We start from the raw sequence: 65,932 nt of genomic DNA, 5'->3' as shown, positions 1-65,932 counted from the left end.
ATACATGAATGGCTACTTAGAGAGACTCAGATAAGGAGTATCACTTGCATTCTGAGGGAATATAAACTACAACATTTTAGGTATGTAGCACGTTTCTCAGAGTACGATCCAGCATGACATGTTGAGGACCCCAGAGACTGGAGAAGGGGAAGGGGAGGGCCACATTTCACCTGGATTTAATGGATAGATGTTACATTCGAGAGTTGGAGATGGACTGATTGTCTGGGTTGTGCGATTCAGGGCCCAAGACAGTTCTAAAGTCCAGCACTGTGTATTTCTTTATTTACAGAGTGAGACAGTGTACAGTGTGGTGGATGTGGTAATGTGTGGCACCAGCACATGTTCCCAGACCTGACCTGCAGTGTGACCAAATTCAGTTGCTCAACTCTAATAAGACTCATTCAGTGAGACCAAATGCCGTCCAATGAGACTCTTTTGCTATGTTCTACATAATTTTTGCAACTACAAAAGTAGTTAACTGTGTCTCATTCTGAAGTTGTTTTTTGTGAATGTTTTTTTTTTTTTTCTATTTTGAAAACCCTACCACCATATGCCGTCCCGATCTGAGGACAAATGCTGCTGGTTTACTTGCTGCTGGCATTGTGCCAAATGATTCACTGACTGACTGTTTTTGTTGTGACTGATGCCAACAGGAAGTGATTTTATGCCCCTTCATGAATTACCAGCTTCTTAAAGTGCGCTGTCCATGGTGCTGATAAGATATTGAATCAATTAATGTGGCTCATTTAATGGAAAGTGTCATGCTGCACATATAAGGTTTAACTGACTAAAATTTAATTCACAAATATACACTTTGTTTATCTGCCAGTCAAGATATTTCCATTCAAGCACAATTTAAGACTCAAACGAAGCATACATATAGAGTTTCCTGAATTTGCACGCAGTCAGTCTCTGTCTGGTCTGCTTGAGGTTTCTTCCTCAGAGGGAGTTTTTCCTTACCACTGCTGCTCTGGGGGTTAGTAAGGTTAGACCTTACTTGTGTGAAGCGCCTTGAGGCAACTCTGTTGTGATTTGGTGCTATATAAATGAAAAGAAATTGGAAAAAAAATTGAAAATCAAAGTGGCACCAATAAATATGTTCATGAGAAAATGATAATAAATGCAGAAATGATCTGTCTTGCTGTTTTCAAGGTCCGTGCTGTCCTACAACAGTGAGCGTGACTCAGGCCACTCAGGCTATGACCAATGTGAGCTGGTCACCTGGAAAAGGAGCTAGATCCTACATCACAACACTGACGTCTTCACGCGGACACACCAAATGCCACACTCTGGACACCCACTGCCTGATGGGATGCATCACGTGCAGCACCAACTACAGCATTGAGCTGGAAGCCATCAGCGGCACAGGACACATTTCACAGTGCAAATACCACGGATTCTCATCCAGTGAGGACAAACATGATAAATACACACAGTGATACAGAAACAGGGTGTGTGAATGAGGATGTGAGGTTTGGACTTTAAGATTTTTGTCTCAAATATTTAAGCTTTGGCAAATAACATGTAAAATGCATTGAGTGCATTCTGCAGTTTACATACAGTTGTATGTAAACGTTTGGGCACCCCTGATGATTTCCATGGTTTTCCTTTATGAATCATTGGTTGTTTGGATCAGCAATTTCAGCTAAATATATCATATCGTAGTGATATTTGAGAAGTGAAATGAAGTTTGTGGGATTTACAGTAAGTGTGCAATAATTCTTTAAACAAAATTAGGCAGGTGCATAAATTTGGGCAACTCAGCAGAAAAAATACACCAATATTTAGTAGATCCTCCTTTTGCAGAAATAACAGCCTCTAAACACTTCCTATAGCTTCCAATGAAAGTCTGAATTCTGGTTGTAGGTATTTTGGAATATTATTCTTTCCAAACCATCTCCAGTTCAGTCACATTTGGTGGTTTCTGAGTATGGACAGCCCGATTAAAATCACACCACAGATTTTCAATAATATTCAGGTCTGGTTCATATAAATATGCCTTCTGATCCCTTCTGCAAATAATTTATGGAAATTGTGGATGCATTAGTATTTCGGCAATGCATTCGGGACTCAATGCACATTAGTGGAAATACCCTGGATTTGGTCTTGCATGTGGTATTGCTGTCACGAATATTGACAACAGTGGTCTCTGATCACTCACTTATTAAGTTTACAGTTTCGCTGCCGTGTTTTGTGGAACAACAACCTTATTTATCACTACAGTGATGCATCAACTACTCAACTAAGACTGAACTCGAAGCTAGACTGCCTGATGTCTTAGCTTCACATTTGGCAAATACCCAATCAGTCTGTGGATAGTGTGCTCAAAAACTACACTCGACGTGATTGCGCCACCTTTGTTAAAATCGCGCACCCCCCCAAAACACAGTCACCTTGGTTCAATGATTACCTGCGTGACCTCAAGCATAAGGCTATAGGTCTAGAAGGAAAATGGTGTAGTTCAGAATTAGAAGTATTCCACCTTGCGTGGCGAGATGCTGTCTTAGACTATAAGCATGCATTACTGGCTACAAAGCGGACCTATTACTCTGATTTGATCAACAAAAACAAGCTTAACTCAAAGTTCTTGTTCCACACGGTGGCAACACTTATTCATGGACAACCATGAATAATATGAATATGCTCTCATTTTACAGCACAAGATTTCCTAGATTACTTTGAGAAGAAAATGGAAGACATTAGGTTAAACATATCCCAGCATGCCTTACCCCAGCCACTACACCCTACTATTGAGGTGGGCTCCATTAATGAGGTATTACCTAGATTTACAGAATTTGAGAGTATCTCTCTAGGCATGCTGATGAAACTCGTAACGTCAAAATAAAGCACAACCTGTTTATTTGATGCTATACCAACAAAACTGTTTAAGGACCTGTGGCCCACTCTTGGGCCAACTGTGCTGGAAATGCTTAATCTTTCTTTAACTTCTGGATCTGTTCCTAAATGTTTCAAATCTGCAGTGAATAAACCATTACTTAAGAAACCTAGTCTTGACCCTAGTGTACTGAAAAACTATCGGTTGATATCAAATCTATCATTTTGCTCTAAAATTCTGGAAAAATAGTAGTAGCATCTGCTGTTGACGCTACAAACTCAAAACTATTATGTTCAAACTGCTTTTTTAGCAATCCTGTGAATCACTAAACTAGTATTTAGTTGTATAACCACAGTTTTTCATGATTTCTTCACATCTGCGAGGCATTAATTTTGTTGGTTTGGAACCAAGATTTTGCTCATTTACTAGTGTGCTTGGGGTCATTGTCTTGTTGAAACACCCATTTCAAGGGCAGGTCCTCTTCAGCATAAGGCAACATGACCTCTTCAAGTATTTTGACATATCCAAACTGATCCATGGTACCTGGTATGCGATATATAAGCCCAGCACCCTAGTAGGAGAAACATGCCCATATCATGATGCTTGCACCACCATGCTTCACTGTCTTCACTGTGAACTGTGGCTTGAATTCAGAGTTTGGGGGTTGTCTCACAAACTGTCTGCGGCCCTTGGACCCAAAAAGAACAATTTTACTCTCATCAGTGCTCAAAATATTCCTCCATTTCTCTTTAGGCCAGTTGATGTGTTCTTTGGCAAATTGTAACCTCTTCTGCACATGTCTTTTATTTAACAGAGGGACTTTGCAGGGGATTCTTGCAAATAAATTAGCTTCACACAGGCGTCTTCTAACTGTCACAGCATTTACAGTTAACTGATCAATGGGTGAGCCTTTGCCATTCTGGCTATTCTTCTATCCATTTTGATGGTTGTTTTCCATTTTCTTCCACATGTCTGTTTTTTTTTTTTTTTTTTTGTCCATTTTTAAAGCATTGGAGATCATTGTAGATGAACAGCTTATACTTTTTTGCACCTGCGTATAAGTTTTTCCCTCTCTAATCAACTTTTTAATCAAGCTACGCAGTTCTTCTGAACGTCTTGAACGTCCCATTTTCCTCAGGCTTTCAAAGAGAAAAGCATGCTCAACAGGTGTTGGCTTCATCCTTACATAGGGGACACCTGATTCAAACCTGTTTGTTCCACAAAATTGACGAACTCACTGACTGAATGCCACACTACTATTATTGTGAACACCCCCTTTTCTACTTTTTTTTACTAATAGCCCAATTTCATAGCCTTAAGAGTGTGCATATCATGAATGCTTGGTCTTGTTGGATTTGTGAGAATCTACTTCATCTACTGGTACCTTGTTTCCCATGTAACAATAAGAAATATACTCAAAACCTGGATTAATCTTTTTAGTCACATAGCACTACTATTATTCTGAACACTATGGTACATCACATGGACAAAGTGAGGAACCTTGGGGTAATTTTTGATCCTACATTGTCCTTTGGCCTCCACATTAGAAATATTACGAGGACTGCTTTCTTCCACTTGCGAAATATAGCAAAGATTTATGCCATCCTGTCTATGGCTGATGCTGAGACCCTGATCTATGTGTTTAGCTCTTTTAGATTGGACTGCTGCAATATTTTATTTTCTGGTTTACCGCAGTCCAACATTAGGGGTATCCAATTGGTTCAAAATGCTACTGCCAGACGTTTGGCACGAAGCAGAAAGTTCAACCACATTACACCCATTTTGGCATCCCTTCACTGGCTTCCTGTCCCAGTGAGATCAGATTTTAAGGTTCTGCTACTAGTCTATAAATCTCTTCATGTACTGGCACCTCCCTACCTAGCTGACCTAATTAAACCTTGTGTACCCACCCGGGCTTTGCATTCTCAGGGTGCAGGACTACTTTGTGTCCCTTGGGTGAAGAAGTGTGCGGGTCACAGAACTTTCTCTTATCGTGCCCCTGTTCTGTGGAATGATCTCCCTGCATCAATAAAACAGTCAGATTCTGTGGAGGCTTTCAAGTCCAGACTTAAGACGCACTTGTTTTCCCTTTCGTATAGCTGGCATACTGGCATAGTATAGTTCTACGCTTTTCACTGTTTTAATTAATTTTATTAGGAAACGGAGCGGGCTGCAGCCTCAACTTTACCTAAATTCTGGGTCTTTTAGTGAAGCTTAGGGCTAGTGGGCAGCGATCACCTTAGTATTTCCTGTTTTTCTTGTTGTTTAATGCTGACAAATTATACTGTATTTCTTGTTTTTCTGATGCTTGATTGTTTTTTTTCTCTCTCTGTTTAAAGTGCAGCTCCATCCAGAAATGGGTGTGGTATTTGTGTTGGAGACCCTCCTGTCCTGTGCACCAACAGCTTTTCCTGTATATTCATTTTGTGAATTGTTCTGTAATTTATGTCTGTAGCATGGCCCAAGCAGAGGGTCACCCCTTTGAGTCTGGTCTGCTTGAGGTTTCTTGCTCAGAGGGAATTTTTCCTTACAGCTGTTGCTCTGGGGGTTAGTAAGGTTAGACCTTACTTGTGTGAAGCACCTTGATGCAACTCTGTTGTGATTTGGTGCTATATAAATGAAAATAAATTGAAAATTGAAAAATTGAAATTGGGGACTGAGATGGCCATTCCAGAACGTTGTACTTGTTCCTCTGCATGAATGCCTTAATAGATTTTGAGCAGTGTTTAGGGGAAGATCCAGCCCTGGTGCAACTTTGACTTTGTCACTGATTCATGAACATTGTTCTCAAGAATCTGCTGATATTGACTGTAATCCATGTGACCCTAAACTTTAACAAGATTCCCAGTACCTGCACTGGCCACACAGCCCCACAGCATGATGGAACCACCTCCAAATTTTACTGTGGGTACCATGTGTTTTCTTGGAATGCTGTGCTCTTTATCAGCCATGCATACTGCCCCAAATAACTCAATTTTAGTTTAATCAGTCCACAGCACCTTATTCCAAAATGAAGCTGGCTTGCCCAAATGTGCTTTAGCATACCTCAAGCTACTCTGTTTGTGGCGTGTATGCAGAAAAGGCTTCCTCTGCATTGTGGCATCATCCAGCATCTCCTTGTGCAAAGTGCACTGTATCGTTGAACGATGCACAGAGACACTATCTGCAGCAAGATCATGTTGTAGGTCTTTGGAGCAGGTCTGTGGGTTGACTATGACTGTTCTCACCATCCTTCATTTCAGCTTATCTGAGATTTTTCTTGGCCTGCCACTTCGGGCCTTAACTAGTACTGTGCCTGCGGTCTTCCATTTCTTCACTATGTTTCTCACAGTGGAAACTGACAGGTGAAATCTCTGAGATAGCTTTTTGTATCCTTCCCCTAAACCATGATGTTGAACAGTCTTTGTTTTCAGGTCATTTGAGAGTTGTTTAGAGGCTCCCATGTTGCCACTCATTAGAAGAGATGCAAAGAGGGGAAACATTTTCAAATGACCACCTTAAATACCCCTTCTCATGATTTGATTCACCTGTGTAAGGAGGTCAAGGGTCAATGAGTTTATCAAACCAAATTTGTGTTCCAATAATTAGTGCTAAATGTATTCAAATCAATAAAATGACAAGGGTGCCCAAATTTACGCACCTGCTAATTCTGTTTAAATAATTGTTGCACACTTTCTGTAAATACTAGAAACTTCATTTCACTTCTCAAATATCTGTGTGTACAACTGACAACCAATGATTTATAAAGCAAAATCATGAAAATTATCAGGGGTGCCCAAAGTTTTGCATACAACTGTAGGATGTACTCTTGCTGTTCTGATTATTTATTTGCTTCTTACATTTGAAAAAACAAAAAGCAAAACCCACAGCTGTAAAGGGGTGATAGCAAAAAGTGCTAACGCTGCCCGTCAACTCTAACCCACCAACATACTAACATTTTTGAATCATTGTTTTTGTTCATTTTAACACTTGCAACATGATTACAAAGCAACTAAATGCCAAACTCGAAGTTTGATGACAGTATTAAACACAACACAATCATATCAGCTTGATCCTGTAATCATGACCAAAGATCAACATTCAGGATCAGTGTGTGGATTCCCCACTCCCACCGATATAGAGTTGCACTAAAATGTAATGGCTCTTTTGACCCTTCACCAACCCCTCCACCAAGTTTAATTCAAATCCGTTCATGAGTTTTTGTGATAATGCTGTTGACATTTAAAGCAACAAATATGTGTCATCAAATAACCTCACTGGCAAGTAACAGGCAAGTTAAAAAATTATTTTATCTCTAACGTTTCAGTTTTATCTGTTTCAAACATCAAAAGGATCAATGAGGTTCTTTAAATTAGCAGCAAATTCAGTTTTGCAGCAGAAATGTGTCACAAACATCAACAAGCTGATTTGCTGCAGATTTGATAATGAAATGAAAAGCTGATGTCAGTGGAAAATCACTGTTAGAACTGGGTACAAAAGCTCAGCCAAAATGCAGTAAAACACCAAAAAACAAGACAACACCCCCACATATTCAAACCTCCAATCATTTTGTTTTAGGTGCATGCTGTCCGACCAATGTCAGGCTCTATCGCAGGAGCAACAACTCCTTACGGGTCTTCTGGCGCTCACTGGGCCTCCCTCATATCCAAAACCACACAGTAGAGGTGTACGGGACCAGTGCCAACTACTCTTGCACTGCAGTCGCTGGTGACGAATTCTGTGATTTCCAGGAGGAGATGTGCGGGGAAGTGTACACGGTGGTGGTGGCACCGTCGGGGCAGAACGGGGTCACAGTCGGCTTCTGCCAACCAAGGACATACGCGGGTGAGTTGTCAAGACTCACCTGTATGCAGACTCAGACAGCATATCTGATTTTATGTATAACCTATTTATGTTTTTGTGTCATTTTTACCAGTTCCTTGCCCAGGAAGTCATGTTGGAATGTGTAAGTAAAGTAAAGTTCGTCCCAATTCCTCCTTTCATCATTATTTTGCATCTTATTATCATGAAGCTTTTCTCATCCTTCTCGCAGTGATCCATCGAGGAAGAAGGAGTACGATTTAAACTGGGTGAGCTCACATTAAATAAGAACAAAGTGTTGCCACCGCACGTGGAAACAGTGTTGTGTAACAGGCAGCCAGGTTCAAACAACGTCTTCTGTTTGACATAATGGTTGTTGTTTGGGATTGTTTTGATGAAAGCTGCATTCACTTGAGCCCGTCCGTTGTGCTAAATTGTAGCTTCAAGGGTGTTGTGTGACCACGTTGCAGGCGGACGTGTATTTGAAGTTCTTTACTGTAAAGTGGCAACAAAGGGAGTGAAATGTTTTCAGGGAGAACAAAAGGCAGATGATACAAACACAGGCGAGGCTGATCCTTATCTGGTTTTCCTGTGGGACTTTTCTTGTGACTGTAAAATACAAACCTAAGAATGGCGGGAAAGAGATAAGACTGGACAGATGCTGCTGGAAAGTAACACGACGCATCTCATTTTTGAGCATCGAACTGGTAAAATCCCGGTATTAATCAAATTACCATTTAAAGGGGTAATTTTGTGTTAAATGCTTTTAAAGCTACCTTTTATTCTTTAACCTAGTTTTTCATTCTCAAAGTGCCACAACTCTATGGCTGTATGTGTGGAAACCTCCTGCCGTGAGGAAAAATTTAACCCTGAAACAGTTCATTTTAAATTTGTGTGACTTCAGCTCTTTTGTAAAAGTTTTAGGCACCTTATAATTTACATAATTAAAAAAAACAAAGTAAAAAAAAAAAACCCTTTATTTAACCAGATACAAACCCATTGAGATCGAGACGTTTTTTGCAAGGGTGACCTAGCAAAGACAGGCAGTAGCACACGTTGTAAAAGACAAGATAGACAATGACAAAGCAACCATTAAAATATATAAAATACAATCAATTAACAAATAAAACGCTAACGTTTCAGTAACAGTAACAATATAAGATTAAAAAAATTGACACTTTATGATTTAAAACACAGGCACTGTTCACAAGGTTTCCGTTGTCGGTTTCTTAAAACAGAGCGAAAAACTTTCAGCCCTGACAGTTTCACTTAAGATTGGAGGACATTCCAAACAGAGGGGGCAGAAAAACTAAAATCTATCATGAAAAAATATCATAAGTGATTTATCATGAAATTTGTGGTGACACAAGGGGGGGGGGGGAGTTATGGTTATGGTGAGGGGTTAGGGTTATAAATAGTGAACTAAACTTGACCATGTCATAAAAATGTGATGCATTTTGTGATGGTATCAAGAAAAAAGTGTGAACTTGGGCTGGTCATTTCTCTCTAATAACAGACAAAACTATCAACTTGACTTCCATTCCTCTATTTTTGGGTAATGGTTATGTTCATCATTAGGGTTAGCTTTTCCCAGCTGTACTAACCTAACTGATGTGAAGGATGACCAAACTCATCAAATATTGACATTCGTTCAAAACAAACTTTTTGTATCAAAATGTAACAGGTCCAGAGTGACAATGTGCTGGTGGGATATATTAGGCTACAAACGTTAACCTTAATATTTTAAGACACCTAGTGATCTATACTGCTTTAGGTACAATAAACTGCTTCAATTTCTCATGAAAACAAATCTATAATCAGTCAACCAGATGGGAAATCCTCAATATATTGAGTTCAAAGCAAGGATCAGAATGGGGGTGAAAAATCAAAGCATGGATCCATCCTGACTTTTATCAGCAGTTTGGGCTGGCGGTGGTGTAAGGATGCGCTAATTGTGTCATGTGATCATCATATCTATATGTTTTGCTTTGTTGAAGTTGATAACTAAATGCATGAAGCTTCAGTATGATGTCATGTATCTGTGAAATCTTACGTTATTCTTGTTCAACAGTGGAGACCCTGCACCACCAGCACCCCTCAGTGTGGATGGAGGGCTACAACTCCTCTAATGGAAACTGAAGATTCACTGTTACAAGATGACAGATCACTGTTTTTCTTCTTTGTAATACCTCTGTTTTGTTGTTACTGCTGCCTGTAAAGAAGCTCGGACAGAATACCAAAGACAAAAAAATAATAATAAAATTGCTACTTACTATGGTAACAAAAAATAGAAAGTGGGCCTTCATAGAAAAAAAAATTACAGGCCCACTCATATATTTTATATCCTTATTGCTATTTTTAATAGGACTAGTTATTTTATTTTCCACTCAACAATTGTGTGTATTTAATCCTTACATTTTGAGAATGAGTTCAGAACTTGTAACTGCAAAAATGTACTGATTTATCACTTGGAGTCCTGATGTCCTAAACGAAGCATTAAAGTGGAACAGCGAGTATCCATCACATCAGCCTGCAGCCAGACTCTGAATGCCGTGTGGATGATACATCTGGTCAAATTGCTTTCAGATGGATTCAATATTTCAGTTCACATTCACTGAATATGTTTCTCCCATTTCAACAATACAACATTCAAGACTTTTTTGTATTACAACACTGTGCTGTAAAACACCTTTTGTGTGTGTGTGTGTCTTCTTTATAAAGTCAGATTCATCATCAAGATAAAAAAAAAAATGACCCCAGAAGGAAAGCTATTGAGCAACAGAGAAAACTAAATGTATACACAATGTAAAATATATATATATATATATATATATATATATATATATATATATATATTTTAAACGGCAATAAATAAATAAATAAATAAACACAGCTGTGGTTGCCAAATCATTCTGTAAAAAATACAATAAAAAATGCCTTCACAGGTTTATACAGTCTACAATAACACAGAAGTCAAAGTAAATGTAAGAATCACTGTGGAGATTTTTTTTATCTGTATTTTCTATATGGTCCTGACTTTTTCTTTGGTCTTTGGGATGGTAAATCCAATAAACCAGATAAAAATAAATTTCATTCACGCCATTTCATGATGGGATCGCGAAAAGCAAATAAATCTATTACTTTGTGATAGACACCATGAAAAACATCACATTCTCGTGACAGGAGCATGAAATTTGACGGGGGGAGGAGGGGGTCTGTGGGTGTTATGGTTAGTGTTAGGGGAAGGGGTAGGGATAGAAATAGTAAAAAAAAAAAAAGTGTCACAAACATATGACTCATTTTGTGACGGGAGCATGAACACATGACAAATAAGCATTGCTGCAGTTATATGAAAATATAACATCAATAACAAAAATACAGCATAAAATTGGATTATAGAAGATGGTCTTATCCTTTAGTTTAGTACAGCTTAATATTTGAAAGTGCAAATGTCACTGGTATCGTCACAGGTATTATTAGGGGACATGATGGTCAAGTGCACAAAGTGATGGGTTTGTGACCAGAGGATCCTCTGTTCAAATCTCTGTCAGACCCGATAGTTACTCAGGGTAAGGTCCTTACTCCCCAAGCTGCTCCCAGTGTGTTGTAAGCATCTGGCATGACAGCACCCTGACATTAGTGTGTTAATGTGGCATCACTGTAAAGCACTTTGACCATACAACCCCTGGCAAAAATTATGGAATCACCGGCCTCGGAGGATGTTCATTCAGTTGTTTAATTTTGTAGAAAAAAAGCAGATCACAGACATGACACAAAACTAAAGTAATTTCAAATGGCTACTTTCTGGCTTTAAGAAACACTATAAGAAATCAAGAAAAAAGATTGTGGCAGTCAGTAACGGTTACTTTTTTAGACCAAGCAGAGGAAAAAAATATGGAATCACTCAATTCTGAGGAAAAAATTATGGAATCACCCTGTAAATTTTCATCCCCCAAAATTAACACCTGCATCAAATCAGATCTGCTCATTGACATTGACCCTATGTGTCTTTTTGCAAGGAATGTTTTTGCAGTTTTTGCTCTATGGCAAGATGCATTATCATCTTGAAAAATGATTTCATCATCCCCAAACATCCTTTCAATTGTCCAAAATATCAACATAAACTTGTGCATTTATTGATGATGTAATGACAGCCATCTCCCCAGTGCCTTTACCTGACATGCAGCCCCATATCATCAATGACTGGAAATTTACATGTTCTCTTCAGGCAGTCATCTTTATAAATCTCATTGGAAAGGCACCAAACAAAAGTTCCAGCATCATCACCTTGCCCAATGCAGATTCGAGATTCATCACTGAATATGACTTTCATCCAGTCATCCACAGTCCACAATTGCTTTTCCTTAGCCCATATTAACCTTGTTTTTTTCTGGTTAGGTGTTAATGATGCCTTTCGTTTAGCTTTTCTGTATGTAAATCCCATTTCCTTTAGGCGGTTTCTTACAGTTCTGTCACAGACGTTGACTCCAGTTTCCTCCCATTTGTTCCTCATTTGTTGTACATTTTTTGATTTTTGAGACATACTGCTTTGTTTTCTGTCTTGACGCTTTGATGTCTTCCTTGGTCTACCAGTATGTTTGCCTTTAACAACCTTCCCATGTTGTTTGTATTTGGTCCAGAGTTTAGACACAGCTGACTGTGAACAACCAACATCTTTTGCAACATTGCGTGATGATTTACTCTCTTTTAAGAGTTTGATAATCCTCTCCTTTGTTTCAATTGACATCTCTCGTGTTGGAGCCATGATTCATGTCAGTCCACTTGGTGCAACAGCTCTCCAAGGTGTGTTCACTCCTTTTTAGATGCAGACTAACGAGCAGATCTGATTTGATGCAGGTGTTAGTTTTGGGGATGAAAATTTACAGGGTGATTCCATAATTTTTTCCTCAGAATTGAGTGATTCCATATTTTTCCTCTGCTTGGTCTAAAAAAGTAACCGTTACTGACTGCCGCAATCTTTTTTTTCTTGATTTCTTATAGTGTTTCTTAAAGCCAGAAAGTTGCCATTTGAAATGACTTTAGTTTTGTGTCATGTCTGTGATCTGCTTTTTTTCTACAAAATTAAACAACTGAATGAACATCCTCCGAGGCCGGTGATTTCATAATTTTGCCAGGGGTTGTAGAAACACTATATAAATGCAGTCCATATTACTGAATGTGGGGCGGAAGAATAGCCAATAATATACAACAAGGCATCCAGATGATTGCAGTGCCTTGCTGCTGCCTCCTAATTTTTCACTTGAGTTCATCCTGTGACATTATTGATGTAGCAGGCGTGATATATTTAAGGACTGTCTATTGTGTTTATCCATGAAGTTTAACTGAAACTGCACTTGCATTTTGAAGATATCACCAGACAGTAGACAATGACCTCTGACTTGAGCTTTGACCTATGACCTTGACATAGCCTGTGTTGTTAGAGGATAAAACACTGAGTTTATCCACCAAGTTTACTTATAACTTGCCTTTGCAATTTGGAGATAATCACCACAGACAAACAAGCTGACAGATGTCGTCAGTACATTAGCCTATACCTCATCTAGCTGAGAACTCCAGCAGCAGTAACATCACCATGTTTTAGATGATTTAATGTTTTTATACCTCAGAATCTATGCTGCCTACCTTGTGGTCAACACAAATGTGAGCTTGGACAGTTATATGAAAAATGTACTAATGTATACTACTGTATATACACAATATACAGGGGCGTCGGGCTGGGTGGGTAAAGGGTACTATGTACCCAGGGCCCAGAGCACGGGGGAGCCCACAAAAAACTGGCATTAAATACATTTTTGTGTTGCATGTTATTAATGTCCATACAATTCATGTTGTAAAAGAATATAATTATAATGAAGGTATTTGTTGCAAAACATAATTCTGCTCTAACAATAATATTGAAAGATCTCTGAGGGCCCTTCCCACCCCTGCACAGTTGTACAATGGTTTAGTCCAGGCGCACAGGTGGCATGCTGCTACACACACACACACACACATCCCAAATGGGATCTGACAGAAAGAGGTGTTTAGTAGTGCTGAAACAATGAATCGATTTAATCGATTATTAAAATAGTTGGCAACTAATTTAGTCATCAATTAGTTAAATAACTTTGTTTTACCGCAAATGTTTCGTTTCTTCCATATAAATCAACTGTTTCTGCAGCGCGGCTTTGCTTTGAACCTTGAACCAATCGAAGCAGTGATTCGCAGATCGAAGCAGTGCTTCGATTCGAAAATTAAGATTAAGCGAAATAAAACACTGAATCAACAAAGCACCAGACGCGTTAGCATGTCTATGGCGTTTTCAATGTTGAAGTTAGCATTAAGCTGTTGCAGCTGTCAGCACATTTTTTTCTGTATAATAATTCATGGCTCAGCGTTTGTTGTTGTAAAAGAGTCAAATGTATTACAAATTGTAATATTTTATTCATATATCAATAATAATAATAATAGAAACAACAACAATAATAGTAATAATAACTAATAATGCCACAATACAGTTTTAGAGAAACAGACAAAAAGAATCTGATAAAACAAAACAGAAAAGATTAAACCAACTAACAATGAACATAAATAAATATGGAAATAACTGTTTCCTGTTAACACCTAGTGACTCTTAAACCTCCAATTCATCCCTGTTTTATTTAAGTTTAATGACAATTTGTTTTCTCCCCCCTCTAGCTGCCACCTTATTGTGGTGAGGGAGTTTGCGTACCCGGATGATCCTAGGAGCTATGTTGTTAGGCTCTTTGTGCCCCTTGTAGGGTCTCCCAAGGCAAACAGGTCCTAGGTGATGGGTCAGACTAAGGGCAGTTCAGAAGCTCCCATGACCAGTAAAAAATCAAGGATCGATACGTCGCCCGGTATGGCGGAGCCGGGGCCCCACCCTGGAGCCAGGCCTGGGGTTGGGGCTCGCGCACGAGCGCCTGGTGGTCACGCCTTAGTCCATGGGGCCCGGCTGGGCTCAGCCCGAAAGAGTGACGTGGGCCCGCCCTCCTGTGGGTTCACCACCTGCAGAGGGGGCCATGGGGGTCGGGTGCAGAGAGGACTAGGTGTTGGTCGAGAGAGGGTGGCCCGGTGGCCCGGTCCGCGCTCACAGCCCCTGGCTGTTGGGACGTGGAATGTCACCTCACTGGGGGGGAAGGAGCCTGAGCTTGTGCGGGAGGTTGAGAGATACCGACTAGAGCTACTCGGGCTCACCTCCACGCACAGCTTGGGCTCTGGTACCCAACTCCTGGAGAGGGGCTGATGCTCCACTTTTCTGGCATTGCCCACGGGGAGAGGTGGAGAGCTGGGGTCACATTGCTTATTGCTCCCCAGCTCAGCTGCCATGTGTTGGAGTTCACTCCGGTGAACGACAGGGTCGCGTCCCTACGCCTTCAGGTCTGGGTCAGGTCTCTCACTGTTGTCTCGGCCTACGGGCCAAGCGGCAGTGCAGAGTACCCGACCTTCTTGGAGTCCCTGGGAGCGGTACTAGATAGCGCTCCGACTGGGGACTCCATTGTTCTCCTGGGGATTTCAACGCCCACGTGGGCAGCGACAGTGACACCTGGAGGGGGGTGATTGGGAAGAACGGCCTCCCCGATCTGAACCCGAGTGGTGTTCAGTTGTTGGACTTCTGTGCTAGTCACAGTTTGTCCATCACAAACACCATGTTCGAGCACAAGGGTGTCCATAAGTGCACGTGGCACCAGGACACCCTGAGCCAGAGGTCGATGATTGACTTTGTAGTCGTATCATCTGACCTTCGGCCACGTGTCTCGGACACTCGAGCGAAAAGAGGGGCTGAGCTGTTGACCGATCACCACCTGGTGGTGAATTGGATCCGCTGGGAGGGGAGGAAGCCGGTCAGACCAGGCAGGCCCAAACGTATCATGAGGGTCTGCTGGGAATGACTGGCGGAACCCTCTGTCAGCGAGGTCTTCAACTCCCACCTCCCGGAGAGCTTCTCCCAGATCCCGGGGGAGGTTGGAGACATGGAGTCCGAGTGGACCATGTTCTCCACCTCCACTGTCGATGCGGCCACTCGTAGCTGTGGTCGCAAGGTCTCTGGTGCCTGTCGCGGCGGCAATCCCCGAACCCGGTGGTGGACGCCGGAGGTAAGGGATACTGTCAAGCTGAAGAAGGAGTCCTACTTGTGTTTGTTGGTAGGTGGGACCCCGGAGGCAGCTGACAGGTACTGGCAGGCCAAGCGTGCCACAGCCCGTGTGGTTGCAGAGGCAAAAACCCGGGTCTGGGAGGAGTTCGGGGAGGCCATGGAGGAGGACTATCGGTCTGCCTCGAAGAAATTCTGGCAAACCGCCGACGCCTCAGGAGGTGGAAGCAGCTCTCCACCAGCACTGTCTACTGTGAGGGTGGGGAGCTGTTAACCCTGACTGGGGATGTTGTCGGGCAGTGAAAGGAATACTTTGAGGATCTCCTCAATCCCATCGTCACGTCTTCCGAAGAGGAAGCAGAGACTGAGGACTCAGAGGTAGACTCATCCGTTACCCAGGCCAAAGTCACTGAGGTGGTTAGAAAGCTCCTCGGTGGCAAGGCTCCTGGGGTGGATGAAATCCGTCCAGAGTACCTTAAATCTCTGGATGTTGTGGGACTGTCTTGGCTGACACGCCTCTGCAACATCACGTGGCGGTTGGGGACAATGCCTCTGGCTTGGCAGACCGGGGTGGTGGTCCCTCTGTTTAAGAAGGGGGACTGGAGGGTGTGTTCCAACTACAGGGGGCTCACACTCCTCAGCCTCCCCGGTAAGGTCTATTCCAGAGTACTGGAGAGGAGAATTCGACCGATAGTTGAACCTCGGATTCAGGAGGAGCAGTGTGGTTTTCGTCCTGGTCGCGGCACACTGGACCAGCTCTACACACTCCATCAGGTGCTCGAGGGTTCATGGGAGTTCGCCCAACCAGTCCACATGTGTTTTGTGGATCTGGAGAAGGCGTTTGACCGTGTCCCTCGGGGCACCCTGTGGGGGGTGCTCCGGGAGTACAGGGTCAGGGGTCCTTTGCTAAGGGCTATCCAGTCCCTGTACGACCGGAGCAGGAACTTGGTTCGCATTGCCGGTAGTAAGTCAAACCTGTTTCCAGTGCACGTTGGCCTCCGCCAGGGCTGCCCTTTGTCACAGGTTCTGTTCATTATCTTTATGGACAGAATTTCTAGGCGCAGCCAGGGTGTAGAGGGGGTCTGGTTTGGGAACCACAGAATCTCGTCTCTGCTGTTTGCGAATGATGTGGTTCTGTTGGCTTCGTCAAATCAGGACCTTCAGCATGCACTGGGGCGGTTTGCAGCTGAGTGTGAAGCGTCCGAGATGAAAATCAGCACCTCCAAATCCGAGGCCATTGTTCTCGACCGGAAATAGGTGCTTTGCCCTCTTCAGGTCGGTGGAGTGTCCTTGCCTCAAGTGGAGGAGTTTAAGTATCTCGGGGTCTTGTTCACGAGTGAGGGACAGATGGAGCATGAGATCGACAGACAGATCGGTGCAGCATCTGCAGTGATGCGGTCGTTGTATCGGATCATCGTGGTGAAGAGAGAGCTGAGTAGGGGGGCAAAGCTCTCGATTTACCGATCGAGCTACGTTCCGATCCTCACCTATGGTCATGAGATTTGGTTCATGACCAAAACAACGAGATCGCGAGTACAAACGGCCGAGATGAGTTTCCTCCGCAGGGTGGCTGGGCGCCCCCTTAGAGATAGGGTGAGGAGCTCGGCCACTCAGGAGGAGCTCATAGTCAAGCCGCTGCTCCTCCACGTCGAAAGGAGCCAGTTGGGGTGGCTCGGGCATCTTTTCCGGATGCCCCCTGGACGCCTCGCTTCAATATGGCTAGTACCTAGGGCCCAGAATTTGGTGCTATGCCCCTGACAATGTACACATATATACAGTATATCTATTTTGTGAATGTAAATTTATGTAATTAAAAAACATATACCAAAACCGGTTTCTCAGCCTGAAGTACTATATGGTCCGTACATTTAAGAACACCTGGGTTGTGCATGTGGCAGACAAAAGCTGCTTAAGATGTGGGCGGATACATTTCATCCTCATGATGCAGTTTATTTGTCACAATGAGCTGTAGATCTGCAGACAGGAGGCAGAGGTGTGGATCTATTATGTGCCGCTGACTTTGTGTGCATGGCTACCTGCACACGCTCAACTATTAAATATTCATTTACATAACAGCAAAATATGTGCTGGCATTAAAACCCAGAAACAGGTCATACTATGGATGGGAAAGTCTCCTTTAATTTTAGCTGATAATAAAATTGGTTTCACCAGAAACCAACATAAACTATTAAGTTTTACAGTAATGCTACAGCTAGTGAGTGGTATGTGACAGGGTTGAATTCGCCCAAGAAGACCCAATGGGACACCCAATGGAGCACATTCATTCGTCAACAGGCCCTTCAACCATTTTAACACGAACTGGCCCTTTTCCAGCAAGCAACCAAGAAATTAGTTCCAACATATTCAGTCATTTGGTCCAAACGCACACTGAATGCTGACAAAGTGAGCTTCTCAGTTAGATGTAGATAAAAACACATCTTATTCAGGTAAGAGCAATTTTAACAGCAGTGCACTAGCTTAGCAGCCTTAGAAGAACCTATGCTAACTGTGTTTCATTGCAAAATAGTGGAGCAAATAACAGAATATTTCAGGTGACTCTTACAAACGTGACTGGAGGGCTTCTCTTTGTGGCCGGGACGGTGGTTGGATTCGAACACCGAACTGCTCGAACTGAAGACCAAAACTCTACCAGGTCAGCCAAAGGGGAGCCAAGCTAGCCAAGCTAGCAGGAACATCTTTTCAATCCGGACTTCACCTTGCTACACAAACAATGGTACAAGCACCAAACCTGGCAAAATACTTCTTAGACATTACGCTTGAAAATGCCCACAATCTACTCAGATTTTAAATACGGTAGCCATTTTCCAAGATGGCTACCATACCTTTTAGAGTTAAATATGCACAGTTTTGTCCAACATTGATGATCCTAGCATTGACACATATGTTTTTCACCATGTATTCTCCAAATTTGGGACTCCAGAAGCCATTCCTCAACTCAAGTAGCCTTATTTCAGTATGCCAAGTGTGCTACAGACCAAACAGGCTGAATATGGAGATGGCAGTATGGGAGATGAGTCTGTGAAGTAGGAGTTGGACTACCAATAGACAGATAGAAGATACATTATTTATCCCCAAGGTGAAATTCAGAAATCCAAAAGCTCATTAAAAAAAAAAAAAATCAAAAAAAAAAAAAAAAAAAAAAAAAAAACACAGCCATCTCAAAAAACATATAAAAACAGCACACCACTTACAAACAACAAAGTATATATAAATTAATTCATTAAAAAGTGTTAAATAATGTAAGCAATGAAAACTGTTGCATGTAAGCCCAAAAGGTAAAAAAAAAAAAAAAAAAAAAAAAAGATAAAAATTTGATAAAACTGATAAAATTAGAGGGAGGTTATAATGGTATTGAGAGAGTCTAATGGCTGTGAGAACAAAGGATCTCTTGAACCTCTCAGTCCTGCAGAGTAGTGAGATGAACTGCCCACTGTGGCTGGTCCTTTGTCCAACCTAAATGCTGTGGAGAGGGTGATTCACATTGCTCATTATAACTTGGAGCTTGCTCCATGTTCGCCCCTTCACCGCAGCTTTCAGTAAGTCAATTCTCCTGCCCAGCACTGCAATGGCCTTTTCATCCAGCCCCCTGTCATACTGTCTCCACAACATACTGCAGCATAAAACAGGGCACTTGCTACGACAGCCTGATAAAAGATGAACAGTAGCTCACTGTAGACATCAAAAGATGTAATTCTCCTGCGGAAGAACAGGCAGCTCTGCCCCTTCTTACACAGTGTCCATGTTCACAGACCAATCCAGCTTATTGTCCAGAACTACACCAAAATATCTGTAGTTCTGGACAACCTCAATAATCTCCCCTTGTAGGCAAACAGGCTGACATGTCTCGTAAAATCTCCTAAAATCAATCACCATCGCTTTAGTTTTGATGGTGTTCAGGAGACTAGTCAGGATTGAGGGAAAGATTAATGCAAGAGGAATGAGCAAAACCACCCAAAGAAAGGTGCACCAAGCTTGTGGCATCATATTCAAAAAGACTTGAGGCTGTAATTACTGCCAAAGGTGTATTGAGCAAAGGCTGTGAAAAGATGTACGTGTGATTTCTTAGTTTTTTTTCTTATAAATTGGCAATAATAATAATAATAATAATAATAAAAACTTTTCTCATGTTGTCATTATGGGGTGTTGTGTGTAGACGTTTGAGGGTAAAAAAAAAATGAATTTTTTACATTTTGAATTAAGGCTGTAACATAACAAAATGTGGAAAAAGTGAAGCACTGTGAATACCTTCCAGATGTACTGTATGAACAGTATGTATGTCTGTGAGAAGCAAAGATGTGCAGAGGCTCTCCAGTTTGTCAACAAATGCATGAGAAAAATGTTTAAAAACAATGCTCCCCAAAAAAAGATTGGAAGGAGTGTGCACATTTCTTCCTCTACAGTGCATAATATTAAATGAGTCAAGAAATCTGGAGGAATTTCAGTGTGTAAAAGGGCAAGGGTGCAACCCTAAGCTGAACACCCATGATCTCTGATCCCTGAGATAGCACTGCATCAAGAACCATATTTCATCAATAGCTGATACAACCCCAATTCCAATGAAATTGGAACGTTGTGAAAAATGTAAATAAAAACAGAATACAATGATTTCCAAATCCTCTTCAATCTATATTCAATTGAATACACCACAAAGACAAGATATTTAATGTTCAAACTGATAAACTTTATTGTTTTTGTGCAAATATTTACTCATTTTGAAATGGATGCCTGCAACACCTTTCAAAAAAGCTGGGACAGTGGTATGTTTACCACTGTGTTACGTCACCTTTCCTTCTAACAACACTCAATAAGCGTTTGGGAACTGAGGACACTATGTAATTGTTGAAGCTCTGTAGGTGGAATTCTTTCCCATTCTTGCTTGATGTACAACTTCAGTTGTTCAACAGTCCGGGGACTCCGTTGTCGTATTTTGCGGTTCATAATGCGCCACACATTTTCAATGGGCGACAGGTCTGGACTGCAGTCAGGCCAGTCTAGTACCTGCACTCTTTTACTACAAAGCCACACTGTTGTAACACGTGCAGAAAGTAGCTTGGTATTGTCTTGCTGAAATAAGCAGGGACGTCCCTGAAAAAGACGTTGCTTGGATGGCAACATGTGTTGTTCCAAAACCTGGATGTACCTTTCAGCATTGATGGTGCCATCACAGATGTGTAAGTTGCCTATGCCATGGGCACTCACACCCCCATACCATCACAGATGCTGGCTTTTGAACTTTGCACTGATAACAATCTGGATGGTATTTTTCCTCTTTTGTCCGGAGGATACGACATCCATGACTTCCAAAAACAATTTGAAACATGGACTCATCAGACCACAGCCCACTTTTCTACTTTGCGTCTGTCCATTTCAAATGAACTCGGGCCCAGAGAACACAAGCAGCAGCGTTTCTGGATGTTGTTGATGTATGGCTTTCGCTTTCGCTTTGCATGGTAGAGTTTTAACTTGCACTTGTAGATGTAGCGACGAACTGTGTTAACTGACAATGGTTTTCTGAAGTGTTCCTGAGCAGTTCCGCCTGAGGGATCGAAGGTCATGGGCATTCAGTGTTGGTTTTCAGCCTTGTCGCTTACATGTAGAAAGGTCTCCAGATTGTCTGAATCTTCTGATCCCTAAATTCCCTGCAATTGAATGTTGAGAAACATTATTCTTAAACTGTTGGACTATTTTTTCATGCAGTTGTTCACAAAGTGGTGATCCTCACCCCATCTTTGCTTGTGAATGGCTGAGACTTTTGGGGATGCTCCTTTTATAGCCAATCATGACACTCACCTGTTTCCAATTAGTGTTCTTTGAGCATTCGTCAACTTTCCCAGCCTTTTGTTGCCCCGTCCCAACTTTTTTGCTTTTTTGTTGCAGGCATCCATTTCAAAATGAGCAAATATTTGCACAAAAACAACAAAGTTTATCAGTTTGAACATTAAATATCTTGTCTTTGTGGTGTATTCAGTTGAATATAGGTTGAAGAGGATTTGCAAGTCATTGTATTCTGTTTTTATTTACATTTTACACAAGTTCCAACATCATTGGAATTGGGGTTGTATAACCACATTGGCAAGGGATTATTTTGGTACACCTTTGTCAAACACTACAATATGGATTTACATCCACAAATACCACCTAAACCTTCATGGTGCAAAAAAGAACCCTTATTGTAAACTTGCCCACAAGTGGCATTGACTTCTGCTTGCTCAGAGGCATCTGGGTTGGGTCATCACACAATAGAAATGTGTATTTTGGTCAGACAAATCAGTATTCCAGTCTGTCATGGTATGGGCTTGTGTCAGTGTCCTTGGCAAAGGTAACTTACATTTCTGTGATGGCAGCATTAAGGCAGAAAAGTACACTGAGATTTTAAATCAACATATGCTGCCTTCAAGATAACATATTTTCTAGGGATGTCCATGCATTTTAAAACAGGACAATACAAAACTACATTTTACAGGCATTGCAAATGCATAGCTACAGGAGAAGAGGGGACGCCTACTGGCCAATTGCCTGCAGTCCTGACCTGTCCCCAATGGACAATGTGTGAAGAATTTTGAAATGAAACACACAACAACGACTTCCTGTCTCTTGTACACCTCAATGATGTGTTTTCAGGAAGAATGAGCACAGGAAACGCTTCATTACTTGGTATTCCCAGTGCGTAGTGTTGTAGAATCAATGGCAACATTACAAAGTAATAAATGGTTTTATGTACCAGCTTTTTTTAGAATGTGTTGCAGACCTTAAATGCAGGAATATATATTATATATTAACTCATGAAATGAAGAATCACAATCAAGTCCATTCAGTTTGGGGTTGTACAGCCTTTTGGTTGGTTCTTTTAGCAACCGATAACTATATATATATATATAAAAAAATATATATATATATACTCAACAAAAATATAAACGCAACACTTTTGGTTTTGCTCCCATTTTGTATGAGATGAACTCAAAGATCTAAAACTTTTTCCACATACACAATATCACCATTTCCCTCAAATATTGTTCACAAACCAGTCGAAATCTGTGATAGTGAGCACTTCTCCTTTGCTGAGATAATCCATCCCACCTCACAGGTGTGCCATACCAAGATGCTGATTAGACACCATGATTAGTGCACAGGTGTGCCTTAGACTGCCCACAATAAAAGGCCACTCTGAAAGGTGCAGTTTTGTTTATTGGGGGGGGATACCAGTCAGTATCTGGTGTGACCACCATTTGCCTCATGCAGTGCAACACATCTCCTTCGCATCATCCGTGAAGAGAACACCTCTCCAATGTGCCAAATGCCAGCGAATGTGAGCATTTGCCCACTCAAGTTGTTTACGACGATGAACTGGAGTCAGGTCGAGACCCCGATGAGGACGACAAGCATGCAGATGAGCTTCCCTGATACGGTTTCTGACAGTTTGTGCAGAAATTCTTTGGTTATGCAAACCGATTGTTTCAGCAGCTGTCCGAGTGGCTGGTCTCAGACGATCTTGGAGGTGAACATGCTGGATGTGGAGGTCCTGTGCTGGTGTGGTTACACGTGGTCTGCGGTTGTGAGGCTGGTTGGATGTACTGCCAAATTCTCTGAAACGCCTTTGGAGACGGCTTATGGTAGAGACATGAACATTCAATACATGAGCAACAGCTCTGGTTGACATTCCTGCTGTCAGCATGCCAACTGCACGCTCCCTCAAATCTTGCAACATCTGTGGCATTGTGCTGTGTGATAAAACTGCACCTTTCAGAGTGGCCTTTTATTGTGGGCAGTCTAAGGCACACCTGTGCACTAATCATGGTGTCTAATCAGCATCTTGATATGGCACACCTGTGACGTGGGATGGATTATCTCAGCAAAGGAGAAGTGCTCACTATCACAGATTTCGACTGGTTTGTGAACAATATTTGAGGGAAATGGTGATATTGTGTATGTGGAAAAAGTTTTAGATCTTTGAGTTCATCTCATACAAAATGGGAGCAAAACCAAAAGTGTTGCATTTATATTTTTGTTGAGTGTAAATAACATCCACATCAGAAGAAGATAAAATATTAGTAATGACAAATAAGTCCCAAGCACAATGATATCAGTCCAGGAAGGATGGTCATCTTTTCAGTCACTACAATACAACAGAGCTCACATTACTCCACGACAGGGAAATCCTGTTTCTGCATCAGAAAGTACACCATTTCTTATGACAAGCATTACAGCCTATGATTTTACACGGTTAATGGATTAATTTGATCCAGTTCCGACGACTTCCTTGTTCTAGTCACATTGAAATATTCCTGGAACTTGTAGGAAGAGTGAGTTGACTATAAGGAAGGGGCGGAGGACTGGACTCATCCACACCTATGCCTTACAAGCAATGCACTTTGTTTCCTTGTCATGAAGACAGTGAGCCCACGGGCGTCTACCTGTCCTCATTTGGGACATTCTGATTGGCTGCCGCGATGACGACACGCAGCGTTCATCCTTTATAGAGTCCCGAGGAGCTCCCGCATGCAAGCACACACACCACACACTGAAAGCATGGATAGGCTGTGGACATTTTCTTTAGCAAGCATCCTCCTCTCTGTCATTCAGGTAACTGTGGTTTTTAACATTTAATTTTAAGCATTATTTCATTTTGAGGAAAGACAATAGTTTCTCATTCATTCTCCCTCTCTTTTTAGATCCAGACCGTTTATTCAGCAGGTGAGCGTGTGAGATTTTTGAGTCAGTTGTGCAACTTGTTTTTTAAAATCTTCTACCGTGGTACTTTGCAATGACAACAAATGATATTCTGTTCTATTCTATTCTATTCAAATTTTACAATGTAACAACGTTTTTCCTGTTCTTCCTCTAAAATGTTTGAAGCCCCATACAGAAAATACCTGCTGCCATTTTCTGCATCACACACAAATATACTAAATCATACCTTCTTGCTTTTATATATTTTTCAGTATGCAACCTGTCAGTGAGCTCTCCATCTGCTACGACAATGCACGTGAGGTGGAGCAGTGACAGTAGCGCCACACAGTATGAGCTGAACTTTAGAAATCTGAATGCCAGTGTGGCAGTGATTTCTGTAATGCAGGCTGCTTCGATCGGCACAGAGAGGCTGGTTCAAGGTTTAAGACCTGGACACTATTATGAAGTCACACTCAAGATTGTTGAGTATTTAACTGTGGTCTGCACAAATGTCAAAATATCCCAAACAGGTAAAGCCCCTTTTGTTTTTCAAAGTAGCCATTTAATTCAATTAAAAGTGGCATTTTGTCAAAAAATAACCCTTTTGTGATGCTGCAGTGCCCGGCAGGACCCAATTCACCTCTTCTCAAGAAATTTCAAGTACGTCTATAAAGATTGAGTGGGCCAGTGTGTTCGGCGCTGACACATACGTCTTGTTTGTGGAGACCTCTTCGACCGTGGTGTACAACCATAGCTTCACGGGCCTGAGCACACAACTGGATGGACTGACTCCTCGCACCAGCTACACGTGTTACATTTACGCCGCCGACAGTGCTGGATGGAGTGCCAGTAGTACACAAAAGACATTAACAACATGTAAGTCCACATAGGGTGCTGATTTTCATTTGGGACTCATCACACACACAGATATATATTTATAAGCTGTTCTTATATAACGTTCTTATAATCAATAGTAAAGCTAAATGTAGATGGCGGTACGTGTGAGCCAAGCTGTCATATCTAAGGGAATAAAAAACATGATGTTTCAACATTTGACATCAGTTGTTTTCTGTTTGAAGTGGTCCAGCCGCCAACTGGTGTCACTCTTGTATCGACGGGGAGGAACACCGCTACAGTATCATGGAATCCAGTAAATAACGTGCTGTCCTATCAAGTAACTGTGAGTGACAACGACAACCCCAACAATGCCCCAGTCATCAAAACGGTCCTGACTACCACCGCACTTATTGATGATTTGGAACCTTGCTCGACGTACACAGTGGGGGTATCATCACTGAATGTGTTCTCAGTACCTGGGGAGCCGTATAATGTTACGCACACCACATCCAGTGAGTACACAGGCCAAATGTTTAAATGCTTGAGGAAGAAAGAATACAAACACCATCTTATTGACTGATTCTTCTTGTGTTCCTCTCAGCTATAGACCCGGTGACGGCAGTGTCTCAGAAATACCACTGCTCCATTGCCACGGTGGCCGTGAGCTGGGATTCGGTGTTAGGCGCGACGTTGTACAAGGCTGTGGCTGTAGACAGTACCGGCATGTCCCATAACTGTACGACCACCTCTAACAGCTGCAACATCACCATGCTCAAATGTGGCAAGAAGTACCAGGTCCAAGTCATAGCGATCTCTGACGACTGCAATAGCATCTCCAATGACACCATGGTGTTCGATACAGGTGAGGAAGCACACGTGGAATTGAATGAATCTCCCTGGTTTCTTTGCCATACCTTCTCATTTCACCTCAGCCATTTCTTTTTAGAGCAGATGATGCACTTATGAAAGCATTCTATAAATTCTGAAGTTCTCTCAAATATTGCCTGAACTTAACTAAGATTGACCAACCCTGCTCTCAGAGATCACCTGTCCTCTTCTCCAACACTCTCTGCTCTGCCCACTGCAATTAACAAAGTCAGGTGTGCTCAGCCAATCAGGAAGTCAGGAAACACCAAGCTGCACTAATCAGCTGTGGTTACAGGAGGTAGTTGTGGAAAACATGCAAGGCAAATGATGTCCAGGATCAGGTTTGGTGACCCCCCTGTTGTGTGGGCCGCCAGAAGAGGAGGTACTGCTGGCCCACCACCAGAGGGCGCCCTGCCTGAAGTGCGGGCTTCAGGCACGAGAGGGCGCTGCCGCCACGGACACAGCCGGGAGTGACAGCTGTCACTCATTATTTCCTGACAGCTGTCACTCATTTTTCATCATCTCACTCCATAAAACCCAGACGTCATCTCCACCTCATCGCCGAGATATCGTACTTCTATGGAGGTAACTTTCTCTGCCTGTATTGATTGATTTCAAGAGCTATTGTGTTGCAGCTGTCTAACCAGAGGACCGGCGTGGGTCGCGACTGTTTAGTCCTACTTCCCGTCAGATAAGTGGTTACACAGACGCTGCACGAGTGTGTGTTAGAGGTGGAGGTGGCATTCCCACCGTTGTTGTTACGGGGTGTACACACACCCACACTTGACTGTCTTTGCTCTTCGCTAGCAGTACCAGATCCGACAGTCGGGGACGGTGATCACCTGGGAATTCGGGACTTGGCGGCTCCAGTATTCACCAGGTTCGGTGGCGGCGGAAATCGTGTGGGTCCGGCTCTTCTCAGGACAGACGTCTTCTATCCTCGAGCCTGCCCACACGTCACCTTTGTGGATTGACTGTTATCAGATTCTGAGATTGTCTGTATATTCGTTGTGCACCTTCACAACATTAAATTGTTACTTTTTTGGCTCATCTATTGACCGTTCATTTGCGCCCTCTGTTGTGGGTCCGTGTCACTACACTTTCACAACAGGATATCTCGGCCGTGTGTACTTAAACTTGCATGGCTTATGTTATTAACTTGCTTCGGGGTAAGGCACGCGCCTGGGCTACGGCGCTCTGGGAACAGAACTCACGGTTGTTATCAGCATACACTGGGTTTGTGGGGGAGTTCAGAACAGTGTTTGATCACCCTAACAGAGGAGAGACCACTTCAACAATGCTGCTGTCAATGCGACAGGGGCGCCGGTGCGCAGCCGAATATGCAGTCGACTTCCGCATCGTGGCTGCGAGGTCCGGCTGGAATAACGTTGCGCTCCGCGCCGCCTTCATAAACGGACTGTCATCGGTCCTGAAGGAGCATCTGGTAGCTAAGGAAGAACCGCGGGATTTAGATGGGCTTATCGATCTCGTTATACGGTTAGACAATCGGTTGGAGGAACGCCGTCGGGAGCGAGGCGAAGGACGTGGCCAGGTACGCGCCGTCCCTCTCCCTTCCGGGTTCGAAAAGGGGCCGCCCTCCCCACGCTCCACAGCCGCAGCGCTCCGTGGGGCAACAGCTCCCCTGCTGACGTTGCTAGGGAAACGCACAGGGCCAAACCGAGAACAGATGACAGAATGAGGAGGCTGGTCCGCGGGGAGTGTTTTCTCTGCAGCTCAAAGGAGCACATACAGAAAAACTGCCCCAAACGGCCACAATGACAACCGCCCTTAGAGACTGGGCTAAGGGGGGGTCATAACATTCACGTGGGACACACACATATTGCCACACGACTCCCAGTTACAATCCTGAGCGGGGATTTAACCCTTCAAGCCCCAGCACTGGTGGACACGGGGTCAGAAGGGAATCTGCTAGACAGCAGATGGGCAAAGGAGGTAGGGCTCCCTCTGGTGGCGCTTCCTTCGCCATTGCAGGTGCGGGCACTAGATGGCACCCTCCTCCCTTTAATCACACACAAGCCACAACCAGTAACTCTGGTGGTGTCTGGAAACCATCGGGAGGAGATTGAGTTTTTTGTAACTCCTTCTACCTCCCACGTGATTTTGGGCTTCCCATGGATGTTGAATCACAATCCCCGGATTGATTGGCCGTCTGGGGTAGTGGTTCAGTGGAGCAAAACCTGCCATTGGGTGTGTTTAGGATCCTCGGTTCCTCCCGGTTTACATGCTAAGGAGGAGGTCAAAGTCCCTCCCAATCTGACGGCAGTGCCGGTTGAGTACCACGATCTTGCTGACGTCTTCAGCAAGGATCTGGCACTCACCCTTCCCCCGCACCGTCCGTACGATTGTGCCATTGATTTGGTTCCAGGCGTTGAGTTCCCGTCCAGCAGGCTGTACAACCTCTCACGACCTGAGCGCGAATCAATGGAGACCTACATCCAGGACTCATTAGCTGCCGGGCTGATCCGGAACTCCACCTCTCCGATGGGTGCAGGTTTCTTTATTGTGGGCAAGAAAGATGGCGGACTCCGTCCATACATTAATTACAGGGGGCTGAATGAGATTACGGTTCGCAACCGATACCCGTTGCCATTGTTGGATTCCGTGTTCACCCACCTGGATGGAGCCAAAATCTTTACTAAGCTGGATCTTAGAAATGCGTATCACCTGGTTCGGATCCGGAAGGGAGACGAATGGAAGACGGAATTTAACACCCCGTTAGGTCACTTTGAGTACCTGGTCATGCCGTTCGGCCTCACCAACGCCCCCGCGACGTTCCATGCCTTGGTTAACGACGTCTTGCGGGACTTCCTGCACCGATTCGTCTTCGTATATCTGGACGATATTCTCATCTTTTCTCCGGATCCTGAGACCCATGTCCAGCATGTACGTCAGGTCCTGCAGCGGTTGTTAGAGAACCGACTGTTTGTGAAGGGCAAGAAGTGCGAGTTTCACCGCACGTCTTTGTCCTTCCTGGGGTTTATCATCTCCTCTAACTCCATCACCCCTAATCCGGCCAAGGTTGCGGCGGTGAGAGATTGGCCCCAACCAACAAGCCGTAGGAAGCTGCAACAGTTCCTCGGCTTCGCTAATTTCTATAGGAGGTTCATTAAGGGCTACAGTCAGGTAGTTAGCCCCCTGACAGCCCTGACCTCTCCAAAAGTCCCCTTCACCTGGTCGGATCGGTGCGAAGCCGCGTTCAAGGAGTTGAAACGACGGTTCTCTACTGCGCCAGTTTTGGTGCAGCCCGACCCTAGCCGCCAGTTCGTGGTTGAAGTGGACACCTCTGACTCAGGGATAGGACCCGTGCTATCCCAGAGCGGAGAGACCGATAAGGTTCTTCACCCGTGTGCCTACTTTTCTCGCAGGTTGACCCCGGCTGAACGGAACTATGACGTCGGCAATCAAGAACTCCTTGCGGTGAAAGAGGCTCTTGAGGAGTGGAGACACCTGTTGGAGGGAGCGTCTGTGCCGTTCACGGTTTTCACTGACCATCGGAACATGGAGTATATCAGGACCGCCAAGCGGCTGAACCCCAGGCAAGCCCGCTGGTCACTGTTCTTTGGGTGTTTTGACTTCCGGATCACCTATCGCCCCAGGACCAAGAACCAGAGGTTGGATGCCTTGTCCCGGGTACATGAAGAGGAGGTCAAAACTGCACTGTCGGATCCACCGGAGCCCATCCTGCCTGAGTCCACTATCGTGGCCACCCTCACCTGGGACGTGGAGAAGATCGTCCGGGAGGCCCTGGCACGAAGCCCGGACCCGGGAACTGGACCAAGAAACAAACTATATGTCCCACCAGAGGCCAGGGCTACGGTCCTAGACTTCTGTCACGGTTCCAAGCTCGCCTGTCATCCGGGGGTGTGAAGGACCGTGGCAGTTGTCCGGCAGCACTTCTGGTGGGCGTCTATGGAGGCCGACGTCCGGGAGTACATCCAGGCCTGCACCACCTGTGCCAGGGGCAAGGCTGACCACAGGAAGTCCCAAGGTCTGCTCCAACCGCTTCCTGTGCCTCATCGCCCCTGGTCCCACATCGGCCTGGATTTTGTCACGGGTCTCCCACCGTCCCAGGGCAACACCACCATCCTCACGATAGTGGACCAATTCTCCAAGGTGGCCCACTTCGTGGCCCTCCCAAAGCTCCCTACGGCCCAGGAGACAGCGGACCTCCTGGTCCACCACGTTGTCCGTCTGCATGGGATCCCCACTGACGTAGTCTCGGATCGAGGTCCCCAGTTTTCCTCTCACGTCTGGAGGAGTTTCTGCAGGGAACTGGGGGCCACCATGAGCCTCTCGTCCGGGTACCATCCACAGACGAACGGACAGGCAGAGCGGGCCAACCAGGAACTGGAACAGACCCTCCGCTGTGTGACATCTGCGCACCCGACGGCCTGGAGCAACCACCTGGCCTGGATCGAGTATGCGCATAACAGCCAGGTGTCTTCTGCTACCGGCCTCTCCCCATTTGAGGTGTGTTTGGGGTACCGGCCCCCATTATTTCCCGTGATGGAGGGAGAGGTCCGTGTGCCCTCGGTCCGGGCCCACCTTCGGAGGTGCCGTCGGGTGTGGCGCACCACCCGTTCTGCCTTGTTGAAGGCCCGGACGAGGGCCAAGACCCATGCAGACCGCCGGCGGTCCCCGGCCCCTGCATACCAGCCCGGGCAGGAGGTGTGGTTGTCGACAAAGGACATCCCACTTCAGGTACAGTCACCGAAACTGATGGACAGGTTCATCGGACCATTTCGCATCCTCAAGGTCCTTAGCCCTACCACACCTCACCCCTCTGTGCTCCCGGTCCGGCGCCGCCTCCTGCCCGGATCATTGACGGGGAGCCGGCTTGGACAGTGCGCCGGCTCCTTGACGTCCGTTGAATGGGCCGGGGGTTCCAATATCTGGTGGACTGGGAGGGGTATGGACCCGAAGAACGCTCCTGGGTGAAGAGGAGCTTCATCCTGGATCCGGCCCTCCTGGCCGATTTCTACCGTCGACACCCCGATAAGCCTGGTCGGGCGCCAGGAGGCGCCCGTTGAGGGGGGGTCCTGTTGTGTGGGCCGCCAGAAGAGGAGGTACTGCTGGCCCACCACCAGAGGGCACCCTGCCTGAAGTGCGGGCTTCAGGCACGAGAGGGCGCTGCCGCCACGGACACAGCCGGGAGTGACAGCTGTCACTCATTATTTCCTGACAGCTGTCACTCATTCTTCATCATCTCACTCCATAAAACCCAGACGTCATCTCCACCTCATCGCCGAGATATCGTACTTCTATGGAGGTAACTTTCTCTGCCTGTATTGATTGATTCCAAGAGCTATTGTGTTGCAGCTGTCTAACCAGAGGACCGGCGTGGGTCGCGACTGTTTCGTCCTACTTCCCGTCAGATAAGTGGTTACACAGACGCTGCACGAGTGTGTGTTAGAGGTGGAGGTGGCATTCCCACTGTTGTTGTTACGGGGTGTACACACACCCACACTTGACTGTCTTTGCTCTTCGCCAGCAGTACCAGATCCGACAGTCAGGGACGGTGATCACCTGGGAATTCGGGACTTGGCGGCTCCAGTATTCACCAGGTTCGGTGGCGGTGGAAATCGTGTGGTTCCGGCTCTTCTCAGGACAGACGTCTTCTATCCTCGAGCCTGCCCACACGTCACCTTTGTGGATTGACTGTTATCAGATTCTGAGATTGTCTGTATATTCGTTGTGCACCTTCACAACATTAAATTGTTACTTTTTTGGCTCATCTATTGACCGTTCATTTGCGCCCCCTGTTGTGGGTTCGTGTCACTACTCTTTCACAACACCCCCGGTTGATACTATCAGTCTAGAAAAACAATCACAATCTGAGTGTTGGTTTCTAAATGCATCTAACTTGTTATTCCGAATCCCTGTCACGTCATAAGGTGTTTTTATCTGCACTGTGGTGATTTTCTCTGTGTGATGTCTGTCGTCCTCAGTCCCGTGTCCTCCTGCTGATCCTCACGTTGACTATTCATGCTCCAGCAGCAGCATCTACTTTAACTGGCAGCACACAAACAACACCAGGTTCTATGTAGCCAGGCGGTTGGATGAAACCGGTCACGTGTCTGAGTGCAGAACGCTTGATAGCACCTGTCACTTCAACACGGACTGCGGTCACACCTACAACTTCACTGTGTTTGCCGTCAGCAATGAATGCAACAGTGACGTCACGCAGCCCGTGTCCGTCCAAACCAGTGAGTGTGGTTCAGCTTACTTCTGTTTCTGTGCAGGAATGAAGTATGAAGTGTGCAAAGTTCTTAAGATAAAGCATGAAAAGTGATGGTGTATGACTTGATGAAGCTTATTTTCTGTGAATTTGGTAACAGGAGTCAGACTTTTTACTTACTGATTCATATATACTTCTATGTAATTGTATGTCAGCATAAGAACAACTCAACAATGTGTAAAAGTATAAAAGGTATAAAATCAAAGGTTTAAATGCAAGTAAATATATTAATGCAGTTATGGATATGTACAAATGCAGCAGTATAGATATGTAGTTTTATATCATAGATCTAAAACACACTATTTGGCATTACTGTGCAAAAATCTTATGCATGGGAAAAATCATCCAGTAAAGCTGTACCAAAAATGAAAAGCTACATTTCAAACAAGAGCAATCAGAGATTTCTGATGTCTGCCAATCCAGATCCAGATCACCTCCAAAATTTGGTGGAGTCTTCCATGCCTGAATCTATCTGTGGTGAAAATTTGGTGAGAATCCATGAAGTAATTTTGACGTAATCGTTCAAAGCCTATGTAAAGGGAAATCTTGATCCAGAATCCGGGTCCTGATCACCTCCAAAATTTGGTGGAGTCTTCCATGGCTTAATATCTATCTGTGGTGAAAATTCCGTCAAAATCCGTGCAGCAGTTTTGACATAATCCTGCTTACAGGCAGACAAATAAATAAATAAATTCCAATGATTTTATTATGTCCTTGGTGGACGTAATAATTATACTGTAATTATTGAATAATAATTAATCATTTACAATGAAAACTAAACAAAAACAACAACATTAAAGTGAAATTCTTTTGGGCTAACTATCCCATGTTTTCACAACAAACTCAGTTTATTGATTATTGATTATTATCATTATTATCACGCAGTTCACATTTAGAATAAATTAATCACCTGTAGTCATTAGAATAATATCTACTGTCTTGCTGTGGGAAGACAAAATAAGACAAAGCAGCGTTTTTCACACTGTCCTAATTTTTTTCTCATTTTCTTCCAGTTCCTTGTGTGCCTGAAAATATTCAGACAGTGACGCACTGCCAGGATCAGAGGCTGTTCACCTCCTGGCAATCAGCTGCTGGAGCAACGTCCTACTACATAGAACTCCGTGGAAACACAGAAGAGAAAATCTACAACTGCACCACCTCTAACACCAGCTGTGAGGTGACAGGCATTCCCTGCGGTGAGCAACTCAGCGTGTGGGCCGTCGCTTCCAATGACCAGTGCTCCACTGAAGAAGTGTTTGTGAACGTGGCTGAGACGGGTAGGTGATACAGCATTCAAAGTCCACATGGTAGCAGATTGCGTTTTGTTTTTGTTATTGTTGATGTTTCATTGATCCTGGTGAGCTCACCCTCAGACTCCTCCCCCCTGTTCCCCTCTAGTTCCCTGCACGCCCACTAACGTGACAGCAGTGGTTGACTGCAGTCAAGATTCTGCAAGAATCAGCTGGATTCAGAGCAAAGGTGCCATATTTTACACCGTCAATTCTCAGCACGCAGATGGCACCATACGCAGCTGCAACTCAATGATGCCCACCTGTGTGATTGACAGCCTACAATGTGGGCAGAACTACAATGCCAGCGTTATTGGCACAAACATGATGTGTAACAGCACCGTGAGCCATCAAGTCACCTTTAAAACAGGTATCGCTCGTTGCTTTCCAGCCTTCCTCCTACTATTTGTCAAGCTGAGAGATGATCTGTAACTAATTCTGTTCTTCTCCAGCCTCCTGTCGTCCAGAAGACGTTGTGGCATTAAGGAACTGTCACAACAACAGTGTACTGATAATGTGGCAGAATCATCAGCCCGATGGCGTCTACACAGCAACCATAGAGGATCCAAGCGGAACTCAGTTCACTTGCACCAGCAATACAGTCAGTAACTGTACCATCAACGCTCCGCCTTGTGGAAAGACGTACAATGTCACCGTCACCAACACTGCCACACAGTGTAATTCCACTTCGGCAGTTATCACCATGGATTCAGGTATTACAGCTGTATAATATCCAGGGTGAGCCAGTTTTGTCCACGCTGTATAACGGTGAAGACTTAAGTTCTCTCCACCTCTTTTCCTTTAGTGCCATGTGGTCCTGGGGATGTACTGGCCAACGTCTCCTGCAGTACTGGGGAACTAACAGTCACCTGGAGCAACTATTTTTCTGCAGACAACTACACCACTGTTGTCTCTAGAGAGAGTGACCCGCCCCTTTACTGTTACTCCACTGAGACCACGTGCACACTGGGAGGTTTGGCGTGTGCAAGTACCTACGTGGTGACAGTCTTCAGTGTCAGCGGGACATGCCGCAGTCTACTGAGTGCACAAGTCATAGTGCAATCATGTAAGAGATGCTGATTCATCAACTTTAAAGTGGTTGTATTATGAAACTTTACAGCAAGCTAAATCTGGACACTGGGTGTTATTTACACAAGGGATGGCACAATATGAGTTTTTCATGCCCAATATGATACAGATCCTGGAACCCTCAGTATCTGCCAAGGGCGCAATTTAGAACTAGAAATTGGGGGGACAAAGTGCGAGGCCCGCAGGGCTAAAGCCCACAGGCCGGGGCACTGGGGGCCGCTTTAGGCCCCCAGAAGCCAACGGTTTCTAGATAAACTCAGATGCATTCTGAGCATCCAGAACAGTAATTTTAATGTTTTCAGAAGACCATAAAGTGGACACCATTTGACTTATGCAAATTGAAACTGTGGATATAAGTACTTTATTCTGAGAATAGCCAGCATTGATTTTATTAACATCCTGGTGTAAATAAGATATCACCACATGTGTAGAACTCAAAAAGAATGATAGGTTGAGTTTTCATTAAAAAAAAACAAAAAAACAACAACTGCAATGTGGTAAAATGAAAGAACAGGCTCTTAATAATTATTAACTATCGCATACTGTATTTGTTTTTCTCAAGATTTGGTTTTTGCATAAGTTTGAAAAAACAACAGATCATAAGTTTAGGATAAATTACTTATCATGAATTTAATTTTCAAAGTGGCACTAATGACAACACTCATACTGAACATAATTTCGCTTGCAAAGACTGATTTTGGAGATCAAGCAATAATTGCAGATGAGCTTTCTGAGGTCCCAGATAGCGTTTCTGATTTCCTTTTCTAACTTTCAGAATTTAGTAAATTAGCATATGGTCCATTGATACTTATGTGTATGTAGACACTAGTCCCTAGAGGCAACTATTTTTGGTTTCAAATCTGGGCAAATGCAGTCCCAGAAAATTCGAATGTGACAAACAAGAAACAGGTGTAAACAAGTCAATGCTGCTAAAAAGACAAACTTGCAGAAACAAAGATACTGTTCTGACATAGACTGACATGGTTTGCACATAAGACTGGGCATAGCATGTTTCAAGTACACACATATAGTCAGAAGGTGGGGGGGACTACCATATTCTGTCCCCCCCTGGTGAAAGGTTGGGGGACATGTCCCCCCTATCCTCCACCAAATTGTGCCATGGAATCCTTTTGATATCGATATAATCTGATATCTTTTCCCCTGTTTAATACAGCTAATCTTCAATAAATACATGACCTAGCCATTGAACAAAAGATCACCACAAACTGTGAAACAAATATATTACTCCCCTAAAGGAAAACTGTCATAGGCCAGAAGATATCTCATATCATTTTTTTTACTCTGATATCCAATCCAGTAAAAGTTGCTAATATCCAATCAAGTTTGATCCAAATATTATATCAGCTCTGCATCCCTGAATTTAACACCTGAAATTTTGAATCTAGGATCACATCAACCTTTGCTCTTGTTGGTTTTTGTCAACCCAGTCTCACGGCAGTTTGTGGGATTGGGTTAAGAAAAATACATTAATCTATGGGTTCATGACAGGGTACAAAAATAAGGCATTTTTCGTAACGGGGCACAAATTCATTTCATGATGGGGGCATAAATGTGGGGTGAAAGAGTGGGGTCTTGGGGGGTCATGGTTAACGTTTGGGGAGGTGCACAGTAATGCTATGGTTATGGTTAGAGTTAGGTGCACCTACTTTTGGTGACAGGGGAACGAAAAAAATGTTTGTTTGGTTGGTTTCACATTGCATGAATATGAGAACCCGAGGCTGTTCAGACAAAATGTGTATGCCAATTTCTACCTGCACAGAGAGAAATATGGCATTTTGAAGATATTAGGCTAAGGCAAGAAAGATCAAAAGAATGAGTTTGCACAATGTAACTATTTTCAGGATTGATATTGCTGGGGGACTACTCGGATACTAATTGTATTTTTTTTTTCTTCTTTCAGTACCATGGTCCCACCACTGACCATCACAGTCCCACTACATGTGCTCTGACAGTTCCTGTGTCATGGACGGCCAGTGATGGTGCCAAAACTATAAAGCTGTCGCTAAAGCTACAGGTGGGTCACATGTCAGAGTGCAAGTCCAGTCAACCTTTGCACCGTGCCGGATCTCCACTGTGGGGAGACGTACAGCATTAGTGTTGCAGGGCAAGATGACAACTGTTTAGGACAAATGAGCTCGACCGTCTATCTTCAAACAGGTAACAACACAACCACAGCACATTCTGACATATTTATCCTGATTCAACTCTCATTTTCATGTTTGTTAGTTAGGACGTTGTTTACAGTCTAGTGATGAATGCGTTTGTTTCTCCAGTGCCATGCAGTCCATCCATTCTGACCAGTGAGCTGGACTGCGACACTGGTGCAGGTCAACTGACCTGGTCTGCCAGATCCAACGCAGACAATTACACGGTGACAGCCACTAGTTCTGGAGGCACCCTTCTTTGGAGCAGTACTGATACCAGCGCCACGCTCAACGACCTTCTCTGCGGTCAGATCTATGATATCTGTGTTAGTGCGTCCAACGACACTTGTGTCAGCAACTGCAGTGTTTCCGTCGTACATCATTCAGGTACTAATTTGTAAACCAACTTAATTTTGCCTTGTAATTTAATGTTACATAACAGTGGATCAGTTTTAACCGCTGTCCTTTGGTGGTAATAAATGTAGGACAAGTAAATGTACTGCGTTCCTCCACGGATACTGTAGCAGGTAACTAAAATAATCTTTTGATGGTGATAAAAGCACCAAATATGGTTTAAAAAAGGAAGTCTTTAAACATTCTTTTTGAAAAAGTCTACGGGACACTCGAATTTTCAAGAAGAAGAAAAAATGGCCTCCATTCGGGCATACTGAATTGCCTGGTGTCCCATCACATGGACAAATTTGGATGATCTTGGTGTCATTGACTACAAATAAGTAAGTCCTACACAGGCTGGTGCTTATCCATGTATATCATGGCATGAAGTAGATGAGGGTCTACAACTCTCCATAAATGGGATGCTAGTCCATCACAGGTTCCTTCCCCATCCAATACTGGTACCAGTTTACAGCTGGATGGACTCGATGATGCAGAAAAAGTGTCTTATCCAAGGACCCAGACAGGTAGTATGACCAGGAATCAAACCCATGTCTACATATGTTTGTAAGCAGCCTGCTTGCCATGCTGAAGTAATGCTGCTTGAGTTGAGGAATGGCTTGTCAAGTCCCTGATTTGGATTCACCATGGTTACATTTAATGCTGAGATCATCAGTAGTGGGCAGGTCTCTGCATATTTATTGCAGACCACTTTGCTGTCCACTTTAGGGAGGTGATGGTCTAGTGGTTAAGGAGTGGGCTTGAGACCAGCAGATCCTCGGTTCAAACCCCCGTCTGGCTGGAAAATCATTGAGGGTCCTTGGGCAAGGTTCTTAATCTCCATGTTGCTTGTGGTGTGTAGTGAGCGCCTTGCATGGCAGCACCCTGACAGTGGTGTGTGTGTGTGTGTGTGTGTGTGTGTGTGTGTGTGTGTGTGTGTGTGTGTGTGTGTGTGTGTGTGTGTGTGTGTGTGTGTGTGTGTGTGTGAATGGGTAGATATAAGGTATTACTGTAAAGTGCGTTGAGCTTGTGATATAGATGGAAAAGCACTATTAAAATGCAGTCCAGAAATAAGTTCTATATGAAGCACTGAAAATTTAAGTGGCCTGTAGACATTTTCAAGAGTAATGTCAGATTTGATGCTTGTACCACCATTTGAAAGATTTCCCTGTAGCTGGAGGGCCATTTATAACCTTCTTTGCTTATTGTAGGTTCTAAAGATTAGAAGTTATTTGGTTTCGTGTTAGCTTTATATAATTGGGGTGCGTTGTTTTTAAAGAATACATTTCAGAATGTAAATGTTGAGTCCTGGTTTTCCTCACCCACAGCACCTTGTGAACCCAGCAGTATTGAAGCCATGATGGACTGTGAGGCTCTCTCAGCAACCATCTCCTGGCTGCCCAGCCTCGGGGCCACAAGCTATGTTGCGGCTCTTCAAGCTTCATCAGGCCACACTGCAAACTGCGCCACCATCAATACCAACTGTCAGCCGACCGCTCTGCAATGTGGGGAAGAATACAACGTCACTGTGACAGCGGTGGGAACAGTGTGCAACACCACTGCACAAATGGCAGGATACCTCACAACGGGTACGTTCACACATTTGCAAGCTGCAGAATGTTTATTTTCTAACGCAAGTCAAACAACAGGCTTCACAACCATGATACGATTAATAATAAAAGATGGCAAAATTCCACTGCTGTTCTACAGTATGTTCACTCTGCCGTGCTAAAATGTTACTTTTACCAACATTTCTCATTTGCATAATATAAATAAATTAAATGGTTAATTAAATATTTAAATATTATTTAGCATAGAATGTCAGCTGACTGTACAAAACACAATACAGGAAATAGGATTACCACTGAGCCCTTTATTTTGTCACTTTTATTTAACTGGCATATTAGCTGAGTATAGGCTGCACCCCCCCCCCCCCCCCCCGTGACCCTTAGGTGGAATAAGCTGGTATAGAAAATGGATGGATATTAGCTTAGTCACCAATGGACTTAACACTGAAATATAAGTTACACTTGAGTGAGTATGAAATGCTTCATTAAATATTTAGCTCCACATTTAAATATGTATTAACAGCTGATTACATATAAAATACCTAACATTTAATTTTAAAATAATAATAAATGTATTGTTAAATATTGCTAAAAATGCAGATATGTAGTTAAATGTTTAGCTAAATATTACATTATTTCACTGAAATATTTAGGCGAATATTTAAATATATACTACTACTTAAATAAATGCTTAATATGTAGCTAAAAATTCAAAAATATACTTCCACTATCCATACCAAATAACTACATATTTAGTTTAACAGTTATTTAAATATTTATGTAAATATTTAGATTCAGTAACCAAAATATTGAGTTTAACATTCAGGAAGAGTCCAACAAAATATTTGGTTAAGGGTTTAGCCAAATATTTAGGTAAATGCTTAGTGACTACCTAGTTAAATGTTTAGGAAAATATGCAAGTAATACTTTTGTGAAAAAACTGAGGCATATAAAAAAAATTAGACCAAAGCAAGAAACAATCTTTTCTTACATTAAAAAAAAAAATAATAATAAAAGATCACAATTCGGTTTTCATCATAAATGTCATGAAAAAGTAAGTTTTTTTCAGTCATTAAAAAAGTATAACTGAGCTGTTAATTTGAGCATCAGTTGGTTTACAAATGGTGGCTCGTGTTTATGCCTGGTATATTTTTCTGTTGGTGTGATAACACTATGTATTTACTTCTAACATTGTATTTAACTGTAATTATGGTCATGCTCTCTCTCTGCACAGAACCTTGTACTCCCATAATTTTATCTGTCCAGTACAATGTGAACAATGCGACGGTATTGTGGAGTGCAGCAAACGGTGCCACGTCCTACTCTGTTTGGGCTCTGACTGACCAAGGCCTGACAGTCAGCTGTAACACCACTGGCACCATGTGCTACCTGACTGGCATGCAGTGCAGTCAGCAGTACAATATCACGGTGACCGCACACAACCTGGCCTGCAACAACACCGTGACCTCGGAAGCCCATTCAGTCACCACAGGTAAGTCACTGGATCACCAACCGGCACTAGCAGTGGATGACTCTTCTTTGTGGTTATAAAAATGTATTCTCGCTTATATCTTTGTGTTGTCACTTCATCTAGAACCCTGCCCACCCAGGAACATTGAGGCCACCATGACGTGCACCGAGCCTCTAAGTGCATCTGTTTCATGGGAGCAGGTCGATCACGCTCTTGGTTACGTCGCCTATGTTGACAGCCTGGATGGCTACTCCGCTTCCTGTCCTGCTACAAGCCCAGTTACCTCCTGTACTATCCCAGACGTGATGTGTGGCGTGGTGTTCAGTGTCAGAGTCAAAGCTCTGGGACAGCCGTACAACAGTTCTTACAGCACACCCGTCTCACTTACATCAGGTAAAATAATTGAGGTACTCACTCCGCAGATATGCAATGAACCTAAGCAAACAGTGCTGACTTGGTTATGTGCCGTGTCCTCAGCTCCGTGTCGCGCCAGAAATGTAGAGGTAACAGTTGACTGTAACTCTGAGGGTGCGGCAATGGTGACCTGGAATACAACTTATGGGACTGCCAACTTTACACTGACGGCCGTGGTCAGCGGAGCGCTCCAGACACTGTGTACAACTCAATATCACTACTGTAACGTGACGGGACTGTCCTGTGGAGAAACCTACAACCTCAGTCTCAGCGCCAGCAATGAGCAGTGCACCCACACACCTCCAATGCACACCAAACTGACCACACGTGAGTTGTATGCTTACTGTAGATGTTACGGCTCTTAGCCCATATCCATGAAAAAATATAGCTCAGAGTGATGTTATTCTAAGAAAAATCTTAGAAATCCTTGAATTCTTACACATTTCTTAGAATTTTCCCTTGGCAAGATGAAAGTTGCCCACAAAGCACCTTAGGCCTTAAGAGAGCTCTTAAGGCACCAAACTGGTAAGAGGAGGGAGGAGGACTTTTAAAAAACCTAAGAGTGTCTTAAGCAGAGAAGACAGCAGAAAAGGCAGAGAGGAAGGAGAGATATTCTCTGTATGTAGGATGGCAGTGAGTCAGAAACACACTACCCACTTAATCTACACAATTATTTTATGTCTTAATGTATTTATAAATTATTTAGGTTCTTGTTATCATATACACACTATTATTATTATTATTAATATTATTATTATTATTATCAGTATTATTAATATTGTTATTTTCTTTTATTATTGCATGTATTTTGTCATATGATTTTTAAATGGACCACCATGTAAATAAGTGTTTTCACTTTCTTGTGTTATGCATGTATTTTTATGTTTTTATAATTATATTATGTACTCACAATGAACGTACTAAATAAACTCATGCACGCACACAGTAAATGTTGCTGAGTAAAATATACTCTGCCGGGATAACATTTAGTCCCAGTCTAAATAGAGTAAAGTCAGCTCTGCTGTCTTGTCAAATCAAGTGTTTCTACTCCAATAAGAGTTGATTTTACATAGTGATAGAGATGATTTAGCACTGTGATAGAGTATATTTAACTCTATTTGGACTGGGACCAAATGTTATCCCAGCAGAGGAAATTTTACTCTGCAAAACGTACTGTGCACACATGCTTTTAATATATAGATATTTGGCATGTGAGTGAACTATGTTCAAACATTTTCAAGCTGTACAACAATTCATTTAATTTTGCTGAGTTTCATCATCATAACAAAGTTATCCTCACGATTACACGTTTAATGCAGTTCGGGTTATATGATCGGTTGATTTCACTGTCCATTCATGACTAGGTGGATGGAGCACATTTGTTTTTATTTCTCCTCCCAATCACAGCTCTTAAAGGACTGCGTCATACCCGCCTCCTCACAAAGAGGAGTTTCTGTCCCTTCCTTGCCCAGACTTGCTCTCAGACACCTGCTGGCTCACTCTAAGGCTACAATTCCTTGCCAGGAAATTTTAGACTAAATTAGGGGCTCTTTGAGATGGCTTTGAGTTGATTCACAGATATGGGCCCTGGTGTTTTGTTTATTCAGGGTTTGTTCCTCATCTCTTTTATTTCCTCAGGTCCTTGCCGCCCAAAGAATCTGAACGTCAACCTGGCGTGTGGCTCCCTCACTGCAGTCCTGTCCTGGGAGAGCAGTCCTGATGCTGAGTGGTATACAACGCATGCTGTTAAGGCATCAGGAGGTGACGTGGAGACCGGTACCTGCACAGGATCTACATATGAGTTTGCTAATTTGACTTGCGGTGAGATGTACAACTTCAGCGTCACAGCACACAGCCGAGGCTGCTCCAGCCAGCCCTCCAACCCCGCATTTATCCACTCAGGTACTGACGATCTCAAACACCATCCTTGAAGCTTGAAGCTCCACGATATATATACCGTATATATATGGAATGATGATTGTTTTCTTCCTCTTTCTCCTCTCAGAACCTTGCACCCCTGAGAATGTATCTGCACAGGCAACCTGTCAGAATGACAGTGTCCAGATCTCCTGGTTCCAGGCGGGTGGTGTGGAGAATTATATCGTTACAGCCACGGGGAGCCTTGGATATGTGGAGATATATAATACTACTCACACCCATCTGTCAGTTCCTCTGCCATGCGGTCAGGGCTATACAGTCACTGTGCAGGGACGAGGAACCAACTGCAACAGCGTGCAGAGCAGCCCGGCTTACTTCAACACGAGTACGTCACACTACTAAGCAAACATGTAATTTATGTTTTTTCCCTTCCATTGCTCTATTTCCCTTCATATCTCTGTATACTCACACCATTCCTCCACTTGCAGCTCCGTGTATTCCCCAGGATGTGCTGCCGGACATACAGTGTGAAGATAGCGTGGGCCGTGTCATTTGGGCGAACAGTGAAGGCGCTGAAAAATACATTGCTGAACTAACTGGGCTGGATGGTCACACCTTCTACTGTGAGAACAACAAACCCTTCTGCACATGGGAGAACCTGCAGTGTGGAGAACAGTACAGTGTGGTCGTGAGAGCCAAGAGTCATAACTGCACCAGCCTACCCAGCAAAAACACCACCATCCATATGGGTAAATTTATATCAAATTAGTTTAAGAATGAAGCAGAATCAAAATATAACCAGAAGGGAACTCATAGTTCTCACATTGTGAGATCCTTGTTGCTGATCTTTGATCCTGATCTTTGATCTTGACTGATGCATTGTGATCTTGATTTGTTCCTGATCACTCATGTTTGAGCTCTGATCTTTGAACCTTACAAGAGACAGACAGTGTTTTTATTGCTGTTTGTCTTCTGTTTCACTGTTGGACTGTCACTTTGATCCTGTAATTAAGATGAAAGAAATCAGGATCAAGGGGTGGATGCTAACATTTAATATTTATCACTGTGCTTAGATCCTAATTGCTTTCATAATGCAACCAGGATCAGTGTAATCGTGATGGAAAGATGAACGACAAAACACCAAAGGTAGCATCAGGATTTTAAAAATCAGGATCAAAAACACAATCTGTCACATAATAATTAGGATCATACGATTAAGGATCAAATTTCAAAGACAGAGTCTTGATCAAAGGAAGACGCATCGGCACTCAAAATGTGTTGAGCCAAGGCAAGATCTACCCCATGATCTTGATTTGCACCAAAAGTTAGTCAGCTCTTCCTTGACCCAAGGCCAACCCATACACAATATTTCAAATCTGGTCATCTTCTTTTGAGATGTCCTGCTGTACAGACAGACAGACAGACAGACAGACAGACAGAGACGCAGCAATGAAAACAACTTCCTTGGCAGAAGTAACAAGATTGTTGTAATATTTCTACCATCTTTGCTCTTTCAGCTCCTTGTATGCCTGGAAACTTGACAGGATTCGTGGACTGTAACTTAAAAGTGGTCAATCTGACCTGGAATGCCAGTAAGGGCTCAGAGTCGTACATGGTAGAAGCTACAGGCGGACCCACACGACTGGTCCTCATTGTTCCTGACACAGTCACCTCCTTCCCTCAATTTGCCTGTGGACACGTCTACAGCGTGATGGTCACGCCACACAGGCTAAACTGCACTGGCCGGCCGAGCGTCCCAATAGCCATACAGACATGTATGTCTCACACCTGTGACATGTTTTTACTTTAAAGTATGTTTAGTTTGATAGAAGCAAAGAGATAATGCAATCAAAAACTAGAATTGTGAATATAATCAGCATGCATTTTCTTTTTCAGGGCCTTGCCTGCCCACAGGAGTCTCTGCCATGCAGAATTGTCAATCTGGCATCCTGGCGGTAACTTGGGAAGCCGCTGCTGGGGCCGACTACTACATGGCCAACCTGCAAACTGCCAATGATCTACATTACATGTGCCAGTCTATCGTTAATCAGTGCAACGTGTCCAGTGTGGACTGTGGGTACAACTTCTCTGTGTCAGTCACCGCTTCCAATCCCCAGTGTAACGTCACCTCCAATACAGAGGGCAGCGTGCAGTCAGGTGAGAGTTTAAATGGCTGTTGGACAGGCAATTATGAAAGTAAAATAGGAACTTCTGTTAAAACGACTTATTTTTTTAATGACTCAGTAATTTTCTGTTATTTGTGAGAGTTTATACTGGGTGGGGGATAATTCTAAAGTTCATTTTCTTGCACAGAATTATGATATCTATACATATTTAGGCAATGAGTCACTATCGGTTTGTTTATAGCTTCCGAAACCATTATGGACGGAGCGTTTGAAAATTTAAAGTAACGTGCGTGTCGTATATGTGCTGTTGACATAGAAAACCACTCTGTTGCTTATAATTAGTTCATTGTGGCCATGATGTTCTTTACATGTGATGATTATACTCAACTGATGTTCCTGAAATAAAAACTACATCGATTTTGTTTGTTGCAATTGATTGTAACATATATGCTGAAATTAGAAACGTATTGTTACTATAGGAGTTGAATATAAACTTTGGGTCAAGGAATATTTGGAGCCAACTTTCAAGTCTCTAGGTGTAGCGATTCTCAAGATATGACATTTTTGTCAGTATTTTCTGTGATTTTCTAACCCTACCTTCATCAGCTCCGTCTATATTGGTTTTTGGAACCAAATGACCCAAAAATTATCCTGTTTTGGTTTGTTCTGTGTATATTTCCATATTCCATGCAAACATTTATAGATCTCCAAAATTTTTGAAATAACACCCCTCCCTACTTATACAGGATTTTTTTGTTGTTGTTTTTGTTTTTTGTAGAAATTATGCATTATAAAGTATGTAATTATGTATATACTTGATTAACAAGATTGTACAGTCAACGTTTATTGCTAAGCCTGTGTGTTATATTTTGAAATAGCCACCACTATAATTTACTGAAATTAAGATTACGAAGACAGATGATGCGGAATGATGGTGGCAAACCTGCTTCTTTGGTGGTTCCAAGAACATAACAGTAAATCTAATCTGGGCAGTTTCTTTCTTTTCCATTTAAGGGCATTTTCCATTGTTTCTTCACCTTTTACCCTTAAATTAGACTGTGGATTCATGGTAACCACCATTAAAGTCCCATTGTTCTGCTACTGGCAATATATGAACTACACTGCTTTAAGGAAAATTTAGGTTTGAAATGGCTTGTTTTATGCATCTGTTACATATGTCACATATGTGCAAACATAGGCGTCTGCTTGCAATATGACACGCCAATGTGCAATATGTTCACATGGAGTGAGACTGTTCAGTTATTACATGCTGCTCCTCTCTGCCACTTCACAGAGGGGGTGTTGCAATCAGCAGCTCATTTATTTTGATGGTAATATGCACAGAAATAGGTGATTCTTTCAAGAACCTGAAAATATGATTTTTTTTTTATTTATAATGTAAGCTTAAAAATTTGTTTTAAAGTCAGGTTACTAGTGCAGTAGATAACAGAATATTTAAAGAGGAATAGCAACTATAACTTTTGACCCCTGTACAAACTGAAATTGACCTTTGTCACCATTCTTGATGTTTTTACCCATAACTCCATAACATTCAGTCACAGATAGTCCAAACTATACCTTTTTGGAATCTTTATACTCAGACAAATAATGTAGTGTAGTTTTTGAAATGATTAGAGCATCTTTTAATTTTGACCCCTGTGTAATTCTTCAATTGACCCCTACCTGGCTGCCTGAAAATTCAAATGGCCAACTGGCTTTTTCAAAAGAGTAATATCTAAGGAGTATTTGTCCTGAATTTGTTGCTTCTATCACCATTTGCAGGATTGTTTCAGTTATCTGCTGCACTATACCTATATCGACTTACTGAAAAGCCGGATAGCACTAATGCAACAATGAATTAAACTGTTACAAGCATTAAACTGTCCTACTTTACGTTCTGTATGTTGTGCGCAATGATTAACATTTGTTGCCGTCTGTTTTTTTATCTGCAGTGCCATGTGTTCCCACCAATGTCTCTGTCAAGTTGACCTGTGCAAATAATAGTGCTGCTGTGTCCTGGTCTGCATGTCGCGGTGCCCTAAACTACTTGGTCAGCGCCTGGGGCAGCAGTGGCATCGTCACCTGCCAGACCTCTGACCTCACCTGTAGTCTTCACAATCTCATGTGCAGCACCACATACACAGTTCATGTAGTAGCTATGGACGACAACTGCTCGAGCAACAGCAGCCAGCCTGTAATATTTAACTCAGGTAACAATGCAGCTCCTACAAATCTACACCATGATTCTCTAAGGCTTAAATCTGTGTGTCTGTTTGTCAGTTTGTTAGTCTGACCATCTGTCTGGTGAAAAACTCAAAAAAGATTGCCATTGTTTCAGGCAGGATATTACTTTAAGATGTGCCGTAAGCATTTTTGAAGCAAAATTGTAACTCTATGTTTTTAAAAACATTATAAATCCCATTGCTCACAATGGCGGCACTCAGTCAGCATGTGCTCGGGAACTCCACTAGTCCTAGGGTCAGTGATTAATTTATATTTTGCATTAGTTATCATGAGTATATGTATTTTTTTGTACACATATGTATACATTTTTACTTTTTTGGCTAAAGGGGTGGTTCTACCTACACCCTTTCGAGGACATGGGTGCATTGTTGCATTGTTTTCTTTGTGAGTTTACTTTCTTATTTTGGCCAAATTAATTAATTAATTCATTCATATACTCATGTGTTGTACCGTCTCATTCACAGCTCCTTGCCCACCACAGAACCTGACAGCTCAGACAAACTGTTCATCTGATGTCACAATGATCTCCTGGGATCCTGTTCCAGAAGCTGATTACTTTTTGGTTTCAGTAGAGGAGAGCGGATCAACCACCACAGAATGTAACACAACAAGCACATGTTCTTTGAGCAATCTGGTCTGTGGAAGAATATTCAACGTTCACGCCACTTCAGTTAGAGGGAACTGTTACAGCCAAAGCAGTCAGATCCTTAATGTTCCATCAGGTACGACACCTTAAATGTCTAAATACATTATTCTGACAAAAACAATGAATTTTCTGATTGTCAAAGCAGAACTGTGTGATATTATCTAGGGTTTCCTATCAGTAAATTTCCCTTATTCGTTGCTTTATTTTATTTTTAGCTCCCTGCCAGCCTCAAGGAATTGAAGGCAGCATAGACTGTGTGACCAATTCCGCCTGGATATCATGGAATGCTGCGGCTGGTGCCGACAACTACACCGTGACAGCTGTAGGTGGACAAAACTCCACAGCCTCCTGCACCACATCCACCAACACCACCTGCGAGGTGCCAGATCTGGACTGCGGCACACTTTACAACTTTAGTGTTGTTGCAACCAACACCCGATGTAATAGTCAACTCAGCACCACCATTGATTTGGAAACAGGTAACGATGATTGTTGTTGTTGTTGGTTTCTTTTTTTACTGATTTTCATGTTGAAGCTGTCAAAACAAACAAAAACAAAACATCAATTGACATTTCTGCCTTCCTGCAGCTCCGTGCACCCTGGCTACTATCACAGCATCCGCTCTGTGCCACAATTCCGCGATCGCCGTGAACTGGACACTCATGGAAGGTAGCCCTGGAAACACCGTGTACAATGTGACAGCGGAAGACAGCGACCGTAACTTTTTGTACTGCAATAGTATAAGCACCTTCTGCAGCCTCCATGAAGCAAAATGTGACAACCGTTACGCCATCATTGTAGCCGCGTCATCAGACCAATGCAGCAGCTTGAGAAGTCCACCTTACAAAATTAGCATGGGTACTTTTAATTTTGCTTGTTTTCTATCACATTTGGGACATTATCTCTCAGTAATTCTTCATGTTTAATCCCACACCAGATACTGCAGACATGATAAGACGTGTGTGTGTGTTTTTTGTTTTTTTACAGAGCCCTGTCCTCCTAAGAATGTGATGGTTAACACCATGTGTGAGGACGACAGTGCACTGGTGCACTGGAGCCCCTCCCCAGTTGCTGATGCCTACCACATTGTTGCTACAGATGAAAATGGATACATGCAATTCCATAATTCCACCTCCAATTACTGCACCTTAACAGATCTCCATTGTGACCACCAGTATACAGTATATGTGACGGCTACTCACGAGAACTGCTCCAGCAAAGCCAGCCAAAACGTGACATTCAAGACAGGTATTTATCTGGAATTACTATGATCTATAATGACAAGTTCACTTTTTTCTTTAGAACATTGTTGGCAATCAAGCCCCTGCAGCCGTGCTGCTCCCTACGCACCTGATCCCATCAGATTTTAAAAGATGTGCAGAACAGATCTTGACTAGCACTCAATGCTTAGGAATACGTGAAACCGAACACCTGGTTCTCCACGTAGAAGTAAAGTTGTGTCAGAACGGACATCTGGTGTAAGACTTGTGCCAAATCCCAACAATCTACCACCTGAGTGCTGTACTCAACTTTGATAACAGACATGGGTATCTATAGGGCAGCAGTAGTTACATAATGAGTTAACTTAAAACTGTGTTTTTTCATGGCGTAGTTATGTTAGTGTATTTTATAACAGTGCAGTATATATATTGCTGGTGAGACTGATTTTTCGTAGGGTCTTTTTACCATGAGCTACTGGCTTCATTGCTAACATTTTCTTAAAAAAGAGAACTTTTCCTTCATATTTGAGTGATCCATGATGTTTGAATCTAAGAAAACAAAGTTGGAGCATCTTGGGTTTCCTTCTGTCCAGGTCCCTGCCGGCCAGCCAACCTATCTGTTACGTACCATTGCCAAAATGAGACTGCAGTGATGTTGTGGACACCCATAGGCAACCCTCTAGAGTACTTTGGCAGTGCCCAGTCTCATAATGGCAGTATACTATACTGTCACAGCACAGAGCCTACCTGCACAGTTAGCGGCCTGCAGTGTGGAACAATATACAATTTCACTGTCAAGGCCTCAGACGGGATATGCAACAGTTCCTTTAGTGACCCCATGTCAACTGGAGCAGGTATAACTTGCTGAATTGCATGAAAGATGACCCTAGAGCAATGTTTGCACTTACTCTAAAGCACAAGGTTCTACCAGGTGGTTTTAACTGCAACAATCTTTGTGTGCCACTTTTAGTTCCGTGTCCTCCAGATGATCTTCAGCTTAAACTGCTTCCACCAGACTCAGGAATCCAGTACCTGCACTTCAGCTGGACAAAGTCAACATGTACCAATGTTCAGTACCTGCTGAAACTAACTGGAAACCTCTTGGGAGACATGCAGATGCAGTTTGATCTCTCTTCCGATTGGACAGACATGGCATACTTTGAGATGCCGCTCCCTTGTGGTTCGTCCTACAATGCTAGTGTACAGAGCAGGAGTGGGGGTAGCACCAGTGATCCATCCGCAATTATCAGTGGAAAAACAGGTACTTAAGCCGCCACTTACTTATATATTAGACGATAATTACAAAACCTTTCATTTAGAGCCTGACTTTCTATGCAGTAGATTTGATGTTGTTGTTGCAAACATACAAAATACCAACCTGGTCTCACGGCAAGTTGTGATTCAGCAGCACAAAATATACATTAATCTATTGGTTTGTGATATTGTGACAAAAAGCACCTCATTTTGATCACATTTTGAAACGTGAGACTGGGCTGCAAAATACTGCATGGTAGTGCACCTTCTTATCTTGTAGAGCTTGTGGAGCCTTATGTGGCTTTGCATTCACAGTCAGCAGGCTTGTCTTGCAAAACAGTGTCCCAAAGGTTAAGAAGAAGTCATGTTTTCTCACACCTTGCTGAGAGGAGTTAACATCTGTTGAGTCTTTAAATCAAGACATACAATTTATTTTTTACTAGACTTTCTATAATTAATAATCTAGAGTCTGCTAGCACTGTGATATTTTAATTCTTAGCCATTGTGGCTTATAAACAATGTATTTTTTAGCCACAATTAGCCACACGGTTTGTTAAATGAGGTTATCCTGATAATTCCACTTAGTAATGCATACAGAGTATGTATTAACATGAAAAATGTTCTTAACCACTTTGGCTAAAAGCAGCAAAGTAATTTTAGCCACAAAGCAATTCTCTTAGCATTTGGCTAATAGCTAGTGTTGCTAGCCCAGAGTTGTTATTTTAGCCTCGATTGCTCTGCATGTATGTAGCTACAATCCAAATGATTGAAGTTTTATTATTTATGTTGTTTTTAACTTGTTGTTCACAACGCTGATGACTTTCCCACTGTACTTTAGATTATTTTTAATCTCATGTACAGTACTTTATAACAATGAATAGGGAAACTGCTATACCAGCATTCCACTTGCCAGAAAAGGAACACGAGTTGATGTGGCATTGCTTTTTTTTTTTAATGCTGATTGGATTTTAAAGGGGCCACATCCTTACCATAAAAGAGCAGTTTTAAGCCTAAATTTTGCTTGTAATTGGAGAATTTCTCCATGCATAGAATTGTGGGATATTTAACATTAAATCAGCTATGTAAAAGATACACAAAAACAGACTGCACAATATGAACCCTTTAAATCTTAATCCAATGGGGCACAAGCAAAAGATATGTAGATAAATTAATTAAAAAGCAGTGGTGAAGGCAGTAATGTCAAAATAAGTCACAAATTCTGCAAAGTACTGCCTTGCCCATCCATTCCACTTTGAATTTCAACTTGTATCTGATTAACACATTTCTTGACTAACTGAATGGCTGGCCTACAAAGCTACATAGCGGCAGAATACGCTCAACACTGAATGAATAAACTGTATTTTAATAAGAGCACACTCTATTGCTTCAGTATCAAACTAACCACAAAACTCTCTTTTGTCTTCACAGCTCCCTGCAGTCCATCATGGGCGAACACCACTCTTAACGGCTCTAATTACACTGTCTCATGGGATTCTTCAGTTTTTGCCAACATATACACCGTGTATGACAAAAATGTTACACCGAGGGCTGAACTTTGCAGGACACAAAGTCTGTCCTGCACTGTGTCCCCACCTGTAAACAACCTGGTTGTCACGGCCAGCAATGCTGCAGGAGAAAGTGCAGAAACTGGTAAGAAGCGTGCAAGCATGCAGGGAGAAAGTCATTACATGTAGTGCATCAGATAAGAGAATATTTAGAGCGGAATCCTGCAAATGGTGATGAAAGCATCAAATTTGGCACAAGTACTCCTCAGACATTCCTCTTTTGAAAAAACGATTGGCCACTTGAATTTTCAGTCAGCGGTCATATAGAGGTCAATTGAAGAATTACACAGGGGACAAAATTAAAAGATGCTCCAATCATATTCAAAAACATACAACATTATTTGCCTGATCATAAAGATTCCAAACAGGTTGGACAATCTGTAACTGAATTCTATGGAGTTATGGGATTAAAAACAGCAAGAATGGTGACAATTTCAATTTGTACATGGCTCAAACGTTGCTCCAATTTTGTTAAAAAAAGTAATGCAAACTATTAGTTGAGTTAACAGGGTTTTAAAAAAAAATAGTGTGGACCATGTATCATGCCAGGGTCGGACTGGGAACAAATTTCGGCCCTGGCATTTTTCCTCTGGACCAGCCCACTATTGGCCCGATGAATCCACCCCCAAACACGCACACCCACCCGTCCATACCGAACCCCCAATGAACAAATACTATACATCTAAACACCATGAACACACACCTAAACACACACTTTCACTGTCATTTCACCTTGATCATAGTACAAAACGCGGACCCGGCGCCTCGAGGGGGCGTCCTGATAACATTAAAGGCAATTACATATTACATTACAAGTTTAAATTACTATATATATATATATATATATATATATATATATATATATATATATATATATATATATATATATATATATAAACATCATGAGGTTTATGTCACAGAAATCCTACTTTACAATCACACTGCAGTCATTGTTAAATTATTTCCTTTTGCATTTATAATAAACACTTGTATTTATTTAGTGTTTGTTTTTCTGGTTGAAATAAGATATAAATAATCTACCAGACTTCAAAAAATACACAAGTTTCCATGTTATTTTATTTGTCTAAAAATAAATGTCTGAGGTTCCTTATGTTAAACAAGAAATGATCTAATCTGAAATAACAGGTGGTTTTAATACAGATGAAAGGTTTCTAAAGAACCATTTACTGATTTATTTACCTATTTTTATTACAAGTGTTCTAAACTTTTTTTTTTAACAGTAATCAGAAATTTTGAGGTAACAACAACAAAAAAACATTTCCAATGATTTTTCTTCAGAAAACTGCTCTATAAATGAGCAGTCCTGTCACACGTTAATGTTTTGTACAGATCAGTGGTTTCTGCACCAATCGGATTGGTCCAATCCATTTTGTAGAGATCAGTGGTTTCTGCCATGAGTCTTCCGTGTTTTGGCCCGACGCGTCATTCCTATTGGACAATGCCAAGGTACATCACAGCTCAGAGTGTCAAAAGTTGGCGCACCTGATCTCGACAGAACACCGGCTCTGTGGTATGCAGGAGATCACTTGACCGAGTGTCTATACGTTCAAATAATAATTTAAAAAATACTGTCATCACTCTTCACTCTTAGTCAGTCTCTTACAACGGTGCAGCGTAAATACACGAGCTTTCCAGGAGCGCACGTCTCCTCCGGTGCGCACTATTTTTTTTGGGGGGGGGACCCCACCCCCTGTGATAAACTCATCGCCCCCTTAATTTTTTTTTTTTTCTGGCGCCGGGTCTGACAAAATGGAACCAAATGCACACAAGCGGAAAAAAGTTTTTGTGTCTCCAAAGTGTGTGTGTGAGTGAGAGAGAGAGGGGGGGTAATGTGTAACCACTGCTAGGATTCACACAGCAGCAAGTTAAGGAGCTGAAGTCCGTAGCTGTTGCATTTAAAGATTAACAAAAGTAAAGCACAGTTAATTAAGATAAAAGAAACGATTCCAACCTTGTATCAGTAGAAGAGCGGAGAGAAGTCCAGGCGCCGAGGACTCAATCCATTCACAGGGGCGGGAGCGGCCGCCTGCTCTTCCTGCAATCTGATTGGCCACCCTGTATGCTTCTCCATTGTCATTGGCTGTTGGCCATGTCAATCATTGTGCTCGATGTAAGTCTCCGTTGTGTGATCAAATGGAAACAAAACTGAAACCTAGAATAAGACTGCGCCATGTATGAAACACTACAGAACTTTTATTTTGACACAAATTCAGGAAGTGGATTAAATGCTGTAGCTTCACCGATCACGGACTTTTCTCGTGTTGACAGCAGTGTGCGGTTCGACAACACTATATTTCCATAATCTCTATAAATATGGGGGGCCGGCCCACGCACGTCTAAACGTGCAGCAGCCCACCGGGCAAATGCCCAAAATCACAGATTATCAGTCCGAGCCTGTATCATGCTTAGTTATCATGTTACGGGGTTACTCTGTTCTCTCACGACGTCCTGGGTCAACAGAGGCTTAAATTTGGAGGTTTTCAGCTTGAAACAGGATGACGACGTCGCCTCGGAGCGCTGCGCAACGTCCCGCTCTGTGGGAAGTCCTTACAGTGATAGAAACAATCCAAAATCTCTCATCAGCCGTTAAAATTTTCACCGAAAACCAGCTGAATTTCTCAAATGGTGTCCACTCGGATGTGCCTCAGTTTTTGAAAAAATTTTGATGAAGCACAGCGCCAGTCTCTCAGCAACTTCTCAGACAATGAAAATCTGACGAGGGGGCTGGACCACTCCTCCCACAAGGCGTGCTCACAGGTGAATGACGTCACCGACAGGTGTGGAAAAACTCACGCATGCGCACGAAGGTTCACGCTTGGCTGACGTAAAAACATATGAATCAAATCCATATAGTTTTTTAAAAAAATAAAACGGTTGGTTTCTTTTCTAATAGACCTCGTATGTCACATGCCATAGAATCCAATGGATGTTGACCTTGTTTAATCTTTACTTTGGAGACCAAGCATTCAACACTGTCAAAACTATTCCATTTATTCATCCTATTAGCACAACCAATAATTTGCATCACTTTTTTTTTAATTACCAAAATTGGAACAACTTTAACTTTTGACCCCTGTACAAACTTAAATTGACCTTTGTCACCACTCTTGGTGTTTGTACCCCATAACTCCATAACATTCAATCACAGACAGTCCAAATTATACCTTTTTGGAATATTGATGATCAGGCAAATAATGTGTTAATTTGTTCAAAAGAGTAATATCTAAGGTGTGTTTGTGCCAAATATGGTGTTTGTATCACCGTTTGAAGGATTGTTTCAGTTATCTGCTGCACTAATGCAATAGCCTATTTTATGCCAATTAACTTTCAAACCCAAGTATGTGTTGTTAAAAAAGCTCTGCAGTGTCACAGTGATGCAGGAGACAAGATCTCAGAATGACTGTTAATGTCAACTTTAAGAGATTGTGACAAAAATTTCTCAGCTACACATTACACAATTATGAAGCCAAAAGAACAAAGTACTACACATTGTTTGGCATGGGAATTATCAGTGAATTTTAGTAATTTTTCCCTCCATTTCGTCTTTTATTTTTTTTTGTTGTTGTTGGCAGTTTCCTCGCTTGCGAAGATAGTGGGAAGGCCTTTTTTTTTTTTTTTTAGTTTATTTTCTACAAGCCCTCTGGTGGCTGAAAAGTCTGATGCGGGATGCACAAGACCTGTTACACTTGGGGCAAATGAACACTTGAGTAGGCTGGGCTTGTGCTGCTGCCCGCTCCTTCTGTCTTTGACACTTCTGGCATGAGGCCTCACTTCTTTTTGCCTCAAACTTCAGGCTTGCGGATTTGATGCTGGAACGCCAGCTGAGTCTGTCTGTAGCTAGATGCTGCCATGACTGATGCTGAATGCCTGCAAGGGAGAGCTGTTTCTTCAGCTGGTCCTTATAGCGCTTTTTGGGGGCCCCTTGGTTTCGTCTCCCTTCCTTGAGCTCGCCAAAGAGAATTAATTTCGGCATGCGTGTATCATCCATCCTGGCTACATGACCTGCCCAACGAAGCTGTTGTTTGAGTATAATAGACTCCATGCTGGGCAATTTGGATGCCTGCACTTTTGTGGAAAGGCGCAGTGCATGATTCTGCCAGACTTTCTTTGAGAGTCGACCAAAAGAACTGCTGGCCTTGGCAAGGCGACTGTCTAGGTCCTTGGCAACAGATGTGTTGTTTGAGATAACACTACCGAGATACGTGAAGTGCTCTACTGCATTCAGGCTGGTACCCTCGATGTTGATTTGGGGTGGGGTATATGCTGTATGGGGGACCGGTTGATATAGCACTTCTGTCTTTCTCAGGCTGATGGTGAGGCCGAAGGTTCTTGCTGCTTCAGCAAAACAGTTGACAATGTGCTGCAAGGCTTGCTCCGTATGGGCGACGAGGGCGCAGTCATCTGCGAAGAGCAGCTCCATGATTAGCTGTTCTGTGATCTTAGTGTGGGGACAGAAGGCGCCGCAAGTTAAACAGACCTCCGTCGGTTCTGAAGCGGATATAGATGCCATCTGTCAAGTCTTCTTTGGCCTCACGAAGCGTCATGCTGAAGAAGATGGAGAACAGAGTGGGCGCGAGGATGCAACCTTGTTTGACGCCATATGAGATGGAGAACCTGCCGGAGAGAGTCCCGTTGTACTTCACTTGTCCCATCTGGCCTTCATGTAGCTGGCGGATGATGGTGAGGAGCTTTGGAGGGCAGCCAAGGCGTGCAAGAATCTTCCACAAACCCTCACGACTGACCATGTCAAAAGCCTTGGTTAGGTCTATGAAGGCTGCATAAAGGGCCATGTTCTGTTCTCTGCACTTCTCCTGGATCTGTCTCAGGATGAAGATCATGTCGGTGGTTCCCCTGTTGGCCTGAAATCCACACTGACTCTCTGGAGTATTTTCATGCGCTATGGTAGGGGTAAGCCTGTTGAGCAGCACTCGAGCCAAAATCTTACCTGCTATTGAGAGGAGAGTGATGCCCCGGTAATTAGAACAGTCAGACTTGCCGCCCTTGTTCTTGTACAGGGAGACAATGACCGCATCCCGAAGGTCATGTGGAACCATTTCCTTTTCCCAGCAACTGGAGAAGAGAATCTGAAGCTTGTCGAGGACTGCCTCACCTCCATTTTGGTACACCTCTGCTGGGATGCCATCTATGCAAGGAGACTTCCCTGGATTCAGCTGCGTGGTGGCGTTTCGGATCTCTTCAAGTTTTGGGGGGTCATCAAGTTCCCATTTCACCTCCACCTGGGGAATCTTCTCGATTGATGACTCTTGCACAGTGCACTTGTCACTGAAGAGGTTTTCAAAGTGTTCTGACCAACGTTGCATAATGGTTTCCTTGTCCATCAGAAGGGTGGAGCCATCTGAGGAGCGCAGGGGTGCTTGCACTTGATGTGCTGGCCCATGGATGGTCTTACGGGCTTCATAAAAGGAGCGCATGTCTCCGGCATCGGCATGTTGTTGTGTCTTCTCCGCAAAAGCTAGCCACCAGTCGTTCTGCAGTATGCGGAGCTTGCTTTGCAGTGTGGAGCAGGCATTTCTGTAAGCTGTCTTGGCAGAGTGGTCATCAGGTTTAGTTAAAAGAGTCTTGTGGCATGCACGTTTCTTTTCTAGTAGTTCCTCAATCTGTGCATCAGACTCATCAAACCAGTCTTTATTTTTCCTGGCTGAGAAGCCCACTATTTCTGCTGCCGTCTCCTGAAGGATGGTCTTTAATCTCATCCACTGTTGTTCAGGGTCGTCAGGCAGGCCTTCTTCTCCACCCAGTCTCTCCTCTAGTTTGGCCTGGAACTCCATTTTTGTGTCTATGTCTTGCAGCTTGTGGATTTGTAGCTTCTTAAACTGTGGGCCTTTCTTCTTAGGAGGGGGCTTGAAAGTGAAAGCAATCTTGGAACGGACCAAGCGATGATCCGTATAGCAATCCACGCTAGGCATCACCCTGGTATGTAGTACGTCTCTTCTATCACGCTGTCGCGTCAGAACGTAGTCCAGAAGGTGCCAGTGTTTGGAGCATGGGTGTCTCCAGGTTGCTTTGAATCTCTCTTTCTGTTGGAACAGTCTGTTGGTGATCGTCAAGTCATGTGCAGAGCAGAACTCCAGCAGCAGGCGGCCATTGTCGTTACAGATGCCTATGCCATGTTTCCCTAGCACGTCCTTCCATACATCAGAGTCGCGGCCCACTCTGGCGTTGAAATCTCCCATGATGAGGAGCTTGTCCTGGGTGTCGACACGCTGTAGAAGGTTGTGCAGATCGCAATAGAAAGCCTCCTTAACTCCGATGTTGGCCTGCATGGTTGGGGCATACACACTAACAATAGTGGCAAAATCCTTATTGTTGATGGGGAGCCGGAGTGACATGAGTCGGTCAGAATGTCCAACTGGCAAACTGTGTAACCTATGTGCTATGGCGCTCTTAATCATGAACCCGACCCCTGAGAGTCGACGATCTTCTTTAGCCTTCCCTGACCAGAACAGTGTGTAGCCTGTGCCTTCCTCGGTGAGTGACCCTTGGTCTGCAAAGCGCACCTCGCTGAGTGCAGCAATGTCTATGTCAAGCCTTGCTAGCTCTTTGGCGACTAAGGCTGAGTGTCTTCGAGGACGATCGCTATTGTCTGAGTCCATCATTGTGCGTACATTCCAACACGCAATTTTCAGGTTCTTTGTTTTTCTTTTCACACCGCTTGTAGTGATGCCCGTTGGCAGCGGTGAGCCAACCGGGTCTAGTGAGACAAGCCATGTTTAGACCACCTTTTCTAGGTCTGTCTCCATGTGGTGCAAGCAGGGCTATCCCTAAATAGGGCTGCTTGGTCACCCAGGGCCCTGCCGGATGATGCTGTTGTCTTGGGTCAGCAATCAAACGACCATAGCTCCTGTGCCGCCTGCATGCAGGATCGAGACTGCAGCTCCCAGTGCCATCATGCACCTGCTGTTTTCGCCTCTTCCCATCGCTGCAGGGCTTTCCTTCCCGCCTTGCGCTCGTTGCTTAAAGTGGGGATCAGCTCACGCACACCAATTCCACTCTTTAGGCAAGGTGGCACTCCACAGTGGCACAGACAAGCTGAGATGGCTGTGGCGACCACCAGGCTGTAGGTTTTACATCAGAGTGACCTTCTCCTAGCCTCTGGCTAAAGAACCTTCCTCGGAGGCACGGGGGCAGTAACCCAGGCTGGGGGTTTAACATCAGGGTTTTCCTTTCCCTAGGTGGACCGCCTTAACAGGGCTAATGAGTCCCATCTACCCACTGCTATAACCCAGTCAGCTGGGAGGCTCGTGATGGCGGGAGCGCCTAGATCCCGTATAGGTCATGGACCTACCACTGCCATACTTGAATAAACAATATCTGTGTTGTAAAACAACAACAAAAACACAAAGCCAACCTAATCAAAACCAAAGTTAGTGCAGCTCCAGGAAAACCTACCTGAAACAATCTAAAACTGACTGAAAACAAATCTGACTCAATCTAAACCAAAAACAATTCATCTAGCGCAACGTAACTATAGCTTGTAAGCTAACAAATGGAATATCAAATCAAGTCAAATCAAATCAAATTTATTTATTTATTTATATAGCGCCAAGTCACAACAAACAGTCACCCCAAGGCGCTTTATATTGTAAGGCAAGAGCCATACAACAATTACAGAAAAATTACAGAAAAATCTCATTTGTATGACACGTTTTAATTCAGTTGATTCATTTTAAAAATTTTTGTTTGTTTTGCTTCAACAGCTGTCAAGGTTTGCTGACTGTGAAGAACCAATAACTGTGATAATTCCACCTGATCTCAGCTGAAACTCCACCGACTGTGCATCTGTATCTGCCAGGATCTCCTCCACTAATGGATCCCACTCAGAACCTCTCTTCAAAAAAACACAGGGGGCCCTCAATAGAATATTGCTATAAAATGAAGGTCAAAGTTTATCTCCCAAACACAATGTGATGTCTTACTGTCAAACTTGAAACTTTTTTTTTACATTTATGCTGAAACATCATGTCTGCTGTTGGGTGAGGTGTAATATCTGGGGAATTATTCTGATGGTTTTTATTCACTTTTGTAAATTATATAATCACTGCCTTTAAAGTAATATATGTATTGTTTACAGTTCTGGTGTATTTACTTTTTTACCTTTTTCTAAATGCATATTTAAAATGGAAAAGTATTTTCAGACTGCATTCTAATAAAACTTCAAAATTATGTTTTTGGCCTGGTTGTTTCACATAAAGCGTAGGACCCTGTAAAATGCACGCACACACGCACGCACATCTTCAACTGCTTAGTTAAATTAAGGGTTGTGGGTGGGGGGTGGCTGGAGCCTATCCCAGCAGTCATAGAGCACGAGACAGGCGGGGTACACCCTGGACAGGATGCCAGACTGCCACAGGGCCACATATACACAAATAAACACATCCACACCTGCACAATTTAAAGTTTCCAATCAATCTAACCTGCATGTCTTCGGTTGTGGGAGGAAGCTGGAGCACCTGGAGAAAACCCACGCTAACACGGGGACAACACGTAAACTCCACACAGAAAGGCTGCAGGCATCAAACCCATGACCTTCTTGCTGTGAGGCAACAGTGCTAACCACTAAGTCACCCTGCAAAATGCAATGAGCAACTAAGTGACTCCATATCCTTGTTTAACAAGACAAACCACCAACAGCAGGGCAGATATATTGTTTCACTTATCTGCTCCTCCAAAACAATAAATTCTATGTTGTAACTTACCAAATTAAAAAGGCATGCCATGAGAAACTCAAATCTTTATAATCAATCTTTGTTTTACCTAAATCATGTCAGACATTGCCCGATATTTTCACATCTAGCAGAAAGTATGTAAATTTGCACACACAATCTCTGAAGTATGCTGATTTCAGATTTTGCCAGATCCAAGCAACTTTTCCCAAAGGATCCAGAAGTAAAATGAGAATTAAAGATGGCCGTCGATATTAATGGTTCATTAGATTTCATACTCGAATCTTTGACACCTCATCACCTTTGAATGTCAGTAGGACAGTTTGTCAGTAGGAGTCAGGATAGCTTGTTGGTTAGTGTGCTGGTCCAATAATCCAGGTAAAATGCTGCCTCTCCTGGGAGAACAGTTCAAATGAACTGAAGCAGAATTCCCAGGTAGACATGCTAACAATAGGTTGGTTTTGATGAAATCCAAATTATATGCAGCATGCAGTATTTTGATTGTGCAGAATATCATTGAATACATTTACAGGTAAATTAAGCAGATATTTTAGCCTGGCTGACATACCTTAACCTGTAATTTTTCTCAATTTTCAGGTGGCTGTTCCTATGTGAAAGCCTTGTTAAAGAGTCTATTTCAGGTTGTTGATAATACAATAATATAGTTTATAGTTAAAGGCAATTAACGCTTTGGATAACAATAGGCCTGACACTCTTCATTCCAATAATTTCTTAACTGGGCAGCACGGTGACTTAGTGGTTAGCACTGGTGCCTCACAGCAATAAGGTCGTAGGCTTGATTCCTGGCCTTACTGTGTGGAGTTTGCATGTTCTCCCCCGTGTCTATGTGGGTTTCTCCGGCCACTCAGGTTTCCTCCCACAATCAAACAAATAAATAAATAAAATAAACAAACATGCTTATTTAGGGTCTTCTCCTTTCTTTTCCCCTGAACAAGGCAGTTTCTATATCTAGAGTAGGTCCCTGGGCGCCATACTGTGGCTGCCCACTGCTCCTCCTGGTTGGATTGTCTAATTAGATGGGTTAAATGCAGAGGATAAATTTGTCCTCTGCATTTAACCCATATATATATATATTCTGACATTCTGACAGGTTGCCTGTGGAGATACATTCTCAGGGGTGCAAGGTTCTGAGAGGAGAAAGAGGAAGAAAACAATCATCATTCCATATATATATATATATATATATATATATATATATATATATATATATATATATATATATATATATATATATATATATATATATATATATATATATATACATACATACAATGACAATAAACATTCTATTCTAACTTATTTTTCAGGACTTGTGATGGTACACGATGGTGGGTGAAATGTAGAGTAGAATTGAATTAATTGTATTATGAATTAATAACTAATGTATTATTATGCATTAATTGAATTAATTCAGCATATGAAAATACCCTTGTGTACCAAAATTCAGTAACCCATGTCCCAAGATAGTGACTATCAATGTTTCAACATAGCAGCCATATTGGAATTCAAGATGGCAGCCAACCCAATGGTTAGACCTCTTGGATCTGGCAATTTTTTAATTCAGCCTTTGAAGAGACCCCTGTATGCAAAATTTCACTTTCTGCCAGAAGTGAACATCTTTTTCACATACAGTAGTCTTCAGAATAACAGAGGGGAAAACTTATACGCAGATCCAAAAAATTATAGGCTGTTCATCTACAATGATCTCCAATGCTTTAAAATAGACAAAAAAAAAAAAAAAAAAAAAAAAAAGACGGGTGGAAGAATATGAAAAACAACCATCAAAATGGATAGAATAATAACCAGAACGGCAAAGGCTCACCCATTGATCAGCTCCAGGATGATCAAAGACAGTCTGGAGTTACCTGTAAGTGCTGTGACAGTTAGAAAACGCCTGTGTGAAGCTAATTTATTTGCAAGAATCCCCCGCAAAGTCCCTCTGTTAAATAAAAGACGTGCAGAAGAGGTTACAGTTTGCCAAAGAACACATCAACTGGCCTAAAGAGAAATGGAGGAATGTTTTGAGCACTGATGAGAGTAAAATTGTTCTTTTTGGGTCCAAGGGCCACAGACAATTTGTGAGACGACCCCCAAACTCTGAATTCAAGCCACAGTTCACAGTGAAGACAGTGAAGCATGGTGGTGCAAGCATCATGATATGGGCATGTCTCTCCTACTATGGTGTTGGGCCTATATATCACATACCAGGTATCAGTTTGGATATGTCAAAATACTTGAAGAAGTCATGTTGCCTTATGCTGAAGAGGACATGCCCTTGAAATGGGTGTTTCAACAAGACAATGACCCCAAGCACACTAGTAAACGAGCAAAATCTTGGTTCCAAACCAACAAAATTAATGTCTCGCAGATGTGAAGAAATCATGAAAAACTGTGGTTATACAGTAGTGTTCAGAATAACAGTAGTGCTATGTGACTAAAAAGATTAATCCAGGTTTTGAGTATATTTCTTATTGTTACATGGGAAACAAGGTACCAGTAGATTCAGTAGATTCTCACAAATCCAACAAGACCAAGCATTCATGATATGCACACTCTTAAGGCTATGAAATTGGGCTATTAGTAAAAAAAAAGTAGAAAAGGGGGTGTTCACAATAATAGTAGTGTGGCATTCAGTCAGTGAGTTCGTCAGTTTTGTGGAACAAACAGGTGTGAATCAGGTGTCCCCTATTTAAGGATGATGCCAGCACCTGTTGAACATGCTTTTCTCTTTGAAAGCCTGAGGAAAATGGGACGTTCAAGACATTGTTCAGAAGAACAGCGTAGCTTGATTAAAAAGTTGATTGGAGAGGGGAAAACTTATACGCAGGTGCAAAAAAATATAGACTGTTTATCTACAATGATCTCCAATGCTTTAAAATAGACAAAAAAAAAAAAAAAAGACGGGTGGAAGAATATGAAAAACAACCATCAAAATGGATAGAAGAATAACCAGAATGGCAAAGGCTCACCCATTGATCAGCTCCAGGATGATCAAAGACAGTCTGGAGTTACTTTAAGTGCTGTGACAGTTAGAAGACGCCTAGGTGAAGCTAATTTATTAGCAAGAATCCCCAAAGTCCCTCTGTTAAATAAAAGACGTGCAGAAGAGGTTACAATTTGCCAAAGAACACATCAACTGGCCTAAAGAGAAATGGAGGAATATTTTGTGGACTGATGAGAGTAAAATTGTTCTTTTTGGGTCCAAGGGCCGCAGTTTGTGAGACGACCCCCAAACTCTGAACTCAAGCCACAGTTCACAGTGAAGACAGTGAAGCATGGTGGTGCAAGCATGATATGGGCATGTTTCTCCTACTATGGTGTTGGGTCTATATATCACGTACCAGGTATCATGGATCAGTTTGGATATGTCAAAATACTTGAAGAGGTCATGTTGCCTTATGCTGAAGAGGACATGCCCTTGAAATGGGTGTTTCAACAAGACAATGACCCCAAGCACACTAGTAAACGAGCAAAATCTTGGTTCCAAAGCAACAAAATTAATGCCTTGCAGATGTGAAGAAATCATGAAAAACTGTGGTTATACAACTAAATACTAGTTTAGTGACTCACAGGATTGCTAAAAAAGCAGTTTGAACATTATAGTTTGTAGCGTCAACAGCAGATGCTACCATTATTGTCAACACCCCCTTCTTTTTTTTTTTACTAATAGCCCAGTTTCATAGCTTTAACATTGTGCATATCATGAATGCTTGGCCTTGTTAGATTTGTGAGAATCTAGTGAATCTACTGGTACCTTGTTTCCCATGTAACAATAAGAAATATACTCAAAACCTGGATTAATCTTTTTAGTCACATAGTACTACTATTATTCTGAACACTACTGTATCTGCCCACTAGTGGTACTTTACCACCAGATGGTCCCAGCTCAACCTCAATCTAGTACCAAGTACTTCCTTGTCCACTGGAATGCATGACACTGAGTGTGATTAACAAGTCACATTGAGCAGATACCATGCAGCAGAAAATGCCATAAGGACTTTTTTTTTTTAAAATTGCTTAACACGCTGAGAACATCCTTGGCAATTACTACATGAATAAAAGTACTCTTTGTAAAAGGGTTTTATTAGAAAACAAATCCAACAGAACATTCACCCAAAGAGTAAAGCAGGGCTGTGTTGTAATAAAAAAAAAAAAAAAAATAGTTTGCAGGCTGCCCTTTACAAGAATAAAACATTCTCATGTTGTCTGTACATGACATACTGATCAACTGAGCCACATTACCACTGGGCACAAACAAATGATTTAAACTTCAACAGTCACTGCTGACCTTGCAAAGAGCATTTTTGTCAGGATTGGCTGGACTAATGTATCAGTCCAACTGAAGAAATTTTTTTCTTGACATCAGTTTCTGTTCAATAAGATACATAAATTATACGACACATCAGAGATGAGCTCAACCGTGGTGACTTTGAAACCGTGACAGTAGTCAAACCCTTTATCGTGTATAGACAGCGCACGAAACATTATGTACAAACTCATAGTTTTGTTGGATTGGGGTGGGGGATTAAAAAAATATATATGAAATGCCTTTTTTTGAACAGTTTTTCATAATTCAACTCTAATGATGGTCTAATGGGGAGCAAATGGCAAGAAAAGATAAAGTAATATTACATTGGCCAAAGACAATTCCAGGTATCTGATACATTTGTTCTCTTGAGCACAAGTGACAGACACTTGGGGGGGGGGGGGGGGGGGCAGATACACAGATGTAGAGGCTAACATTTCTCTGAACTGACATTACTCAGTACTCCGACTCCGTAGGCGTTCGCTATGTTTACTTCGGTCGTTACTGGAATCTCGTTGATGATGGCTCCTCTCTTTGCTGCGACTACGTTTGTGAGAACGCTGTTCTCCGTCTCGCTCCCGCTCCCTGCTGTGGCTGCACTCTCGTTTCCTGCTCTTCTCCTCTCCCCCATCTGTTCTACCACTTTTGTGCCTTCTTTCCCGGCTTCGACTTCGGCTGGACCTTTTACTCTTCCTTTCTTCTCGGTGCCTCTCCCTGTCATCCTTGTGTCTCCTGTCATCAGTCTCTCCCCGGCTTTTCTTGTCCCTGGATCTATCCCTCTCCGAGCCTCTATCCTTGTGGTGGTCCCTGTCCTTCCTCCTACTTCGGTCATCCCCACCATCCCTCTCTTTCTCTCTACGTTCATTTCTGCGGTCCCGGCTTCCGCTGTGACTTCTTTTACGTTCTCGTCGGTCTTGGTTCCTATCTGTGCTACGGGACCGACGTCGCTCCCTGTCCCCCCGATCTCCTCTGTCCCTATCTCGGTCCCTGCCGTCCCTTTCCTTCCTCTGACGGTCACGCTCCCTCTCCAGCTCACGATCAAAGCCGGGTCCGTGGCGGTCTCTGTGGTGGCTCCTGCTCCTTGACCGTTTTGGAGACCTTCTGGGGCTTGGAGTTCGTCTAGGGGTCCTGGCAGAAAGCGGGGAGAGATGGATATTGTAAGTATCCTGTTACACTTT

At 42.9% G+C, this 65,932-nt stretch overlaps 3 protein-coding genes across 5 annotated transcripts in view; 2 read left to right on the top strand and 1 right to left on the bottom strand.

Moving 5' to 3' along the window:
* The window catches only part of LOC117522605 (fibronectin type III domain-containing protein 7-like), a 17,678-nt gene extending 9,778 nt beyond the window's left edge, over window positions 1–7,900 (top strand). Inside the window, 4 exon segments of the mRNA XM_034184051.1 lie at window positions 1,153–1,407; window positions 7,394–7,660; window positions 7,752–7,781; window positions 7,869–7,900. Of these exon segments, the coding sequence (XP_034039942.1) occupies window positions 1,153–1,407; window positions 7,394–7,660; window positions 7,752–7,781; window positions 7,869–7,900 (584 nt within the window).
* Window positions 7,901–24,747: 16,847 nt separating this feature from the next.
* LOC117521255 (fibronectin type III domain-containing protein 7-like) lies at window positions 24,748–37,344 on the top strand. Its single transcript, XM_034182586.1, has 10 exons — window positions 24,748–24,967; window positions 25,056–25,313; window positions 25,517–25,786; window positions 25,876–26,136; window positions 32,111–32,368; window positions 33,414–33,677; window positions 33,799–34,059; window positions 34,142–34,402; window positions 34,495–34,755; window positions 37,073–37,344. The coding sequence occupies exons 1-10, from the start codon at window positions 24,748–24,750 to the stop codon at window positions 37,342–37,344; spliced, it is 2,586 nt and encodes an 861-aa protein (XP_034038477.1).
* Window positions 37,345–64,512: 27,168 nt separating this feature from the next.
* The window catches only part of prpf38b (pre-mRNA processing factor 38B), a 6,778-nt gene continuing 5,358 nt past the window's right edge, over window positions 64,513–65,932 (bottom strand). For all 3 annotated transcript variants that reach the window (XM_034182491.1, XM_034182493.1, XM_034182494.1), the window contains one exon: window positions 64,513–65,882. In XM_034182491.1, the coding sequence (XP_034038382.1) occupies window positions 65,207–65,882 (676 nt within the window). In that variant the 3' untranslated portion in view covers window positions 64,513–65,206. The remainder of the gene's footprint in view (window positions 65,883–65,932) is intronic.

The sequence above is a fragment of the Thalassophryne amazonica genome, chromosome 12, assembly GCF_902500255.1.
Source record: "Thalassophryne amazonica chromosome 12, fThaAma1.1, whole genome shotgun sequence".
Classification (NCBI taxonomy): Eukaryota; Metazoa; Chordata; class Actinopteri; order Batrachoidiformes; family Batrachoididae; genus Thalassophryne; species Thalassophryne amazonica.
The sequence above is the reverse complement of the archived record's forward strand: the minus strand, read 5'-3'. Positions and strand labels throughout refer to the sequence as shown.

Bases quoted from the DNA above. Each gene is read 5' to 3' on its own strand.
- LOC117521255 (XM_034182586.1), top strand. From the start codon at position 24,748: ATGCACGTGAGGTGGAGCAGTGACAGTAGCGCCACACAGTATGAGCTG. The intron at 24,968-25,055 runs GTAAAGCCCCTT...GTGATGCTGCAG, and splicing joins TGTCAAAATATCCCAAACAG to TGCCCGGCAGGACCCAATTC. The intron at 26,137-32,110 runs GTGAGGAAGCAC...TGTCGTCCTCAG, and splicing joins CACCATGGTGTTCGATACAG to TCCCGTGTCCTCCTGCTGAT.